This window comes from Cucurbita pepo, chromosome LG01 (genome assembly GCF_002806865.2).
Source record: "Cucurbita pepo subsp. pepo cultivar mu-cu-16 chromosome LG01, ASM280686v2, whole genome shotgun sequence".
Classification (NCBI taxonomy): domain Eukaryota; kingdom Viridiplantae; phylum Streptophyta; class Magnoliopsida; order Cucurbitales; family Cucurbitaceae; genus Cucurbita; species Cucurbita pepo.
In genome coordinates this window covers 4,560,301-4,629,242 of record NC_036638.1, presented here as the reverse complement: position 1 = coordinate 4,629,242, position 68,942 = coordinate 4,560,301, and the positions used below count along the sequence as shown (strand labels likewise).

General features: G+C 35.3%; 8 protein-coding genes and 1 pseudogene across 16 annotated transcripts; 5 read left to right on the top strand and 4 right to left on the bottom strand.

Annotated features, from left to right (window-relative positions):
* The first annotated feature begins 10,722 nt into the window (after nt 1–10,722).
* On the top strand, nt 10,723–13,765 carry LOC111804970 (annotated as a pseudogene).
* A 1,264-nt stretch (nt 13,766–15,029) lies between these two features.
* On the top strand, nt 15,030–18,048 carry LOC111807012 (receptor-like cytosolic serine/threonine-protein kinase RBK1). Its single transcript, XM_023692578.1, has 9 exons — nt 15,030–15,333; nt 15,521–15,576; nt 15,663–16,157; nt 16,341–16,598; nt 16,714–16,865; nt 16,945–17,024; nt 17,198–17,333; nt 17,442–17,591; nt 17,669–18,048. The coding sequence occupies exons 2-9, from the start codon at nt 15,549–15,551 to the stop codon at nt 17,834–17,836; spliced, it is 1,467 nt and encodes a 488-aa protein (XP_023548346.1). The 5' UTR covers nt 15,030–15,333; nt 15,521–15,548; the 3' UTR covers nt 17,837–18,048.
* Nucleotides 18,049–19,996: 1,948 nt separating this feature from the next.
* On the top strand, nt 19,997–29,018 carry LOC111806986 (nucleobase-ascorbate transporter 11). 4 transcript variants are annotated; one of them, XM_023692553.1, is made up of 12 exons: nt 19,997–20,819; nt 21,074–21,259; nt 21,640–21,737; nt 21,877–22,047; nt 22,233–22,333; nt 22,807–22,942; nt 23,157–23,207; nt 24,044–24,331; nt 24,470–24,704; nt 24,831–25,111; nt 25,234–25,412; nt 28,769–29,018. In XM_023692553.1, the coding sequence occupies exons 1-12, from the start codon at nt 20,288–20,290 to the stop codon at nt 28,809–28,811; spliced, it is 2,301 nt and encodes a 766-aa protein (XP_023548321.1). In that variant the 5' UTR covers nt 19,997–20,287; the 3' UTR covers nt 28,812–29,018. The 4 variants fall into 4 exon arrangements, with proteins under 4 accessions (XP_023548321.1, XP_023548331.1, XP_023548339.1 ...); XM_023692563.1 differs by lacking the exon at nt 21,074–21,259 and adding an exon at nt 28,621–28,725 and having other exon boundaries at nt 19,998–21,005; nt 28,874–29,018; XM_023692571.1 differs by lacking the exon at nt 21,074–21,259 and adding an exon at nt 28,621–28,742 and having other exon boundaries at nt 19,998–21,005; nt 28,891–29,018.
* A 6,555-nt stretch (nt 29,019–35,573) lies between these two features.
* LOC111808707 (AP2-like ethylene-responsive transcription factor AIL6) lies at nt 35,574–40,331 on the top strand. Its single transcript, XM_023694856.1, has 9 exons — nt 35,574–35,801; nt 35,889–36,095; nt 36,314–36,896; nt 37,182–37,264; nt 38,939–38,947; nt 39,045–39,133; nt 39,269–39,342; nt 39,423–39,550; nt 39,643–40,331. The coding sequence occupies exons 2-9, from the start codon at nt 35,954–35,956 to the stop codon at nt 40,074–40,076; spliced, it is 1,542 nt and encodes a 513-aa protein (XP_023550624.1). The 5' UTR covers nt 35,574–35,801; nt 35,889–35,953; the 3' UTR covers nt 40,077–40,331.
* Nucleotides 40,332–40,414: 83 nt separating this feature from the next.
* On the bottom strand, nt 40,415–44,744 carry LOC111808697 (protein NETWORKED 2D-like). Of its 2 annotated transcripts, none has more exons than XM_023694841.1 (2): nt 44,403–44,744; nt 40,415–44,127 (listed from the first exon to the last, which is right to left on the bottom strand). In XM_023694841.1, the coding sequence occupies exons 1-2, from the start codon at nt 44,494–44,496 to the stop codon at nt 40,571–40,573; spliced, it is 3,651 nt and encodes a 1,216-aa protein (XP_023550609.1). In that variant the 5' UTR covers nt 44,497–44,744; the 3' UTR covers nt 40,415–40,570. The 2 variants fall into 2 exon arrangements, with proteins under 2 accessions (XP_023550609.1, XP_023550616.1); XM_023694848.1 differs by lacking the exon at nt 44,403–44,744 and adding an exon at nt 44,273–44,393.
* A 758-nt stretch (nt 44,745–45,502) lies between these two features.
* On the top strand, nt 45,503–50,470 carry LOC111806342 (cytochrome c1-2, heme protein, mitochondrial-like). 4 transcript variants are annotated; one of them, XM_023691609.1, is made up of 8 exons: nt 45,503–45,627; nt 46,380–46,450; nt 46,737–46,951; nt 48,375–48,654; nt 48,852–48,923; nt 49,689–49,805; nt 49,963–50,028; nt 50,111–50,470. In XM_023691609.1, the coding sequence occupies exons 2-8, from the start codon at nt 46,394–46,396 to the stop codon at nt 50,225–50,227; spliced, it is 924 nt and encodes a 307-aa protein (XP_023547377.1). In that variant the 5' UTR covers nt 45,503–45,627; nt 46,380–46,393; the 3' UTR covers nt 50,228–50,470. The 4 variants fall into 4 exon arrangements, with proteins under 4 accessions (XP_023547377.1, XP_023547384.1, XP_023547391.1 ...); XM_023691616.1 differs by lacking the exon at nt 45,503–45,627 and adding an exon at nt 45,698–45,731; XM_023691623.1 differs by lacking the exon at nt 45,503–45,627 and adding an exon at nt 45,731–45,807.
* A 3,201-nt stretch (nt 50,471–53,671) lies between these two features.
* Nucleotides 53,672–54,952, bottom strand: LOC111804960 (dof zinc finger protein DOF5.7-like). Its single transcript, XM_023689809.1, has one exon. It carries the CDS (start codon nt 54,950–54,952, stop codon nt 53,888–53,890), a length of 1,065 nt encoding a protein of 354 aa, XP_023545577.1. The 3' UTR covers nt 53,672–53,887.
* Nucleotides 54,953–59,079: 4,127 nt separating this feature from the next.
* Nucleotides 59,080–63,363, bottom strand: LOC111789844 (probable rhamnogalacturonate lyase B). 2 transcript variants are annotated; one of them, XM_023670555.1, is made up of 16 exons: nt 63,188–63,363; nt 62,416–62,494; nt 62,199–62,320; nt 62,070–62,120; nt 61,877–61,996; nt 61,679–61,798; nt 61,448–61,583; nt 61,103–61,273; nt 60,866–61,021; nt 60,669–60,775; nt 60,474–60,564; nt 60,249–60,390; nt 59,936–60,092; nt 59,729–59,845; nt 59,522–59,648; nt 59,080–59,444 (listed from the first exon to the last, which is right to left on the bottom strand). In XM_023670555.1, the coding sequence occupies exons 1-16, from the start codon at nt 63,292–63,294 to the stop codon at nt 59,205–59,207; spliced, it is 2,043 nt and encodes a 680-aa protein (XP_023526323.1). In that variant the 5' UTR covers nt 63,295–63,363; the 3' UTR covers nt 59,080–59,204. The 2 variants fall into 2 exon arrangements, with proteins under 2 accessions (XP_023526323.1, XP_023526329.1); XM_023670561.1 differs by having other exon boundaries at nt 62,416–62,491.
* A 3,312-nt stretch (nt 63,364–66,675) lies between these two features.
* On the bottom strand, nt 66,676–68,878 carry LOC111778723 (L-type lectin-domain containing receptor kinase IX.1-like). The gene is made up of 2 exons (XM_023658701.1): nt 68,603–68,878; nt 66,676–68,464 (listed from the first exon to the last, which is right to left on the bottom strand). Exons 1-2 carry the CDS (start codon nt 68,876–68,878, stop codon nt 66,689–66,691), a joined length of 2,052 nt encoding a protein of 683 aa, XP_023514469.1. The 3' UTR covers nt 66,676–66,688.
* Between the last annotated feature and the right edge of the window lie 64 nt (nt 68,879–68,942).

Below are 68,942 nucleotides of genomic sequence, written 5' to 3'. Positions count from 1 at the left end.
GAAGCATATTAAGATAGAAGCATATCCGACTTATGTCCCTAATAATTGATTCACTGTAACCTCTATTTCCTCCTTCCCAGATTCTTAATTATTCAATATTTTTTATTTTTCTCATATTTTTAATTATCTAATATTTTTTTTATTAATATTATCTTTTCTTTTTTGTTGTTGCATCTACTTATATGTAGCTTTAATAAATATCTTTAAAAAAAATTAATCTTAAAAAAATTAATTCTTAATCCAACTTTAAATTATAAAAATCTTTGAAGGTGTGATATATAAGATTTGTAACTATATATCCTTAAGGATTATTGCCCTTATTGCCCTTGGACACCTTGGACATCTTGGACATTTATTTTTATTTCTGTCAACCAATTGTAACCGGTAGGATTATTAAGTTGTCATATTAAGTTGCATAAGAGTGTAAGTTGGCTTTGTTGTATCTATCGGTGTGCTTGCTGTTTCTTGGTACGTTTATATCAAATTGTGCATTGATCAGTGTAGAAGGACCTGAATTTTCTTGAAGAGAATAAATAAATGCTCTTTAATTATTCTAACTTTAAAATCACTTTAGTCATTTAAGCTATTTTGTCAATAGATTAATTTATCGATGAAACGACATTTAAATATACAGTGAGACATGGAAATTACATAGGTTGCTTAATGGAGTTATTAGTGTTACTATATTTCCTGTAAAAAATATTCATAAATCAGAATAAATATATTAAAAATAATTTGTTGTGTAATGCTCATACACATGATTGAATTAGAATTTGAAATTACCTTACATCTTTTACCAAATGATCACCTTACCTATTTGTTGCGATAACTATTATCCCCACATGTTTGAGTTTTGTTATCACTCATATGTTTTTTTTTTATTTGATGGGCATTATTTCACACGTGTGATGGTTGGATCATGGGTATGACTTTTGTTTAAATATGATTAATTTTACATCTATTTGTGTCCTATAATTAATTTTACGTCTCAGATGACTTTTGTTGAAATATGGTTAATTTTGTTGAAATATGGTTAATTTTACGTCTCTTCGTGTCCATTTAATTTCATAGAGCCAATTTAATTGTGTTTTTATAACTAATAGAAGTTTTATAGGAAGGTTCAACCATTTTTTATGCATGATTGGGAGGGGAGGAAATAATGCTGACAGTTGCTCAAAAAAATTTTATAACTATTTGTAGTTGAAATTTATGTCTAATTTTATATATTTTTAACCAAAGAAAATAATAATAATAATTACATAAATAAATATATATATATAAACAATATTTTGCCTATAAAAAAGAAACAATATGTAATCAATTCCACATATTGGTAAAAAAAACCTCTCTATTACATTGTTGTTTGTAACATTTTTTATAGAAACAATATGTAATCAATTCCACATATTGGTAAAAAAAACCTCTCTATTACATTGTTGTTTGTAACATTTTTTTCAAACTCTCTCCTAATTAAACCAAAGACTTTCTTCTTTTTATTATTGGATACCATAATCTATCTATCAAATATAGAGTACTTCTGGAATATTAATAACATCTTGACCCACCTTTCCATAACCTCCATCTCTCCATGCTTCTCTCCACGAATTTTTAGTGATCCAATATTTTTTTCCGTGGTTATCCTTTCCATAACCAACGATCACAATAGCATGCCAAGAAAGAGCGCTGATGTTTGTATTTAATAGTTCAGTACTATAATATATTTCCTAAAAAAAAAAAAAAAAAAAACTTAAATAATAATGTTTAACTATAATATTTTATTTATTAAAAAAAAATTACTTTACTTACATTTCTCAGACATTTTAATACTTTACTTACATTTCTCAGACATTTTAATCCAGTAATTCTTATACCACCAGTTATGGGTTGATCCTCTATTAGAAGATAGGTTTTCAATATTTACCTTCTCATATGCTTTAATCTGGATCAATTGCTACAATTAATAAAATACATCCGTTATACTATATGAAAAAATAAATTATGTATATGTTAAAAGAAAAAATATTAAATTAATGAGTTTTAAAAGAAATCTTACCGTGGTGACTTTTTTGCAATTTCCTCTCTTAACATTAAATTTGTAATCTTTTTCCTTAACAATTCCTTGGTTAGATATGATCCACTCAAAAGCTTTTCTTGGAGATGAGGTATAGCATTCTTCTGGAGCTATATTTTTTGGATTAAGATTAAAAGCTTTTCTTGGTGATGAGGTATAGCATTCTCTGGAGCTATATTTTTTTGGATTAAGATAATCTATAAGATGTTGGGGTGAAACTTGGAGGATATTTTTGTATTCACCCTTATAAACAATATTAATACTTACTACATTTTTTTTTGATCTCGAACTGGAGTGAGAACATTATGGTAACGCCAATCAAAATATTCTTCCTGCAATTTTAAATATGGATAAAGTAAAATTGTAGTTAAATTTACACATTTTCATAAATTCATTAATTTGAATTTGATAATGAGTATGTTTTAACCGTAATTCATTTGATAAAGAGTATGTTTTAACCTGTAACTCATCCATAATAGATTCGGCAGAATTTAAAAAAAAATGGTTAGACTACAATTATTTAAAAAATAATATATTAACAACGAATCTCCACAATAATATAGTTTAGCGAAAGTTCATGTCTTGTATTAAAAAAGAAAAAATCTATCTTAGAAAAGAAAAAATCTATCTTATTTTGTTCTACCTTCATCTAAGTGAAGTGGTTGTTATTACCAAAAATATATAAATTAGTGGTATAGAAAATATTTACAAATATGATTTTGGATCCAACTTTAGTCTAAATAAATAATATTTCCATTCGATTTCCATTTTTATTTTTAGAATTTGATTTTTAGGCAGAACTATAATAACAAGAAAAGAAAATAGAAAATAAAAAGGAAAGAAAAACAGAGCTCATGCAATAAAAAGTAATAAGTAGTTTATCGGTCGCTAATTAAAGAATTTTGGTCTGCAAAGTTCGACGTCTATAATATCTTTTATAGGAATAGCATAATAAACTTTAGCTTGGAAGGTTATTGGGGGAAATTCTGCCGAGGTTCCAATCGGCTTCACATTAAATGTGATGTAATACATCGAGCCACAGCATCCAGAATGATTCGCCTTCACAATCTCTACAACTTCAATTTTTTATCCCTATTTTCAAACGGAGTCAATACATGTGTTTCACATATTTATCAAAATCGTAAAAATAATAGTTAGAAGAGGAAATTATTAATATAAATTAATTATATTGTTTTATTTATGATTGCAATTTTTTTTTTCATTCTTTACCTAATTTCAAATTGAGTCACAATCCACGCTTCATTCGTTATCAAAATAGTAAAAATAGTGTTAGAAAATAGAATTATTAATATAAATTAATTATTTTTTTTGTATGATTGCAATTTTTTTCTTCATATTTTATCCTGATAATTTCAAGTTAAGTCACAATCGGCGTTTCAAATATTTATCAAAATCATAAAAATGATTGATTTGTTATTATAAAATGAAATTATTAATATAAATTAATTATAATTTTTACTTTAATTTCAAACTAGCTTTTCAAATATTTATCCAAAATGGAATTATTAATATAAATTAATTATATTGTTTTATTTATCTTGCAAATTTTTTTATAAATATTTTATCCCTTAATTTCAAACGGAGTCACAACCCTCAAATCTTTATTTATCATTGTAATTTTTTTTATAAATTTTTTATCCCTTAATTCAAATTAAGTCACAACGCTCATTTCAAACCTTTAGCAAAATCGGAAAAATAATTTTAAAAAATGGAATTATTAATATAAATTAATTATATTGTTATATTTATTTTAATTTATGAACATTTTCTTTAAAGAAATATTGTAACATTAATAATTCTTAGCATATATAATTTTCATGTCCCATTGTATATTTGAATGTTATTCCATCGCTAAGTTAATCTATTGACAAAATAGATTAAATGGCTAAAGTTTTTAAAATAATGAAACAACATTTCTTCTATTTTGTTCAAGAAAATTTTAGTTCCTTCAACAATAAACCATGCACAATTTGATATACACTTACCAAGATACGACAAGCACTCATAAATACAGCAAATCCAAACTTTTATAACGCTCTTATGCAACTTGATAATCTTACATGCAACTTCATAGATTTTTTTAGTTTAAAGTTTGATTAAAAATTGTTTTTTTTTTTTCATGATTTTTATAATTTAAACTATATATATATATATATATTATATTTTGGTAAGATAGCAACAACCTAAATGATTTAGATTAATACGATGTTTTAGATTATAAAAAAAAATTGGATAATTAAGAATTGAAAAAGGATAAAGAATATTGAATAATTAAAAATTGGAGAGGGGAAACAAAGGTTAGAGAAGAATGAATCAATTATATTAATATGTCTTAGTATTGCTGTTATAGTCATATGTTGTGCATAGTAAAAAAAACAATTTCGAATTCAAACATTCGAAACATAGCGCTATGTCTGAGCATATAATAAAAAATAATAAATAGATTATTTGTAGATAATTGTTTAAAGTTAGGATTTTGGTCTGCAAAGGAAAACCTCTATAATATTTTTTATAGGAATAGCCTAATAAACTCTTGCTTGGAAGGTTATCCGGGGAAATTCTGCTGAGGTTACAATCAGCTTCATACATTGAGCCACAGGCCCCCGAGTATAATGAGTTTGAATAGCAAAGAAATTAAAAGAACAATAAACCTAAGAGATAAAGAGATAAAAGAAACATTTAGAGAAAGGAAAATGACAAAGACTTTTTCCACATAAGAGGCATAGCTTGAGTTAAAACGATTACATTTTCGTTGTTGTAATGTTTGATAGCTTAATTTGCTGAGATTCGAATCTCTTTAAGCAGCGACTTTTTCCACATAAGAGGCATAGCTTGAGTTAAAACGATTACATTTTCGTTGTTGTAATGTTTGATAGCTTAATTTGCTGAGATTCGAATCTCTTTAAGCAGCGACTTTTTCCACATAAGAGGCATAGCTTGAGTTAAAACGATTACATTTTCGTTGTTGTAATGTTTGATAGCTTAATTTGCTGAGATTCGAATCTCTTTAAGCAGCGACTTTTTCCACATAAGAGGCATAGCTTGAGTTAAAACGATTACATTTTCGTTGTTGTAATGTTTGATAGCTTAATTTGCTGAGATTCGAATCTCTTTAAGCAGCGACTTTTTCCACATAAGAGGCATAGCTTGAGTTAAAACGATTACATTTTCGTTGTTGTAATGTTTGATAGCTTAATTTGCTGAGATTCGAATCTCTTTAAGCAGCGACAACCTCTCATCTAATTTTATTGGAGTGATGAGACTAGATGCAAAGATGTTACCAAAATCTGGTACATCAAAACCGTGCATGCATCCTCTAATTTTAAAAAATGAGTTTGAATAGCAAAGAAATTAAAAGAACAATAAACCTACCAAAATATTTATCTCTCCCTTTAAGGTAACCAAAACCCTGCATGCATCCTCTAATTTAAAAAAATGAGTTGAATAACAAAAAAAAAATTAAAAGAAAATGAACCTTGGGATTCTTTAAGGGAACTAAAATATTCCATCTCTTCCTTATTAGTGATAGTATGGTAATCCTCTTGATAAAATTCAAAAATTCATCATGCGAATCTATCTCTTCCTCCTCTTCCTCCTCTTTTTCACAAGGGTGGGACGAAGAAGCCATCAAATTCGCTCCAAAAGCTACCAACTTCAATCAGTTGTGTTTAATCTAGTTCGTTAATAAAATTTGAAAAGATCCCAAAAAAAATCTAGGTTAATAAAATTTGAAAAGATCCCAAAAAAATCAATTAAGGAACAACAAAATATATGGAGGTTGGAAATATATATATATACCAAAATGATTTACATTTATATGATTAAAATTATATCTCCAAGAAGGAGAATCAGCTCAGATTAAAGAAAAATAATAACAAACCAATAATAAAAATTAACAGAAGCAAGAGAGTTATCAAATAACAAATTAATAACAAAAATTAACAGGAGGCAGGAGAGGGGCATGAGGTAATAGTGACTTGCTATCTCCTCTTCCCCTATTATATCCCTTGCCTCTCTCACCATCACTTATCTTTCTTTTTCCAATTGCTTCCGATCAGGTTAGTCTTCTTCCTTTTTGCTCATTTTAATTCATACTTCTTCCTCCTCTTCTTTTCTGCTTTTCTCTATTTTACTTCAGTTAGCAGTAGGAGAAAAAAATTGGCAGATGAACGAGGCCGTAGCTGCAGGGGAGGGTGGCTCCAACCATCAGGAAGAAAAAGAGGGAAAGGATAGAAAAAGATAGAAAAATAGTGACGGATTTCCTTCCCTCTTTGTTTCTTGTCACTCATTCTTTTTTTTTTCTTTGACACAGGTTCTCTTCTCGTTCTTGTTCTTGCATAAATCCATAACTTCCTTTTTTCTGTTTTTTTTTTTTCGTTTTCTTTGTACGATGTGTTTTCATCATTTCTCTACAATTTAATATTTTTTTAATATAGTTGAGACTTAACATCAAACGGAAAGCGAAATGGGAATATAACTTTAAATTCTGTTATGGAAAAGGCTTCAAATCCTGTTATTATTTATAGGGACTAAATATTTTAATTTATACGATTGTTTATAAATATTTTTTAGTGAGAACAAGTTACCTTAGATAAAGGGAAAATCAAAATAATATGTTTTTTTTTTAATATAGTTGAGACATTAGAAATGGGAATATACCTTTAAATTATGTTATGGAAAAGGCTTCCAATTCTGTTATTATTTATAGGGATTAAATATTTTAATTTATATGATTGTTTATAAATATTTTTTTAGTGAGAACATAAAGGGAAAATCAAAATAAGATAGTGTTTTTTTTATATATTTTTTTCAATTAGACGGTTGTTGGGCCATAACAGCTGCTGGGGTTATTGAATACAAAAACATACTTCAAGCTGCACCTCACCATCTTATAGATTGTCTTAATCTTGATCGAGAAGATATACAATACTACAACGGTAAGAAAAGCCATAACAAAGGAATTGCTAAGGAAAAGGATTACAAGTTTAATGCCAAGAGAGGGAATTGTTAACGAGGTAAGATTTTTTTCAAACTGATTAATTTAATTTATTTTTTTTCATTTAACATATGCCTAATTTGTTTTTCATATATTATAACTTATGTATTTTATTAATTGGAGCAATTGATCACGATGGAAGCATATGAAAAAATAAATATTGAAAATCTAACTTTAAAAAACGATGAACAACCAATAGCTGGCGGTATAATAATTACGAACGAGCTAAGATCTAAGTAAAGTAATTTTTTTTAATAAATAAAATATTATAGTTAAATATTATTATTTTAGTTTTTAAGAATAACTTTTTTTTTTTTGTAGGAAATATATCAGGTACCGAACTCGTAAATAAAGACATCTAAACTTTTTTTTGGCATGCTGTTATGATCGTTGGTTATGGATAAGCACGGTAACAAATATTGGATTATCAAAAATTCTTGGGGTGAAACATGAGGAGATGGAAGTTAGGGAAAGGTGAGTCAAGATGTCATTCATACTCAGGTCCTATGTATTTGTTAGATAGATTATGGTATCAAATAATAAAAAAAAGATAAATGAGGGAAATTAGGGAGGAAAAAGTCTTTTTTAGGTCTAATTGAGAGAGAAATTAAGAAAAATGTTGTTTTAATTTTTGTTTGTTGAACAGATATTAATATTTTGTTTTTAATTTTTGTTTGTTGGACCAATATTAATATTCTCAACCATGAGAGTGTTTTTGGTTTATATATATATATATATATTATATATATATTTTTTTTGTTAAAAATATATAAAATTAATTGCATGTCTAAATATATAATTTTTTTATAACTATTTGTATAATAATAATAAAAAAAAATTATACCAATTTTTAATAAATAGAGTAAAATGTTCTATAAATTATTGATTATTCCTCCCAATCATCCCACTCACATTTCTATAAATCATACATAAAAAATAAAATTGATTATTCCTCCCCATCATCCCACTCACATTTCTATAAATCATGCATAAAAAAAGTAACATTAAATTATATTACCCATATTTCAACAAAAGTTATAATCATGATCCAATAAATGTGAAAAAATACTGTATTTATCATTTTATTGGATGTTTTCCAAAAAGCATATAAGTGATAAATGAGGTAAAAAAATGATGAGGCAATATGGTAAATCCAAATTCCAAATTCTAATTCGATCATAGCGTTATACAACAAATTATGATTAATATATTTATTCTAATTTATGAACATTTTTAAAAAAAAAAAAACTTCTTATTTTTAATATATTTATTCTAATTTATGAACATTTTAAAAAAAAAAAAAAACTCAATTAAGTAGCGATGTAATTTTCATGTCCCATTATATATTTGAATGTTGTTCCATCAATAAGTTTATTGACAAAATAGCTTAAATGACTAAACTGGTTTTTAGAATAATTAAACAACATTCCTTGTATTTTTAGAATAATTAAACAAACATTTGTTATATTTTCTTCCAGAAAATTCATATCCTTCTGTAATAAGCTATAAAAGTATCAAGACAAGATACCGATACAGCAAAACGACACCTTGTATTTTTTTCAAGAAAATTCAGATCCTTCTATAATAAACTATAAAAGTATCAAGATATCGATACAGAAAAAGATACCGTTACAGCAAAACGACACTTTAATGACTCTCTATGCAACTTGATAATCTTATATGCAATTTCATGGATTTTTATAGTTTAAGGTTGAATTTAAGAATTAATTCTTTTTTTTATAAATATTTATAATTCAAAATTGGATAAAGAATTAATTTTTTTATAAGATATATATTAAAACTATTTATGAGTAGATGCAAGAGCGTGAATGATTTAAATTAATATTTAAATTAAAATGATGTTTTACATTATAAAAAGATGATAAAAAATATTAGATAATTAAAAATTAAAAAAAAGATAAAAAATATTGAATAACTAAAAAACAATTATATTAGTAAATTTCCTTTAATAATATTGCCTTTTTAAGTGATATGTTTATGTAAAAAAAAAACAATACTGTGTGTACATGTAAAAAAAAACAATACTGTGTGCATGTAAAAAAAACAATACAAAATTCAAACATATATATACTATATTTAATTGTTCCAAACAAAAATTAGATGACATTATCTACTAAAGTAGAGCTTAGAACATAATATAATAAAAAGTAATAAATTGATATAATAAAAAGTAATAAATAGATAATTTGTAGATTATTGGTTTAAAGAGGCTTTGGCCTAGAAAGGTAAACCTCTATAACATTAGGTAGAGGGTAATACACTCTTGTTTGGAAGGTTATCGGGGTAAATTTTGTCGAGGTTCCAATCGATTTCACATTAAATGTGAAGTAATACATAGCGCCACAGGCTCCCGAATAATTCGCCTTCACGGTGTCTACAACTTCAAAATTAGTTCCCTATTAACAGGAGATAAAAAGAAACTTTAGAAGAATGAAAGACAAATTCTTTTTCCATAGAAGACAAAACGGGACAATTGCATTTTCGTTGTTGTTGGATGATGGAAGTCCCACATCGGCTAATTTAGGGAATGATCATGGGTTTATAAATGAGGAATACTAACTCCATTGATATGAGGCCTTTTGGGAAGCCCAAAGCAAAGCCATGAGAGCTCATGCTCAAAGTGGACAATATCATACGTGGAGAGTCGTGTTCGTCTGACATGGTATCAGAGCCATGCCCAAAAGACGAAATCGATGATCATGGGTATAAGTGAGGAATACTAAAAAGACGAAATCTAAATCGAAGGCTCCCAAAAGACGAAGGTATAAGTGAGGAATACTAAAAAGACGAAATCTAAATCGAAAACAAACATGACGAGTAGGGAATGATCAAATTTTGTTTGTTAATTAGACTGGACTGACGATCCAGAACGACCCCCTCTGTGACTGTACAGCTCTCAAACGCTCCTCTACCTCGACCAGCAGCCAGCCTGAGAAAAATAAAGGAGAACGAGATGAGTATAAAAATGCCACCTACTTGTAGGCTCTCTTCGCATCTTAATTTAACAGAACTCCCACGGTTTCCTAGTTCGGTTCTAGGACATCGGGTTCTAACCTTAGTCTCTTGGGGCTTGCCCCTTGGGTTTCACCGGTTCATCGTCCTTTTATTAGTCACCTAGAGGTGGGTTCTAACCTTAGTCTCTTGGGGCTTGCCCCTTGGGTTTCACCGTTCATCGTCCTTTTATTAGTCACCTAGAGGTTCCTTATGCCAAGCTGATATGGTCGGTATCTCTCTATGAGGCGCTATCTCTACATGGTTATCTAGGACTACATGGTATCTAGCCTAGGGGTGTGCTGACTACCCCTACGCCCATATAGTCCTCCTATGGGGGGCGCGACCAAACCCGTTCCCATGCAGCTAATGGGCTGTACGACGTGGGGACTCATTTCCCATGCGAAATGGCTAAGAGTAGTAAAGACTGATCAGGGACCCTTGGTCCTCCCATAAAGCTATAGATATCATTCTCACGCTAGCAATCTATGAACACTCCTATGTACTTTCTTGCCATGGTGAACCGCTAAGTTCCTAGGGGAAAATTAAGTCTGGCTGGAGCGACATATCGCTCCTAACAGTAATTCTCTAAGCTTATCCTAGAAATGGGCACTAGAAAATAATGGGGTGTGCATGCAACCGCCTTCTAACATCCTAATATTCATGCAAACTAGGCACGCCGGCTCAACGAGGCGATGGCCTCCATCCAGCACCCAAAACACGAAGTTCGCGCTCAATGGGGCGAATTCATCCATCGAGCACCCGGAACACGGAATACACAATTCCAACATAAATTAAACGCATGCATACGTACAACGGAAGCTTAAGGCATACAAGCAACACTCAGATAATTCACCCAACACATCATAACAATCCATCTAATTAATCTCATTCATGGAGAGCTAATTTAAGGCAAAATTACTAACATGCATACATACAATCCAAGCGAACCCTACAAGTATTTCTTCCTAAATACCGGGTGGTGACTTACCTGGTTGACGCGTGCCCTTTTTGCTAGCGTTTCTTTGCCCGTGAAGTGTCCAAAAGTACTTATTTCTTTAAATTAGGTCCCTATTCACGTAAGAACAGTATTAGAACTGGAACCGGGACAAAAATCGGGCAAACAGAAAACAACCGGGCCAAATTGGCCGTTCCACGCGCTCTCACTGTAACTAATGAAGAATCTCTCATTACAGGTAACACTCTCGGTTGTTGGATTCTGCCAATTAGGAGATTTCTGCCATTTGTTCTTGTTTCTCATTGTACTTTGAGATGTTGTATTCTCTGTATCCAAAACTGGAGGACATTTAAGTGCAAGCTTAGGTGTAGTGGAGTTAGCAGTGGCGCTCCATTATGTGTTCAACACCCCAGAGGACAAAATCATATGGGATGTCGGTCACCAGGTGCATAACCAACAAAATTCGACAAAAATGAGCTTTTTTCTTTCTAGAGTTAGAGTTGNTTTTTTTTTTTTTTTTTTTTTTTTTTTTTTTTTTTGGCAGGCATAACTCTAGAATGCATACTCTTAAGGCAAACTTCAGGGCTTGCTGGTTTTCCGAAAAGAGACGAGAGTGTTCATGATGCTTTTGGTGCAGGACACAGTTCTACAAGCATATCAGCTGCTCTTGGTATGGCTGTTGCAAGAGAGCTTTTGGGAAGAAGAACAGTGTCATTTCTGTGATTGGTGATAGAGCTATGACAGCAGGTCAAGCGTACGAGGCGATGAATAATGCAGGCTATCTGGATAAGAACATGATCATTATTCTCAACGACAACAACCAAGTCTCATTGCCAACCGCTACGTTAGATGGCCCTGCTACTCTTGTTGGAGCACTCAGTAGTGCCTTAACTAAGCTTAAAGCAAGCACCAAATTTCGAAAGCTTCGTGAAGCTGCAAAGGTAAAACATTAGAGGATCGCACACGCTTACACATTTCGAAAGCTTTGGACACTCATCAGACTTTCATACTACTTTTTACAGAGCATCACAAGAAAAATTGGAGGCAAGCTCACGGAGTTGCTGTAAAAGTTAATGAATATGCAAGAGGTATGATAAGTGGCTCGGGGTCGATTTTTTTCGAGGAGCTTGGCCTGTACTACATTGGTCCTACGGATGGACACAATTTGGAAGATTTGTTCACCATTTTGGATAAGGTGAAATCGATGTCAACCCCTAGACCAGTATTGATCCACATCATTACAAAAAAAGAGAAGGGTTATCAAACGGTAGAAACAGCTGCAGATAAAATGTATGGTTAGTCTCTGTTATGAATGAACACCCTTTTTTATTCATGAACTCTTTCAAACACTTGATTCTTTACAACTTTTACACTTTCCACACTTTCCCACACTTTTGGAGTTGTCTCTGTTATGAATGAAGACCATTTTGTCTTTTACACTTTCCACACTTTCCCACACTTTTGGAGTTGTCTCTGTTATGAATGAAGACCATTTTGTTAGTCTCTGTTATGAATGAACACCAAATCACGTTTGACCCAAAATAAGCAAGCAATTCAAGGCAAAATGTCCCACACTTTCCTACACTCAATACTTTGCTGAGTCTCTGATAAAAGAAGCCGAAGTGGATAACAACATTGTGGTCACCGACGCTGTCATGGGTGGTGGAACTAGTCTTAACCATTTCCAGAAGAGATTCTCAAATCATTGCTTTGATGTGAGGATTGCTGAGCAACACGCTGTTACGTTTGCAGCTGGTTTAGCAACAGAGGGTGTTAAGCCATTTTGTGTCATATACTCATCCTTCCTTCAAAAAGGGTTTGATGGGGTGAAAGTTGTGAAAAAGATTAAGTTCAGTTGACAATGTTGTGTTTGCCTTGTTACTAACTTATATGCGGAATGGTCATCAAGGTGGTGCATGATGTAGATCTTTAGAAACTCCCTGTCCGATTTGCAATGGATCGAGCTGGTTTGGTTGGTGCGGATGGCCCGACACATTGTGGAACATTTGATATAACATACATGGCTTGTTTGTCGAACATGGTGGTCATGGCTCCATCTGATGAAGCTGAACTAATGCACATGGTTGCAACTGCAGCAGCCATCGACGATAGACCGAGTTGTTTTTGGTTTCCAAAAGGCAATGAGATCGGAGTCGTTCTTCTACTTGACAACAAAGGAACTCCAATAGAGGTTAGCATTGAAGAAGTTAGAAAACACTGTCAAGTAAAAGTATAAGGTTCAATGGTTCAACAATGTGTTGGAGCTTCAGAATTGCTGAAAACAAGAGGCATTGCCCCAGCAGTAGCAGATGCCAGATTTTGCAAACCTCTCGACGCTGAGCTTATTATTTAATTGGCAAAGGAACATGAAATTATGATGACTGTGGAGGAAGGTTCCATTGGAGGCTTTGGTTATGATGTATCTTATTTCCTATGCTTAACTAGAATTTTGGATGAACATGGTCTCAAGGTAATTCCATATAATAATACTCTCTTTCTCCACCCATAATGTTGTAATGGTATTGGTTGGTTGTGTTTGCAGTTGAGAACTATTGTTCTTCCGGATCGATACATCAATCATGGATTGCCACAAAGACACATAGCTGCCACGGTCTTAACTCTCTTGGGAAGATCAACAGAAGGTTTTTCAATCCAAGTTTCTATTGCTACCAATCCAGATCTATTGAAGAAACTATGTAACCTATAGAATCATACATGTGTTCATATGGAGTAAGAAGCCTATGAAGATCGAAAATATATTGTCATGGATGACGCTGAATTAATGAAAATTAATCAATGATGATCTATCATAGTAATCAATGTTTTCCATCTTATTAAGCCATCTATTTTTAACTTAATCGTCATGTTTGGATTAAATTATTGTCACCAATTGAATGGGATTTAATTAATTTAAACTTTCTATACTATTATCCGCCTTTTTGGCACATTAAATACATGGACTCAATTATGTGGCCTAGACGATATGTATGACGTACTAGGGAGCCTTAGTCTATGATTTATTTTTTCTTAGTCCTTAAGCTACGTCTAGGGTCCGTTATAACGATATGAATTGACTAGATCGATGTAGGGATGGTTCGGGTACAATCCCAAATCGTGAACTTGTCTTGACTAATGACAATCTACTTAGCATATAGTAGAGCAACATCACCAACTTATAGCCCATGGTACATTAGAGGGGAGCTTTTGAAAGGTTACCTATAGCGAGTTGCGACTCCTCCTCACTAGTTAGATTTTTCTAGAGATTGAGACAGACGAGGACATCTCGAGTTATGTGAAAGAATTGTGATGAGTAGATGAGTTGAAGAATAAGAAATGAGAGGCGAGTAAGTAAGATATATAAGAGCTTGATAGAACTAGAACCAACTTCTATAGGATACATTTTGTGAACCACCATCAGTATTTTTTAGCAAATAAATTTGAGAATAGGAAGGAATCTAAAAAATTTCAAACACTTTAATAGATAGATGAATCCAAAATGACATTTATCTGTACTTTTCCCAAATTCCAATAGAAGGAATCATGTTAAATTTTATTGTTTTTGTTTTTATTATTTATTTATTATTATTATTATTATTATTATTTTGATATGTTTGGCGGTATGGATGAAGCAACAATTAAGATGATAAATGTATATATATATTATTATTTCTTTATTTCTTTATACTAAAAATTACTTTAACAATTGCATGTTGTATAAGAAAAAAAGAAAAAAAGAAAAAAGCATTTAACCATTTGGGTTAATCTGTTATAAATGATTTAATAAATAAAAAATTGTAATAAGAAATAATGTTAGTTAAAATTAGGATGAGAGTAAAATTTTGGAAGGTAAAAAAAATGAAGGGCTTGAGAGAAAGAGAGAAAGAGAGAAAGAGAGGAAGAAGAAGTTATTATCCAATGGAAGTTAATGCAAAAAGGGAGAGGGAGTATATAAATAAGGGGATAACTAAATTCCCATTCATCTTCCAATTACAACTTGGCTTTCATCGCTTCCTCTGCTCGTCAAACAATAACGACCTCCTAAACATATACCCAACACCCCTTCTTCCTCCTTCCATATTTTTTCATCTTTCCTTTTGTTCCGCCCGCGGGAGCTTCCGCTTCTGCTCCCTCGAATGTGACTGAGATTCCTTCCCCTTTTCCTTTCATTCTTTCGACTCTCATTTTTTTTTTTCTTCTTTTCTACAGGGGAGGGGATTCATCTCTTCTTGTTCTTCCCTTTTCGTCTCTCATTCACCACAACTACCACTGCCCAAGGTATGTCCTATTTCATTCCTTTTGCATTCTTCTTCCCACCAACCTCATTTTTGTTTTTGCTTTTCTTTTTTCAATCTATTCTCTACCCATTTTCTGGGATTGGACCACATTAGGTATTCATTTCTTTTGATGTTTTCTTCTATCATTCATCATTTTTGTTATTATTTTTCTTTTCTTCTTAATGCAGGAGATTAAACATTGATCAAATTCTAAAAATGAAAGTGGAAATGGAAATGGAATTTGGTAAATTCTGTTATTCTTTTTCTTTTTAGTTAAGCTACAGACCACTTGAATGGAAATCAAATTTTGAATCGATGCATGAAACTCAGGGAATGCTCGAAAAGGAATAAAGCATATGGAAGAAATGGAAGGATACGGGGGGCTGAAAATCATTGGCGAGGAGGAAGATCTATGCGAAGAAAACTCGCCAAGGGGTGTGTTTGAGATTCCAGTTCTGGGGACGGATTCGGACCAAAGCGAGAGCAGCAGCGGGGGCGACGGAGGGAGCCTGACGGTGGCTGTAAACTCGATGTTGCCGCCGCCGGAGAACTCGCTGTTGCCATCGGCTCTTCTCCAAGAGAGCGGTGGAATTCCATGGAAGGCGATGATCGGGTTGATAAAAAAGAAATCGGTTTGGAGATTGTCGACGATTCCATTACTGGCTATGAGCTACGATATTTCGAAGAAGAATTTCAGCAAAAGATTTGCTCGTATTCGCAGCACTGATGAGGGAATCAGTATCGAGGATGTTCCCTTCTGCAAACCTTCTTGGAGAATTTATGGCTTCTCGGAGCTGTCCACTGCTACCAACAATTTCAGCCCAGGTAAATCACAAATTTGGTCGATTCTTTTTCAATTAAAACAACATTTTGGATCCGGAGATTCCAACTTCTATGTTATGAATAGGTTTAGAATATGTTTCTAAAAAATAAAATCTAATTTACATTTTGTTTAGGTTGTCTTTATGGTTCCAAAATTGTAATTCTATGGTTGGTTCACTGTTTCAGAAAACCTGCTTGGAAAAGGAGGGCAAGCAGAGGTTTACAGAGGTTGTTTATCCGATGGCCAATTTGTGGCGGTTAAGAGACTTATGAAAAGGGAGAAGGACAACGAGGAAAAAACTTCTGATTTCTTAACGGAGCTTGGAATTATCGCTCATATTAGCCACCCCAACGCTGCACGGTTGCTTGGTTTTGGAATTGATGGTGGTCTCTACCTTGTCCTCGAATACATCCCTTTTGGCAGCTTTGCCTCTGCCCTTTTCGGTTCGTCACTCTCCCACATCCACGTTACGAAAGTGTTGTGTTGTTAGAATTAATTTGAATGAACAAACAATCCAGGCCGTCTTACTTTCAATCATGGATATATACTTTCATTCAGGTGCGGAATCTCTGGATTGGAAGATAAGATTTAAGGTGGCTATTGGCGTAGCAGACGGGCTGAACTATCTCCATCGTGAATGTCCAAGGCGCATCATTCACAGAGATATCAAAGCCTCTAACATTTTGCTCGGTGAAAACTATGAGCCACTGGTAACGCCTTTGTCTAAAGCATGAAGTTTCAGACACTTCTCTTCCTGTAATAATGAAGATGGCTCTTCTTTCCTTGCAGATCTCTGATTTTGGATTAGCGAAGTGGCTGCCTGAAAATTGGGCTCACCATGTCGTCTACCCCATCGAGGGTACGTTTGGGTAAGTTATGCGACTCAGTGGTTCGATTTGGTATANCCATGTCGTCTACCCCATCGAGGGTACGTTTGGGTAAGTTATACGACTCAGTGGTTCGATTTGGTTTAAAAAAATTATATCAAGACCTATTATCAGGCAGCCCCTAACCTAATGCATCTTTAAATTGCCTCCCTCAGATATTTGGCTCCAGAGTACTTCATGCATGGAATCGTTGATGAGAAGACGGATGTTTTCGCTTATGGGGTTTTGTTGCTTGAGCTCATAACTGGGCGCCGTGCAGTTGATTCAAGCCAACAAAGCCTAGTGATTTGGGTATGAATGATTCAGTGATATCCTTATAGCATCTCTATCTAGTATCTGAAGTTGGTCTTAAATGATTCCTTGCGTACTTAGAATAAAGTTTTTGTTTTGTTTTTGCAGGCGAAGCCTTTACTTGATAACAATAGCTTCCAGGAATTAATGGATCCAAAGTTAGGAGACGACTACGATCAAACTGAAATGAGACGAACCATGTTAGCAGCTTCGATGTGCATAAACCAGTCATCATCGATGCGGCCACATATGAACTCGGTAAGGGTAGCATCCGATTGATATCCATTTATGTTGCGACTTTTCCACTAGCTGACTTGAGGGTTGTGGGAGGGTAGGTAGTGCAGCTGCTGAAGGGAGAAGAAGGAGCATTAGAACAATTAAAACAGAACGCGATGGATGAGGATCAATCGTGCACTTCGGAAGCCAGCAACATGGAAGATTACTCATGTAATTCAAACTACCTGGACGACATGAGTCGTCACAGGGAGCTGATTTTGGAGTGAAGCGTGATGAATTGAAGTGAAGAAAAGTTGGTTGTTTGCGTTACAAGTTATACAAAATGATGCGTATGCAATTGTGTCAAAGGCTTCTCTGATATAATGTTGACACAAGTGAGTGTCGGTTTCTTCTAAGACTGTGCCTGTGTTTATATGCAACCTTGAAAGGCTCTTCTTTTTGTCAAAAAGTACAGGGATGAAAAAAAAAAGGGCCGCTTATATATATAAACATACATTTATTTATGTGCTTTCCGAGGCAAAAGAAAAACACAAGTGTATATTGCATTATANTTTTTTTTTATAGCTTCCTTTCCTTCTCTCTTATTTAAGGCCTTAACAGAGGCGGAGCTCCTAGGGCCTTGGGAGGCTGCAGCTCGCCCTGAACTTCTGAATGAATTACTCTTTAGTATTATTAGTAATACGCTCCACCTCGCTCCTTGCGTGTTTGTGTTCGAGCCTTCATCAGTTCAGAATTTTCACTGTATTACTTCTTTCTTTTTCGTTTATAAGATGTCATTTTTATTGGTTTAGAAATATATATATAGAAAACTATTCTTTTCCTCTAAAGAAATTAATTTAGACTTTTTAAGTTTTAATACAAATTTAAACTTCTACAAATATTTACAATTTAGAAATATAAAACAATAACAAATATGCAATATTATNATATGCAGGTTACATCTGTAACTAAGCGTGACAAGACAATACGTGAGTTTCAAAAGCTACAAAATAAAGACCTCCCCCTCTCTATATATACATTTTTTTTTTGGGGGGGGGGGGGGGTTATTTTTTTAAGAAATAATATTGATCAGTTCATTTATCTATTTAATTTTTTTTTTTTGTATATTGTTAAAAAAAATTAATTTATTCCTAACATCCAAATTATATAAAATTATAAGCCAGACAGTAACATCAAAAATAAATAAATAAAAAATAAAGTTCGATAAATTTGTCAGATGTTGTGAATAAAAAACACTTGTTAAAAAAATTTGTTGAGCATTTTTGAGTTGTTTAAAAGGGGTATCATTTGCAGTTTTTCATCATTTTCTTAAGTGACAATTTTGGTTATTTTAAAATGCTTCTTTCTCATTTTAACTTCTGGGCCTATTACTCAAATATTATTCTAAACCTAAAATCCCAAAATATTTAGATATAAGATCTTAACATTTCAAAAAATAAAAATAAAAAGTATAAATAGATAATTGAAAATGGGAGGCGAAAGAATTAAGTTATAATCAACATTTTTTTATTCATGGCGGAAGATGTTAAAATTTTATGAATTTTACATATTCTTTTTTTAGTAAAAGCATGTCCTAAACGTTTTGTTTCTCTGCCATTTTTCATTTTTTTTTTTTTTTTTTGAAGGAATATCATTTGGTTCAATCCATTTTATAAACAGGAAATACATCTAATTATATTATATTGTACACTTGTTCAACACTAAATTAATCTATTTTATGAGAATTTATACTACACAAAGAGATAGGCTTTGAGATAAATTTAGGAGGTGAGAAGACTACGTGACTTCATATAAGTCAGTAGAGCCAAACATTAGAATCTTAAATGATGATTGGTTCAAATGAGATGAAAGATTCTTATTTGTAGTGTTCTTGTGATGGATTGCCTATGAACAATTCTTATTTGTAGGATTCTTATTTGTAGGATTCTTATTTGTAGAGATTTTTAGCCTCCAACATTGTTCCATTCATGCGGTATTATTTTACAAGTTTTGAACTAATTAATGTTGAGAGTTAAAACGAAAAGTTTATATAATTTTCAAGTTTATTTGTATAACTAATTTTATATAAAAACTCTTAAAATGTGACCTTTTTTTTAAATAAAAAAAAACAATTAAAGTAAATTCACTACCGAGCAAGTTGGTAAATGGGAGGAGCATTGGAGAAACTTGAATTGCAAGACTCCTCCACCACACCCATCAAAAGTAACACCACTCAAGGACTTCAAACTCAGATTTAAACAAAATAGTTCTGTTCTGAAGGACGAAGAAAAAGGAACCAACTGTTCTTCGCTTTCACACTTGAAAGAACGTCAAGTAATTTCTAAGTGGCCCAAGGATCCAACTCCAATCCATTGATAGCAACTTTTGGGCGGTAATCCAATTTAATCACAACGCAAATCCATTCAAGTGGATAAAAGATGCCTCAAGCTAAAGGTTTGGACCTCACTCACTTCCCTTTCTCCTCTACACTCACTCTCTTTGCCGTTCTAGAAATTCATATCACAATTATGTCACTCACCTTCTATAACCTTTTTTTCCATCCCCCACATTAGTCCTTATCTTCCTTTGCTTTTACTCTTTCTTTCCGAAACTGTTCACTGTTTTCAGTTTGTTCTGATGAGGAGTAAAGGGTGATTGGGATACCGAGCTTCAACTCTGGGGGTTTTGTGATTACATTTTTTGAAAAAAAAGGGGAACCCATTTTAGCAAGAACTCAGATGGAATCTGGGTCGACTGCAATGGACAAAGTAGAGACGGGAAAACGTGGCGCCAAGCTTGGTTCGATGGTCTCAAATGCGCCAATGGTCGATCGGTTTGTGCCCAGAGCTGATCACAATCCGAGGGACCTAAGATCTTGGGCCAAGAGGACTGGTTTTGTCTCTTCGTTTTCTGGGGAAACAACCAGTATTGTTGGGGAGAAGAATGAGAGTGCTAGATTTGATTTGGAGAAGGGTCTCGAACGGAGAGGCGGAGGGTCTTCACCCAAAATTGAGATCGACCCAATTCTGGGTCGGACCCGATATAACAGGGAGATTGAAGTGGAACCAGTTACAGGGAGTGGGAAAGAAGAAATGAGGACTGAAAATGAAGGGGTGTTAAGGTTCAGGGATGGAGCAGTGAGGGGTGAAGAAAGGAGACGGATAGGGCTTGAACATGTGATGGGAGGAGCTAAAGAGGATGAAAGAGAAATGACGAATGGTAAAGGAAGAGAGAAAGGGGATGGGGCTATGAACAGGAACAGTGATGGAGATGTTCATGGAATCGGCCATGGGAGGGTCTCTGTGGTTACTCCTGCAACTGAACCTAAAAGGGAAGATGATAGAGATGAAAGAAATGAGAATATCAATGTGAATGGAGATGAAGGGGAAGCTACTGAAGGAGGATGGCTAAGACCTTCAGGAATGAAACTTGGACCAACTGAAAATCCGGGTTACGGTTAGCGTTCTTGAANGGTAAAGGAAGAGAGAAAGGGGATGGGGCTATGAACAGGAACAGTGATGGAGATGTTCATGGAATCGGCCATGGGAGGGTCTCTGTGGTTACTCCTGCAACTGAACCTAAAAGGGAAGATGATAGAGATGAAAGAAATGAGAATATCAATGTGAATGGAGATGAAGGGGAAGCTACTGAAGGAGGATGGCTAAGACCTTCAGGAATGAAACTTGGACCAACTGAAAATCCGGGCTACGGTTAGCGTGCTTGTATCTCTTACAAATTTCGTATATTGTTTTCTTTCTTAAATTAGTTTGTTGATTTTCACCATAATTAGTGCATCATAATGAATTTATTGGCATAATATTAGGCGACTACATTCGAATGTAAACATTTAAATATAAGGATGAAGGTGTGCTTGATCCTTGGCTCTGCAGTCCATACAAACCATGCGTAAGATCATGGAATCATAATTAGCTTGTGCTACTGCCTAGTAACCAGTTCATGTTTGTCGGTGACATAATTATGATCATGGAAGCATATTGTTCTATCATCTATGTCTTCCTTACAAGTCCTCTTGCTATGTTTCACCATATAGCTGTAGCTTTTCCTTATGTTTGCTCGACTGTTTTTGCAGTTCCATTAATGTATTATGGACTTCAGCATTATTTATCGTTGGTTGGGTCAGTTGTTTTCATACCCCTGATCATTGTACCTGCTATGGGTGGAACGGATGTAAGCATCTTTTTTATGTCATTTTTTGGTTCTAACTGAAAATGTTGAGGAAGAGACAGGACACCAAGTTTTTTTCCAACTTTTAATGAAGTCAGAATGTGCGTGTGTGCTCAATCATGTGTTCTTTCCAAAATGACAGAAAGATACAGCTACAGTAATTTCAACTCTACTACTGATTTCGGGAATCACAACAATCCTTCACTCCTGCTTCGGTACCCGACTACCATTAGTTCAAGGAAGCTCATTTGTGTTCTTGGCTCCAGCACTAATTATCATGAATGCTCAGGAGTACCGCAATCTTACGGAACATGTAAGCTCCGAGAACTGAATTTGGTCCTGTTTACTTAAAGATCGCTCACCTGTTCCAAACATGTTAAATTGAAGGCTGTTATGAAAGTGGAGAGTTCTTGGATAGTGATGTGGAATTTGGTCCTCTGTAATGCTTTTCTTTCACTTTTCTTGTATAGTTAAAGATGTGTTTTTCTTTTCTTGCAGAAATTCAGGCATATAATGAGAGAACTGCAGGGAGCAATAATTATTAGTTCAATATTTCAAAGCATTTTGGGATTCAGTGGTTTAATGACCCTTTTCCTTAGGTATTATTGCAAATTGTTTCGATATGGTGTAGGGCATCATTTCCATTATCACTGATCCATCACTTTCCTTATGTTATGAAGCATATCTTTTCAGCATCACTTACCCAACAATATTCCTTAGTAAGTTTGAAGATTGTTTTTAATGAGCCAAGGTAATTGCAGCATGTGTTAAATTAGTCTCTACCTCCCTAATTTCAATTTTAGATAAGTATTTCTAACCTATCATAATCTGGAAAATTAGTCGAACGTGAAGGAATACTAGGTATCTCTAAAGAACTCGAGACCGAATTTGATTAACAATGATGATAAGCTCATCATTTTTTATTGTTTATGTTTTTCTGATGTCATGTGTTACACTGCAAGACTTCTACGAAGCCTTGATTCTAAGCTCCTGCCTCCTAATATATGCAAATGCTATACAATTTTGTTACATCACTGAGCAAAGAATTTTCTTCAATTCTCATAATCTGCAGGTTGATAAACCCAATTGTGGTTGCACCCACGGTTGCTGCTGTAGGTTTAGCATTTTTCAGCTATGGCTTTCCACAAGCTGGTAATTGTGTGGAGATCAGCGTCCCGCAGATAGTTTTGCTTCTTATATTTACCCTGGTAAGTGTTAAAACTTAAGCAATTACCAACCATTTTAGTTGTCTGTTGCTAAAAGTTCAGATCTGAGCAATTTGTTCACCGGTTGCAAAATTATACGAAGTAACTCATCAAGATTTTAGCATTACCGAACAGTTTACATGTTTCTAGTGACTAACATGTTAAAAGTGTCACTGAAATTGTTCATAAAAGTAATTGCTTGTGTTTGCATTTGCAGTACCTCCGAGGAGTATCCATACTTGGCCATCGTGTATTCAGAGTTTATGCGGTATGTATATCTTATCTTTTGAGGAATGGTGACTTGCAACAAGTTCCTCGGATTAGTGTACCTTATTATTAGTATTATTCATAAGAAATTGTTGAGATTTGTGGTTTTTCTTCAGTTCTGTGTTTCTAAAGTTACTTTATTATATTAGCTTTAATTATTCAGTTTTAAGTCTTAAGTTTCTACGCATTTACTATTCATCTTGTTTTTATTGTTTTTAAGTTTTTTAGTTGTTAGATCTCAAATAAGGGGCAAAAATTAAATTTAGTTGTTTTTAATTTCTTTTTAAGTTTTAAGTCTTACGTTTCCAAGCATTTACGATCGGTTCGTGCCCATCTGCCCTATGCCTTGTCTATGTGATTAAAATATACAGTTTCTTATAAAGTAAGGGGCAAAAATTAGTTTATATCCCTAAACGTTGGAGGTTGTTTAGGGTTAAAGTCGTATCACTTTAACCCTAAACTTTCATAAATGTATCAATTTACACCATCTCTCACAAAACATTAGTTTACCTGTGCGGACTTATAGTTATATCAATTAAACTAGTAAATTTTCATAATTGAACCAATTTAGACCATCCATTTCAAATTTGACGATTTTCAAATTGAGGGCCTAGAATTTTAAGAAGTCTATATGCGTGTAAGAATTGATGTACGAATGATTTTCAAATTGAAAGCCTAAATTTATTCACACTTCAGGGGCTTAGTTGATAGAATTATAAGATTGCACAGTGTAAACTAATGTTTTTCCATTGGAGTTATAATTGTTATAAAGTATGATACATTGGAGTTAATGTTTTTCCATACCACTGATCTTAAGTTCTTCTTTCCGGATGATAGGTTCCTCTTAGTGTCATGATTATATGGGCCTACGCATTCTTTTTGACTACTGGTGGAGCATATGATTTCTCAGGCTGCAGCCCAGATATTCCTAGTTCAAATATCTTAGTGGATGCGTGTAGAAGGCACGTATATACCATGAAACATTGCAGAACTGATGTTTCAAGTGCATGGAGAACTGCAGCATGGGTTCGAATTCCTTACCCTTTGCAGTGGGGTGTGCCAATCTTTCATATAAAAACTTCTATTATCATGATCATGGTTTCTCTGGTTTCATCAGTGGACTCTGTAAGTACACTCAAAGCAAATATCTATCCCTGTCTTTGATTCCCAAGTCTTTATATCTATCCCTGATCATTGTAAAGAATAGATATATTTTGGAACACTGCACTCAGGCATCTGATCCAGAAAAATGCTCCTTTTCAGGTTGGTACTTATCACACTGTGGCTTTACGTGTTGCTTCAAAGCCACCAACTCCAGGAATTGTTAGCAGAGGAATTGCTTTGGAAGGTTTCTGCAGTATCTTGGCTGGACTGTGGGGTACAGGTTCTGGATCAACAACGTTAACAGAAAATGTACATACGATTCATGTAACAAAAGTGGCGAATCGAAGGGCCTTGGAAATCGGAGCAGTTTTCTTGATATTTATCTCATTCATAGGTAAACTGTCCATCATATCACAGGAAAATCAAAGATGTTCTTGAGTATTTACCAATCAATAATAGGATTTCCTATGCATAGCTGTTCTTTGACGAGGACACCAACAAGTTTTTCATGTTTTTGTAGGTAAAGTTGGTGCTGTTCTTGCCTCCATACCACTGGCATTGGCGGCTTCAGTCCTCTGTTTTACATGGGCTCTAATCGTTGCATTGGGGCTCTCGACACTACAGTATAGTCAAACTGCGAGTATCAGAAACATGACGATAGTCGGTGTCTCGTTGTTCCTTGGCTTGTCAATCCCTGCCTATTTTCAGCAGTTTCAATCTGAAATTAGCTTGATTTTACCAAGTTACTTGGTTCCCTATGCTGCAGCTTCTAATGGACCAACCCATACAGGAAACAAACAAGTGAGTCACTACTATTGATGTCCCTAGCAGTTTCTACATCACAGCTTGACATCAAGTTCCCCTTTGTCTGGCTGTTCTCTGTTGCTTTTTTTCCACTGATCCAGCTGTGTGATATCTTGCAGTTTGACTTTGTATTCAATGGCATCATGTCCTTGAACATGGTCGTGACATTTTTTATAGCGCTCATTCTCGATAACACGGTTCCAGGCAGTCGACAAGAGCGAGGAGTGTATATATGGTCACACATTGATGACATTAAGAATGATCCATCTCTGGTAGCAACTTACTCCCTTCCAAAAAGGTTTTTGCGGTNGTTTTTCTTTTCTTGCAGAAATTCAGGCATATAATGAGAGAACTGCAGGGAGCAATAATTATTAGTTCAATATTTCAAAGCATTTTGGGATTCAGTGGTTTAATGACCCTTTTCCTTAGGTATTATTGCAAATTGTTTCGATATGGTGTAGGGCATCATTTCCATTATCACTGATCCATCACTTTCCTTATGTTATGAAGCATATCTTTTCAGCATCACTTACCCAACAATATTCCTTAGTAAGTTTGAAGATTGTTTTTAATGAGCCAAGGTAATTGCAGCATGTGTTAAATTAGTCTCTACCTCCCTAATTTCAATTTTAGATAAGTATTTCTAACCTATCATAATCTGGAAAATTAGTCGAACGTGAAGGAATACTAGGTATCTCTAAAGAACTCGAGACCGAATTTGATTAACAATGATGATAAGCTCATCATTTTTTATTGTTTATGTTTTTCTGATGTCATGTGTTACACTGCAAGACTTCTACGAAGCCTTGATTCTAAGCTCCTGCCTCCTAATATATGCAAATGCTATACAATTTTGTTACATCACTGAGCAAAGAATTTTCTTCAATTCTCATAATCTGCAGGTTGATAAACCCAATTGTGGTTGCACCCACGGTTGCTGCTGTAGGTTTAGCATTTTTCAGCTATGGCTTTCCACAAGCTGGTAATTGTGTGGAGATCAGCGTCCCGCAGATAGTTTTGCTTCTTATATTTACCCTGGTAAGTGTTAAAACTTAAGCAATTACCAACCATTTTAGTTGTCTGTTGCTAAAAGTTCAGATCTGAGCAATTTGTTCACCGGTTGCAAAATTATACGAAGTAACTCATCAAGATTTTAGCATTACCGAACAGTTTACATGTTTCTAGTGACTAACATGTTAAAAGTGTCACTGAAATTGTTCATAAAAGTAATTGCTTGTGTTTGCATTTGCAGTACCTCCGAGGAGTATCCATACTTGGCCATCGTGTATTCAGAGTTTATGCGGTATGTATATCTTATCTTTTGAGGAATGGTGACTTGCAACAAGTTCCTCGGATTAGTGTACCTTATTATTAGTATTATTCATAAGAAATTGTTGAGATTTGTGGTTTTTCTTCAGTTCTGTGTTTCTAAAGTTACTTTATTATTAGATTTAATTATTCAGTTTTAAGTCTTAAGTTTCTACGCATTTACTATTCATCTTGTTTTTATTGTTTTTAAGTTTTTTAGTTGTTAGATCTCAAATAAGGGGCAAAAATTAAATTTAGTTGTTTTTAATTTCTTTTTAAGTTTTAAGTCTTACGTTTCCAAGCATTTACGATCGGTTCGTGCCCATCTGCCCTATGCCTTGTCTATGTGATTAAAATATACAGTTTCTTATAAAGTAAGGGGCAAAAATTAGTTTATATCCCTAAACGTTGGAGGTTGTTTAGGGTTAAAGTCGTATCACTTTAACCCTAAACTTTCATAAATGTATCAATTTACACCATCTCTCACAAAACATTAGTTTACCTGTGCGGACTTATAGTTATATCAATTAAACTAGTAAATTTTCATAATTGAACCAATTTAGACCATCCATTTCAAATTTGACGATTTTCAAATTGAGGGCCTAGAATTTTAAGAAGTCTATATGCGTGTAAGAATTGATGTACGAATGATTTTCAAATTGAAAGCCTAAATTTATTCACACTTCAGGGGCTTAGTTGATAGAATTATAAGATTGCACAGTGTAAACTAATGTTTTTCCATTGGAGTTATAATTGTTATAAAGTATGATACATTGGAGTTAATGTTTTTCCATACCACTGATCTTAAGTTCTTCTTTCCGGATGATAGGTTCCTCTTAGTGTCATGATTATATGGGCCTACGCATTCTTTTTGACTACTGGTGGAGCATATGATTTCTCAGGCTGCAGCCCAGATATTCCTAGTTCAAATATCTTAGTGGATGCGTGTAGAAGGCACGTATATACCATGAAACATTGCAGAACTGATGTTTCAAGTGCATGGAGAACTGCAGCATGGGTTCGAATTCCTTACCCTTTGCAGTGGGGTGTGCCAATCTTTCATATAAAAACTTCTATTATCATGATCATGGTTTCTCTGGTTTCATCAGTGGACTCTGTAAGTACACTCAAAGCAAATATCTATCCCTGTCTTTGATTCCCAAGTCTTTATATCTATCCCTGATCATTGTAAAGAATAGATATATTTTGGAACACTGCACTCAGGCATCTGATCCAGAAAAATGCTCCTTTTCAGGTTGGTACTTATCACACTGTGGCTTTACGTGTTGCTTCAAAGCCACCAACTCCAGGAATTGTTAGCAGAGGAATTGCTTTGGAAGGTTTCTGCAGTATCTTGGCTGGACTGTGGGGTACAGGTTCTGGATCAACAACGTTAACAGAAAATGTACATACGATTCATGTAACAAAAGTGGCGAATCGAAGGGCCTTGGAAATCGGAGCAGTTTTCTTGATATTTATCTCATTCATAGGTAAACTGTCCATCATATCACAGGAAAATCAAAGATGTTCTTGAGTATTTACCAATCAATAATAGGATTTCCTATGCATAGCTGTTCTTTGACGAGGACACCAACAAGTTTTTCATGTTTTTGTAGGTAAAGTTGGTGCTGTTCTTGCCTCCATACCACTGGCATTGGCGGCTTCAGTCCTCTGTTTTACATGGGCTCTAATCGTTGCATTGGGGCTCTCGACACTACAGTATAGTCAAACTGCGAGTATCAGAAACATGACGATAGTCGGTGTCTCGTTGTTCCTTGGCTTGTCAATCCCTGCCTATTTTCAGCAGTTTCAATCTGAAATTAGCTTGATTTTACCAAGTTACTTGGTTCCCTATGCTGCAGCTTCTAATGGACCAACCCATACAGGAAACAAACAAGTGAGTCACTACTATTGATGTCCCTAGCAGTTTCTACATCACAGCTTGACATCAAGTTCCCCTTTGTCTGGCTGTTCTCTGTTGCTTTTTTTCCACTGATCCAGCTGTGTGATATCTTGCAGTTTGACTTTGTATTCAATGGCATCATGTCCTTGAACATGGTCGTGACATTTTTTATAGCGCTCATTCTCGATAACACGGTTCCAGGCAGTCGACAAGAGCGAGGAGTGTATATATGGTCACACATTGATGACATTAAGAATGATCCATCTCTGGTAGCAACTTACTCCCTTCCAAAAAGGTTTTTGCGGTTGTTTTGCTGGTCAAAGTGTTTGTGTTTATGAAAATGGTGTATCTCGATGCAAGCTCGGTCTTCTAGTTGATGTTTTAGCATGTCGTGATGAAGGTTAGATATGGCAATATANAGCAACTTACTCCCTTCCAAAAAGGTTTTTGCGGTTGTTTTGCTGGTCAAAGTGTTTGTGTTTATGAAAATGGTGTATCTCGATGCAAGCTCGGTCTTCTAGTTGATGTTTTAGCATGTCGTGATGAAGGTTAGATATGACAATACATACGTAGGTTTTATAGATTCACAAGATTTGAAAATTCGGTGATAGTGTATCAACCACTATTGTTAAAACATGGATGGTTCATTGTTTAATTAGTTATAATATTCTTTTCCGTGATTATGTTATTCTATATCACCAAAGAATATGGAGGTCTCAAATTGATATGAAAGTTGACACCAATTTGAGCATACCTCAGCTAATTTTTTTTTTGTAGTACATAAGGAGGCACTTCGGACCAATTTTAAAGTTGGATCTCTAAAACATAAGATCAAAGGTGTCTGAAGAACAATACAGAAGTTTCGAACGTGATNGAATATGGAGGTCTCAAATTGATATGAAAGTTGACACCAATTCGAGCATACCTCAGCTAATTTTTTTTTGTAGTACATAAAGAGGCACTTCGGACCAATTTTAAAGTTGGATCTCTAAAACATAAATAATGGTGATATCCTTCAAACATGTTGGATGAGAATACTTGAAGAACAATACAGAAGTTTCGAACGTGATTTTTTTATAGATCTAGACATTTAGATCACTGAAAACGATCGGAGGGACGTTTTATGGGCTTAAGAATATTGATTTTAGTTAGATCGAAGGTGTCTGATGATTCTTCTATAAATTGTTTATTATGGTTTAGGGGATCATTTTGAATAAATGTTGTAAATGGGGTGAAGCCTGAGAGAGAAAATGCTTGGAAACGCATGTGCATGTGTTAAGTTACGTGTGGACAATCATACACATGGGCTTAAAGCTCAACTTATCGATCATATNTGTTAAGTTACGTGTGGACAATCATACACATGGGCTTAAAGCCCAACTTATCGATCATTTAGGCCCAATTCTAAATAGGTATGGGCTTAAAGCCCAACTTATAGCGCTTGGTTCCTGTCCCAAGTTGTACGGATATGAAGAAAGGATCTGTTACCAGGGTTACTCCCAACATCTCCAAATATTCTAGACTTTCATTATGCCCAAGTAATATGTGTAATGAATTTTGTNGTATGGGCTTAAAGCCCAACTTATAGCGCTTGGTTCCTGTCCAAGTTGTACGGATATGAAGAAAGGATCTGTTACCAGGGTTACTCCCAACATCTCCACATATTCTAGACTTTCATTATGCCCAAGTAATATGTGTAATGAATTTTGTATAGAATGAAATATATTTATTGATCATAAATATTAATATATGTTATATAGCTATTTCCTAATTTTGTTTGATTAAAAATTATGTATAAAGAAAATATTTTGTTTTTAGTTTTGAAATTCAAATTATAAAAAGATTAAGAGTATAACTGGGAGCGATTTTAAAATAGTTAAAATCACTCTTGTCGTATTAGAAAATATTTTAAAGCATATTTTTAATTATTCAAAAGTTATGCTATTTATCAATTAAAATTTTTAAATGAATTATTTTATAAATATTAAAAAAAAAAACTTAGAAGTTAGAAATATATCCAAATGAGAAACAATAATTTAAGGGCTTTCTATGTGTATATAATATATATATATATAATAGTTGAATAATATTATTATTTAAAAAGAATATAAAAGGAGAGAGAGATAGNTGAATAATATTATTATTTAAAAAGAATATAAAAGGAGAGAGATAGAAAAGGACAGAGAGAGAGAGAGAGGAGGNGAGAGAGAGAGAGAGAGAGAGAGAGAGAGAGAGAGAGAGGAGGAGGAAAAGGCAAAGTTTTTAAGATTTTAAGACAATTATTAAAATGAAATGCGTCAGAGAGGGCGGAAATGGGAAGAAGTGCACGTGCGTCACCGAATCCTTCGAGATAAATTTGAAATTTTAAAGATGCAACGCACGTGCCTTCAGTCAAAGGTCAAAAGTTCCTGATTTATTATTTATTTATTGTTGTTGTTGTCGCACGCGTCGTCCATATGCCCCTAATTACACCCTACTAAACCCTTGCCCTAATCCCCCTCTCCTTTTTTTTTTTTCCCTATTTTATATTTTCTATTTTCTTAATCATTCTTCCATTTCATAATTATTTCCTAATTCTCTTTTTATCTTTATAATTAATACACTGCTAATAATTTCAATCATCACACCGGAGATCAAAACAAAATCCAAATGTATAAATATACCCATAGAAAAATGATGATTAAATATAATTATGATCCACCACTTTATACTATACATCTTATACATTATTTTCTAAATATAGAATAAAGTTAGGGGATGAAGCTACACGTCAGCTCAATTATGATTTAGAGAGGGTAGATGATGGGAGCATGTTACTTTGAAAGTATACGACCACGTGTAATCCAGGTGGCAGGATATATTTATATTTATATATTTAAATATAGCATGTAGGAGTGAAGATTGAGGGATTTGGTTTGGTGTGGCGATGTGCGAGAGAGAGACGTGGATGAGTTACGAAACAAAAGATGATATTTTTAATTTATTTTGTACAAACCTTACTTACAAAGGGAGGAGGTTCACATTCCTTTTGTCTGCTTACACCACGTGTTATATCAAACCTCACATGCACCAACTTGGATTCTTTCTTTTTTTTTCATTTTTTTTTTCATTTTTTAACAGTTGAGAACACCTAAAGGCGATTCAGCATTATAAGGTTTACTTTTAGATTAAGGTTGTTCATACCATTTTAATTACAAATATTCATTAAAAATTGCCCCACAAACCAAAATGTCTACTTCCATAACTACTCCCCCTTTCATAAAATATGTGAAATCTATTTGATTTGACTACGACAACAACTAGCTCAAACCAGTTTATGCCTACAAATTTAAGATTTGTGTGAACAAGAAAGAAGATGGGCATATGTCGTATACACAAAAAGAGGACTGTCTTTGAACATGGAATAGGTTCAAATGATTTTGTGTTTATAGGTATAAGAAGAGCGAAACGTCGTCAAAAAAGGCAACTAAGCCAGCACCGTGGTGCCCTCGAATCATGCATATCCAACTAGTGTAAGCGCCATAATTTCCTCCCTTCTCATCAGCAAACACAGCCCAACACGTCTACAATTGTTTTTTTGCCTACGTATTATATACTTCCACACGTCACAGGTAGATTGGATTTATTGTATCAATTCTCATAAATGATACAAAAAGGTTCAGCGCTATTGTTCTTCTTCTTCAAAGTTCAGATTCAATGTTTGTTTATGTTGGTCCTTATCATCGATTATCTTGTTATGGTTGTGTGTTTGGACAAACTTATACGTATTTTAACCAACCTCATGACCCTATTATATTAATTGTCAGAAATATATAGGATATTAAATCTTAGGTCGGTACATACAATAAGGTGAATTCATTTTATTTAACCTTTTTATGCTTTTTCCTAACCCATGGTCCTCACTAGGTTAACCCATCATTAGATAGATAGGCTCTAGGGAGTCAACTCTTTTATTTTTTTCACAACCATAGTTAATCACTTAGTTAACCCAGGATGGTTATTGTAAAAAAATTATGGAAAACAAGCACAAACAACTAAACAGTTATCAAGCATGATCTATATGTTCATATGAGATGTTAATTGAATTAACAAGTGATAATTATTTAGTATAACAGGACATTGTGTGACTTCCGAACACATTAAAACCACCTGTAGAAAAATAGTTTGGAAAATGTCGAAATCAATGCGAAACCTAAATTAAAATATTTAAAGTAAGTTGGATACAAAAATAATAACAAAAGATGGAGAGAAAGGGTTCATGATTTTTTGTCATGTCATATAATTAGTAGTGTCTCAAGTTAAAGTTAGAGATTAAACGTAAGATTGACATAGAATATTCTATTAGAAACCTATAAAATTCTGTTAGGAATTTAGAATATTCTGTTAGGAACCATGATTCTAAATAATGATATGATATTATCCACTTTAAACATAAGTTCTCCTAGTTTTGCTTTTTGTTTATCCAGAGTACATTACTTACTTATAAACTCATGCTGGTCTCTTGATTAATAAATGTAGGACTCTCTCTCAACAATCCTCAACGTATTCAAATTCGATGAAAGAGATGAAATAAGAAAATTAATGACCCACCATACTATATACTATTGCTACCGAATGAAACTATCATCTAATAACTCTTAAAAAGATTAATTAAAAACTTATCATTTAACTAAAATAAAAGTAAAAGTAAAAAAAAAAAGTAAATATATAAATGAATTTTTTATAAATAAAAAAAAAAAAGGCATAAACACCCACAGTATCCTTTTAAAAATAAAAGGCAAGAAGAAGATTATATTATATGAAAAGGTGCATAATTGTTTTTAAACATATGAACAAGTTTAGAAACCCCAAAAGAAAAATAAAGTTTGTGTAGGTCTATTAACCAACACCTCCATCCAATTATGTCGCTCTCTATCTCACTCTCTTTCCAATAATCAAACACAAAAAGCTATTTCCAAATAATTAAACTCCAAATCCAACCTTAATGAAAATATTAATATGATGTGTTTATTAATGGAACTTCAACTCACAACAAATCCCTACCTTAAACCCAAAAATGTGCATTAAATTTTGTCGTTTACAAACATTTTTTAAAAAAATATTAATCTTATAAGACTTCTACTTTAATGCCCTATGAAGCTCGCAAAATTGCATTTCCAGTTTTCCATGCTATTACACTATATTTTATACTTTAATATCGATTCCATAACATATTATAAATATGGTTTTTGAAATCTTAAGAAAGCTTTTAAAAGAGAAAATACATTACCAACTCCCCCTATTGTTTGGGATTTGTAAAAAAATGAGTAACAAATATGACGTGAACTTAGGGGTTATATATATATTTAAAAAAAAAAGAGAGTAAGTGGTTAAAATGAAAGGGTAAATAGGTGAAATTAGGGGTTATAAAGTGAAAGATTAGATGGTAGGGTGAATTTAATTAGGGGGGGAGAGGAGGAGGAGAAAAAGTGGGAAGGAATTGCGGGAGGGTGTGAGGGTGGTCGGCATGCCAACGTCGTCAAAACACACCGTTTAAAACACTGGCACTGCTTTCTACAAACCCCTTTTTTTTTTTTTTTTTTTTTTTTTCCTTTTTAAAATTAAATAATAATAATAATAATGTTGGGGTTGCCAAATTACTTGCCATAAAATGGGGGGATGAACTTTGTTTTCACAGCGCCAAATTAATCCTTTTCTACCCTTTTTCTTCCGCTTTTTGCGCTCATTGGTCGCCAACTTTTTTTTTTTTTTTTACTTGAAAAAAAGAAAAAAAAAAAGAAAAAATGATAAAATCTATTTGAATTTAGTAATTTATATTAATAGTATAGAATTAGGATGATATGGATAGTCACCATAATTTAACCTATGTTTAAATATGTCAGAACTTTTATATTGTTTATAGAGCTGCTGCCAGTATAGTGTGCTTTTTAAAACATGCTATGTAAATTTGTTTCTGCTTTTATATTTTGTTTTTTTTTTTTTTAAAAACAAAATATTAAATATTTTGGAACTCTGAAAATAATCATATCACTTTCTACTTATTTTCCTATTTCATATTTATTTTATTAAAAAAAAAACGGTTACACAATGGGTCCATTAATGAAATTTTTTTTCTACGGTTTTTTACTTAACAAACTTCTTTTTATTTATTTTCTTAAATAATTATGAAATTTTAGTCAAACCTTGAAAATAGGAACAATTATTATTTTTGAATATTTAGTTAAAAATTGGTTTAAAAGCAAAAATAATGTTTTAATAATAAAAAAAAAAAATTGGGGCATGCATGGTGGGAAAGTAATATAATATTAGATAGTATTTGAAAAAGTATTTATTAGGGGGAAATAGGTTGCGTTTGACCGCAGGCAGAAGAGAAAGGGGTTCCCTCAAACAGGGTTAAAAAAGGTAAGTTGAATTCATTAATTAATTGGTATAGGTATGTGTAATCAATTAATTTGAGTTTATGAAATGATTATGGGAGTAGAGAAAAAATGAGACTAATTTCTCTATTTACTTACTTACTTGTAGGCTTTTATTTATTTATTTTTAAAATATAAATTAAAAAAAAAGGCAATAATTAGGTAGTTGTTTCATGAGCACATGCATATTAAAATTGAGAGAGGGAAGGGCATATGGTTTCTGCAATATCTGCCTCCCAATATTCCATTTTAATATCACTTTCCTACTCTTAATTACTTCAATTATTAATTCTATATTCAAAAATTATATTTCAATTTAAATTTAAAAAAAAAAAAAAGTGAAAGTAAAAGAAAGAAAGGTCCAGGGAAGAGAAATCACACGGAGTCAGGAGAAGTAATTAAGTGATAAGTAGGTGATGTGCATGCATGACAAGTGGGTAATATTATCACTCTAATCCATTGGTCAGGGGAGTTGATGGAAAACAAGAATTTATAGATATTATGAATACACATTTGAATGCATAATATAATCTTCATAAACTAACTAAACATTATAAGCTAAGAAGAAGGAGGAGGAGGAGATTTTGCAGTAGCCCGGATGTTTCGCGACCTTGTTTCAGACAAAATTTCTTCAGCGCAGTGCCAAAAGTCGCTTCTCTACTACTACTACTCTCTCCTCTTTTTTGCATTCATTTTTTAAATTCTCTTTTTATTTGTTTAATTTAATTTAATTTGATTTATTTATTCAAGTCTTGAATGCCGGTTGGCAAGTTGAACCGCTTCTATCTTCCCCTTATAAACCTCCACCTCCTCCTCCTCCTGCTTCCAAATCCCTTGCCTTTCACTGCATGCATTTCTTCTTCTTCTTCTTCTTCTTCTTCTTCTTCTTCTTCTTCTTCTTCTTTACAAACAGAAACATAGGGTTGAACCCAAATCGATAAGTGTTGGACAAAAGTCTTCCTTTTTATTTTGTAATTGGGGTTTGGTCAGCTTCGTGATTCTCGTAGTGATTCTCCTGATATGGGAGCTCTTCTATTTCAGTAACGCACTCTCTGTTAAGGTAAAAAAAAAAAAGCTTCGGTTTCTTTCTTCTTCATTTTCTTCTCGTTTTTTTTGTTTGTTTATAACGTGATCCTATGCTTCTCAGATTCATCACCAAACAAGAAGGTTGAACATAGTTTCAATACCTTTTTTTCTCAACACCATAAACTAATGGCTCCTGCGACTAACTGGCTTTCCTTTTCCCTCTCTCCCATTGAAATGCTTCGCTCTGCTGACTCTCAGTTTGTTCCTTATGAAACCTCCTCCACCGCCTCTCCTCACTATCTCTTGGACAACTTCTACTCCAATAATGGTATTCTTTTTTTTTTGCTTATTTTCTGTTTGGATGCTGAGAAAGTGCTAGAAAGTGATTGTTCTGTACTGGGGTTTGAGTAATTTCGGATTCCCATTTCAGATAATCACTGATTAAATGAATTTTTTTTGTCAAAATCGATTCTTTTTTTATTGGGGAGTTTTTATTTGACTANTTTTTTTTTTTTTTTTTTTTTTTTTTTTTTTTTTTAATTGAAGGATGGAGTAATAGTACTAATGCTCACCCCAAATCATCATCCCAACTTTTCTTCATGGATGGAGATGAGAACAATGAGGTTATCAAAGAAGATCATCATAATCAATCGACACCCGCCATTTATACGAGCTATCTTCATCCACAAACCCACCACCAACCCAAACTGGAAGATTTCCTCGGCGATTCCTCGCCGATGGTGAGGTATTCCGACAGCCAGACGGAGACTCAAGATTCGTCTTTGACTCATATTTACGACCATGGCTCGGCACCCTATTTTGGGGACCAACAGGATCTCAAAACCATTGCGGCGTTTCGTGCTTTTTCTGGGAACTCCGGCTCTGAAGTGGACGATTCGGCTTCTATGGGGAGAACCCAGATCGCGGCCGGTGCTCATTCTATTGAGTCTTCGGTTAGAAATGAGTTGGGGACTTTCTCTAGCTGCCCCACGGGTGCTCTTTCCCTCGCCGTCGCGCAGAGCTCTGACACGGTGGCAGCTGGGGGTGTCGTGGCGGTTGACTCCGATTCGTCCAAGAAAATTGCCGACACTTTTGGCCAGCGAACATCAATTTACAGAGGAGTCACTAGGTCAGTACTTAAACAATCAACACATTTTATTTCATGATTAAAGAAAGAAACAGTGTTATTATTAGGAATCACTTGTTTTTGGGGTGTAGTGGAGAATATAGTTGTATTCTATGAAGTTAAGGTTTGGAATAGAGTGTATTGAGTTAGTAGTAGAGTTGGATAAGCATGTATGTATGTATGTATGTATGTATGTATGTATGTATGTATGTATATATGTAATAAAGAAAGCACAGAAGAAGGAGGTGAAAGGTGGAGTTTTGTAAACGTTGGTGTTTGATTTTGCAGGCACAGGTGGACGGGTAGATACGAGGCGCATCTATGGGATAACAGCTGTAGAAGAGAGGGTCAGGCTAGGAAAGGACGTCAAGGTTTCTTTCTTTCTTTCTCTCTCTCTCTTATAAAAAAACCCATTAAAAAAAACAAGTCTTTTCTAATTTTTGTTAATGGGGTTTTGAAGAAGTTGCCAAATAATAGTGTTATTACTTAGTAGAAGAGGAAGAGAACAGAGTCTAAGTAGGCAGGCAGGGGAGGCAGGGGGCAGGCAGGCAGGCAGGCGTGTATTATAGAGGAGGGCATTAGGCTAAGAAAAAGGCTGAAAAGAGAATTAAAAAAGAAGAGGGTTTTGCTGCATGCATGAGGGAGTTTCAGAGATTTCATTTAATGGGGGATTTGAAAGAAAGAGAGAGAAATGAATTAATAAAGAGAAGTTGGGTTCTTATCATATCATATCATATCAGAGTCTTTTTTATTATGATTGAGTGATGGTATATGTAATGTGTACTTTTTTCCCATTTCCAGTTCCGACTACTCTTCTTCTTTTATGTTTATATATATATATATTTGTTGTTTTGATTGATTTGATCAGATGTGCCGCCATTTTGCTTCATTTATTTTTCTTTTTCTCTGCTAAGAGAGAGAGAGAGAGAGAGAGAGTTAATTAGTGGTCACTTTGATGCGACCCACATCCATGAGTCTGTACTCACTCACTACTCTGCCTGCCTCTTTCTCATCTTATTTCTTCTGATCAGTTTTTACGCTTTTTTACTTTTGCTTTTGCTTTCTTCCTCCTCCTCCACTACGGTTTGACCAAACCACTAGTAGTTACTCATGGCCAATGTCCAATGTCCAATGTTGTTAAAACTTTATGATGCTCCAATTTTCGACCGAACGGTCGGATTTGTGTTTTGGGTTTTTGTATAATGGGCGTGTTGCTCTCAAATCTAGTTTGTCTTGGGGGAATGTTCTTGTTGTATTAGGAAAGCATTTAGAATGTTATGAACAAATTTGGAAAGTGTTCATGAGCCTAAACTGATATCACATGCTACTCACGTGCTTTTACTATTTGTTTATTTGTTTGTTTGACTATTACTAAGAGTTGGAATTGTCTNTTTTTTCCCATTTCCAGTTCCGACTACTCTTCTTCTTTTATGTTTATATATATATATATTTGTTGTTTTGATTGATTTGATCAGATGTGCCGCCATTTTGCTTCATTTATTTTTCTTTTTCTCTGCTAAGAGAGAGAGAGAGAGAGAGAGAGTTAATTAGTGGTCACTTTGATGCGACCCACATCCATGAGTCTGTACTCACTCACTACTCTGCCTGCCTCTTTCTCATCTTATTTCTTCTGATCAGTTTTTACGCTTTTTTACTTTTGCTTTTGCTTTCTTCCTCCTCCTCCACTACGGTTTGACCAAACCACTAGTAGTTACTCATGGCCAATGTCCAATGTCCAATGTTGTTAAAACTTTATGATGCTCCAATTTTCGACCGAACGGTCGGATTTGTGTTTTGGGTTTTTGTATAATGGGCGTGTTGCTCTCAAATCTAGTTTGTCTTGGGGGAATGTTCTTGTTGTATTAGGAAAGCATTTAGAATGTTATGAACAAATTTGGAAAGTGTTCATGAGCCTAAACTGATATCACATGCTACTCACGTGCTTTTACTATTTGTTTATTTGTTTGTTTGACTATTACTAAGAGTTGGAATTGTCTTTTTTTTGCATAATATCTGCGCTGCTGATTTCAACCTTTGTTCTTCAGTTTATTTAGGTATCAAATTTCTTCCCTTTTTTTTTTTTGGCTATGTCTTCTTTTTCCACATTTATATAGATATTATTTATTGAGTTTATGAATCATATTTTTGCAGGTGGGTATGATAAGGAAGATAAGGCAGCTAGGGCTTATGATTTGGCGGCTTTGAAGTACTGGGGTCCCACTGCAACCACCAATTTTCCTGTAATATATATATACATAACACTCTTTCCATAGAATTGTAATATGGTAACTATATACACTTCTATGTCATACGTAGTGTTTTTCTAACTTTTTGTTCACTCATTTTTTTGTCCCTTTCCGGGTTTCGTCTCTTAGGTTTCGAATTACGCCAAAGAATTGGAAGAGATGAAACATGTCACTAAGCAAGAGTTTATTGCATCTTTGCGAAGGTAAGTTTCGGGTTGTTTTGTTTTTGTTTTTGTTTTGTTTTCCTTTGTTTGTTTGCTGAAAATTCTTGTTTGGGCTTCAGAAAAAGCAGTGGTTTTTCGAGGGGTGCGTCTATTTACAGAGGTGTGACGAGGCATCATCAGCAAGGTCGATGGCAGGCGAGGATTGGGCGTGTTGCAGGGAATAAGGATTTGTATCTCGGGACATTTGGTAGGTTTATTTGCGTGATGTTAATGTGGGAAATATGTTTTGATTACTTATGTTTATGTTTAATGCTAACTAGCTTGACTCTTCTCTTGTAGCTACTGAGGAGGAAGCTGCTGAGGCTTATGATATAGCAGCGATCAAGTTTAGGGGTTTGAATGCCGTGACGAACTTCGAGATGAATCGATACGATGTGGAGGCTATTGCGAAGAGTGCATTGCCAATTGGGGGAGCTGCAAAAAGGCTGAAGCTTTGCCTTGAATCGGATCAGAAGCAGATATCAAATCATGATCAAGCAGCCCAATGCAGCAGTGGAAGCAACAGCATCAACTTCGGCGCCCCTATTCAGTCTATGCCACCCATCCCCTGTGGAATTCCATATGATACTGCAGCCATGCTGTATCACCATAACTACTTCCATCATCTCCAACCAAACCCTCTCGGCTCGTCGGAGTCGACCACCCCAGCCATTGGAGCATCTACCATGGCACCTCAAGCAGCCGAGTTTTTTGTTTGGCCTCACCAGTATTAGAATTTTGGCATTTACTGATATGATGATCGTAGTAAAATGTAGCTAACACATGACCCGATTAGTTCGTCGATGCTGTCTGGGTAACCTGGATCTTTATCCAAAATGACTGTAGTTCAACTCTTAACCCCTTTGAAGTAGGTACAAGGAAAGAGGTAGGGTGGTGGGTTTTTGGTATGGAAAAACTAAACTTGTTATTTGTAGGAAGTTGATGAATTTTGTAATGTTAACACCCCATGAATATCCTTGAGATTTTGACGTGTTTGAATGTGGAACAACAGATGTGATATTTCTGCGCTGGTTGATATCAATCAATCAAGGGCTATTATTAGCCAATGATATGAACAGAGAATTTAAGGGATGTGTATTCTTCCAGATGAACTTAAAAAACAAGCTTACACAACAACACGAGTCTAGGAAAATCTCACTTCTGCCAAAAATTGCAGAAGACCAAAAGAAACAAAAGATGTGGAAAGTGGGTTGCAAAAACAAAGAATTTACAGATTGCCTGCTTTCAAAGCATAATACTTCTTTTGCATAACAGGTGCCATACCGGAGAAGATGGATTGCTTCTTTGGTTTGACGCCGAAGATGAACGAACGTAAAGGAACTCTGTTTCTGCTTTCTGAGTGTGTCAGCTGTGAAGGAGTTTCCTGCCTTGACCCTGAAAGTCTGAACTCCTCGTTCAACTTTGCCAGATTTGTCTCTACCTCATATTGAAGTGATCCTATGTGATCTAAAGCTGCTTGCAATTCATCCGCCACTTTATTATTCTCTTGTTTCATGTTCAAAACCTCCCCTTGAAACTTGGCAGCTTGGTAGCTGGTGAATGAGAAATCATCATCCTCCGCGCTTGCCTTCAATCCCGCTGTTATTTCCTCTTGAATGTTGCACAGTGATGTAAATCTGTCCTCCAGCTCCTCTTTCAATTCCCCACTTTTATCCGACCAGACGTTGAGTTCATTCTGTATCTCCCTCAAGTGTTTGTACAATGGCCGCGCTTCTGATCTCAACGAGAAGTTCCCACTCCCACTCACATCCTGTTTCTTCCCTTTTTCTTGAAGCTTTGTCACTTCCGTTTTTAGATCCTGAATCCCAGTTTCGAACTGCTGTATATGATGGAATGTAGCGCTGAACTTCAACCAGAAGTCTAAATTTTCCTCCAGAAGTTCATCAATTCTCATCCGGAGTCTTTCTTCGATCTCTGATGTTGTTGTCGTCTCTGGTTGTTGTACTAGAAACTTACTGATGTCAAATCCCAAATTGTCATCCGATACATCTTGACGTGTCAGTCTTTTTCTCCGACCTGCTTTTCCGTTCGTTGTTTTATTGGTTTCCTGGTCGTCTGTCCCAATTTTCTGCTCGCTTAAATCCATTGATTCCCTGTTTTCATTGAAACATTTCTGCATCAGATCCAATTTATGGTGCAATGATCTGATTTCTTGATCCTTCAACGCGTTTACAGTTTTTAATTCATTTAGCTGCTTTAATGTTTGAAGATGATCACGATCCTTTTCATCCATTTCGATTAGCTTCTTCTTTGCGTCTTTGAAATTTCGAAGAGTTATAGTGTACTCTGTCAGGAGAGCTTTTTCCCTGTCTTGTATTCCACTCAAGAACAACTGCTGCCAATTTGGTTCATCTACTTCATTCACTACTTGCAATTCTTCGTCTTTTTCTATATTAATTGCCTCTGAACAATTCCTCTTCATTATCTTCTTCATCATCATCTTCTTCTTCTTATTCTCTACTTTAACTTCTCTTCCATTTCCAGGGGAACCATTATCCTCGTTCTTCTCGGGATTGCCAACCGACAAGTCGACAACAATTCCTTCCGGACCTTTGGCTGTGTTGCTTGCATCGGATTCATCATAACTACCTTTTGAACTCTTTGATTCGTCCTGGATTTGGACTTCTTCTACTTGACCTCTAGAAGTGGTATTCACTCTAGCTTCCTCTCGATCACCTTCTGAATTAGCCTGGGTTTGAACAACTTCCACAAGATTTCTAGCAGAACCAGAACCAGACAAGGTTTGAGCAATTGCTTTCTCACTTTTGACAGCAGCATCTGCATTGGAGTCCTCATAGCTACCTTTTGAACTCTGTGATTGGTCCTGGATTTGAACTTCTTCTACTTGACTTCTATCAGTGGTATTCACTCTAGCTTCCTCATGACCACCTGCTGTATGCTGTGAATTAGCCTTGGTTTCAACAACTTCTACAAGATTTGTAGCAGACCCATCAGCCTCATTTTTCTTGGGATTGTCTGCAGCATTCACTGACAAGGTTTGAGCAATTGCTTCCCCACTTTTGACAGCAGCAGCATCTGCATCCCTAATATCAACAACTCTTAGACTTCTAGAAGCATTACTAACACCAAGTTTCTTAGAACTTCTTCGCAAATTTCGAGAATCCATCCGGACTGGACAAATGTCATTTTCATTGCTGTTCATGCTACTTGCATCAGCTTCCTCAGATTTACCTTCCAAATTCTGTGATTCCAATTCTTTAGGGGATGCTATCATTTCATTGATTGGTTCCTCATTTCTCCTCGAAGCTGTTACCTGACACTCTTCAACTGATCCCATTTGTTTTGGATTATCAGAACCCTCATTGGGCTGTTTGAGCTCTGTATCTGCTCCACTTGAACCTAACTTTACACCAGCAACTTCCTCTTCTTGTTGGACCTGCACCATGCTTACTAAAGATTTTGGCTTTGGCTCTTCATCAGCTTTCAACTTCTCTGGTTGTTCAAGCTGCACCATGTTTACGGAAGATCCTGGCTTGGAATCCTCATCTTGCTGTATGCTCGGAAGTTTACCAGAAAGATGATCAAGATTACAATGTGCCTCAATTATTTGGGATTGGAAATGGGTTTTCTCATTCTCAAGTTTCTGGTTCAGATTCTGAAGCGCACTCAGTTTCGTCTCCGTATCCTTTAGCTTCTGTTGTAGAACGTTGTTTCCATCAATTATGGATGTCTTCCCATCTTCCAGAGTTCGTACCTGTGTTTGCAGGTTGTTGGTTTCTGATCTTAACTGTTTGATAAGAGCAGTCTGAGAAGAGAAGGCGGTTTCTAAGCTGATCACCTTGGTTACAAGCTCATCAATGTTTTCAGCCAAATCTGTCATGGTAAGACACGTACTGCCCTCCAACTGCTGCTTGATTTTTTCGCGTAATTCCTCTGCTTTCTGTTTCTCTTCCATACGAATGTTAACCTCTTCAGGAACTACTGGTTTTTGCTTCTCCTCATTGGGTCTGTCACCATGAAGCTCAGCTTTGATAGAATCTAATCTCTTTCTTGCTTCATTAATCCTTTCAGACTCTGTTCTTGCTTCCTCAGCTGATCTCTCCTGTTTATCCTCCAACTGAATCAATGTTTCTTGGCAGGATTTCAAAGCAGTGTTTGCCATCAAATTACGAGCCTCGTCGTCTTCAATAACGATTCCCTCTCCGAACTCATCTTGCAAGCTGAAAACTCTGTCTTGCATCTCCTTGATCTGATTCTCGATCTCCCAATACCTCCCAAGCTGGCTTTCGTAAGAGCTCTTCAAGAACTCCTTCTCTGTTTGTAATGACAAGATATGTTTCTGCAGCTTGTCAATCTCATCCAATGCCTGTCGTTTCTCCAACCCGGATTTAGCAACTGCCGAAGCTGCAGCTGCAAAATTTGAGATCCTTTTGGGCTTCAACTTCTTCGTCGCTGTCGTAATGACAGACTTCAAATCAGCGGGGGCCTTGGGAACTTTTGGGATGTTTCTTCTGTTCATGTGAGGTGACTTCTTGGAGAATTTAGGCATGGATTCTTCATCTTCCTCATCCATCGCGAACTCAACTTGCTCCGGGAAAACCGAAGCAATCGTGTTGTTCGCATTCTGCAGCTCAGTTGAAATGTGATCATAGCGTTCAGCCAAAGCTCTGTAAGCTCTGTAAGATTCCTCCACGAAGTATATCAGCTCTGGCCTCTTTTTATAATACATTTCGGCCCTCCGCGCAAATGAATCTCCATCTTCTTCTATCAACTTCAATGCGTGTTGGACCTTTTCCTCCATATCTGCAATTTGCAGAAACTTTCATTTCACATGATTAATCAACGAGACGTGGATCGATCTGGGCAATTGATTATATGATCCAATTCCAAATGGGAATCATTAAACTTTCAGAACAAAACATTTAGGATATCCAGAACACGATCTTACCCAAGAAAAATGAAGAACAATGTAGAATTAGATATGCAGATCAGTTCATAAAAGCATATGCCGTCCATATCAGAAACAGAGAAAAAGAAGAAAACCCAGATGAGAGAAAGGAAAGAAAAGAGAGATGAACCTAGAAGATTCTGCTCCATCCATTTGGACTGTTTGGTCCTGATGTGGCTTGCCCACCACCACGAATAAGCATTGCTTGCAGCTCTCTGCAACATGGTTTATGTTTGCGTAGGGATTCTGGTATCCTAAAATTGTGAAAGCTGTGTGTTTGTGTTATGTGTGTGTGTTGTGTGCGGTTTGATTGTCTGTCTCTCTATAGAGGAAGAGAGAAGACATGGAAATGTGCGTGGAAAGGGTTTGATGAAGAAGAAAACAACGGAAGAACAGAGAAGAGAAGGAGAGAAAGAGAGATCGATTAAGGCCATTGAGAATAGGAATGTAGAAAGGAATTGCCTTTTTCCTTACTAAATATGAGATCATGGAGGAGAGTAAACTTCGCTCTTATTACTTGTTTTTAATTAATTGTGAATTAAANTGCCTTTTTTCTTACTAAATATGAGATCATGGAGGAGAGTAAACTTCGCTCTAATTACTTGTTTTTAATTAATTGTGAATTAAAATTGCCTTTTTTTTCTCTCTTTTTTTTCTTTTTAAAATTTCTATATACTATTATTTTTAACAAAGGAGATTAAGATTACTATTATGTATCAATTTTTNCTTTTTAAAATTTCTATATACTATTATTTTTAACAAAGGAGACTAAGATTACTATTGTCTTTTAAATATGTATCAATTTCTNATTATTTTTAACAAAGGAGATTAAGATTACTATTATGTATCAATTTTTTTTCAATTTAGTTACAATATTTGTAAGCATGAATTATGACGTCAATTTTATCAAACAAATTTTGAGATAAAAATTAATTCTTTTTTCATACATATAGATGAAAAAATATGGTAAAATTTACTGATTTGTTAGAATAAAATTAAATTTATATCTAATAATTAATTGATTTAAAAATNTTTATCAAACAAATTTTGAGATAAAAATTAATTCTTTTTTCACACATATAGATTAAATTTATATCTAATAATTAATTGATTTAAAATTTTAGCTCTTGAAAATTGCCGGTTTTTGCAGAATTGGTTCGGCCATTTTAATTCAAGACCGGACCGAACCGACCACTTAGGGCCAAGCAAACACTAGACGCCACAGGAGCCCATCCAACATTGTTGGGCCAGGTAGCCATTTCTGAACCATAGATTTTCTTTTTTCTTTTTCTCTCGCCTCACCTGCAATTTGCGAAGGACCTCTGATTCTGCATCCTATCTCTGAGCTTCAACAGGTTATTTGACCCTTCTCCGCGCCTCTCCTGCTTGCCCTGCGCCGATTATTCCATTGGATCGCGTTGTTTAGCTGTTTCGNCATCCTATCTCTGAGCTTCAACAGGTTATTTGACCCTTCTCCGCGCCTCTCCTGCTTGCCCTGCGCCGATTATTCCATTGGATCGCGTTGTTTAGCTGAAGTGTGTATTTTTGCTTCTGCTTTGTTGCCCGATTTCTCCACGGATCTATGCCTGTTCTTCCTCTTTGTTTTCGCTTTTCGGGCTAGGTTTTATATGGCGTGTCATGCCGTTTTTTAGATTTTGGTTGTAGTTTCAATTTTGTGACTTTTTAAGCTGTTATGATATTGATTGAAAGGCTAATTATGTTATTTCCGTACTGCGTAGAAGTATTTGTTCCATGACATGGGAGTTTTGTTTTGGTATGGATGTTGATTCATGTGAAATGGGGTTTGAAGCGTTAACAGATTGTCAACATGGTTAAAAAAATTTGATTTTGTGTTTATTTCTACCAGCATTTTTAATGGCATTTTCTGTAATTAGCTGGAATTTTCGTATTAGGTAGTATGCGTTCACTTTTTCCCTTTATCTTCGTTGTTGTAAGTTATCAGTTATGTGAGTTCTGGGTGATGTGTCTTGTATAGTAATCTTCTCCTCTCAACTCTCTGCCATTATTGAAACAGTGTATGTGTTTTATCTTGTCCATTTTGACTCTTATTATTATTATTATTTTTTTTTTTTTGAATAATTTGCAGAAATTGTGACTGGAATGGCTGGGGGAGGAATGATCCGGCACCTACTCAGGAAATTTCCATCTCAATCTTCAGTAAGTACTTTAGCTTGTTATTCTATGTCCTAAACACAAAGGATAAGCTTTTGATTAAGTTCTCTATTTGTCCTGTCATAAATAGATGTTAAAGAATCTGCATAGTTAGTCACTATAATGCTTGATTTTGGGAAACAGTGTTGGTGTCACAAGTATTTACATTGTTGAAGAGGTGACTTTTACCGTAGTTATGGGAGATGAAGAGGACTGTTTCTATTTCATTGATCAGTGACATCAATTAAATTAGCTGATACATAGTTGTGGTTACGGTACCTTACTTGTGCAGACCCCTCCTTTGACCTCTTCCCTTATTTCAAAAAACGAGGAAGCTGGCTTTGCTGGGATGAACTCCTTTAGAAGGCTTGCGCTACTTGGAGCAGGCATTTCTGGATTTTTCAGTTTTGCAACTTTGGCATCTGCTGATGAGGCAGAACATGGCTTGGAGTGTCCAAACTATCCCTGGCCTCACCAGGGCATTTTGAGTTCATATGATCATGCTTCGTAAGATATGATGATGACTTTTTCTTTTTCCCTGCTTTATAGAACTGTCGGAATTCTTGAGCCGTCTTTACTTCACCATCAGTCTCACAGCTCTTACCTTAGTGTTTTAAGCCCGCTATAAGATGTTCTACATGTTTTTAATGATTTTTATTTTCTTTTTAGTTGATTTAGATGGATTATATTATTGTAGAGTGCAGCAATTTATTATAGCATTCCCCTGTTTTGACATGAAGTTGACTGCTCATTCGTGCTCGTCACTTATCATTGACCCATCTAGAAATTGATAGATGGCTCATATCTTAATGAGGTGATGGCCTTCTTATGTCTTTTGTCTAGAAGTAGATGGCCCATTCAATCCCGTCCTTGGTCATTGAAATATTAAGAAACTTTATATTAATGGACAGCCTCCATAGATTGTGCATAGTCTTATCATCTTCATCATCATCTTATCCTTCTTGTTATTGATGTTGTTATTANTTTTTTTTTTTTTTTTTTTTTCCCAATTTACATTTATTAAGGTGGAATTGTGATGACATAAAAGCATGAAAAAAGAAAAAGACTGGAAGGAGATCTGCAAAGGGAGCCCAGAATTAAATAAGATTCCAACAATCAAAGAATGGGAAGAGTAAATTCTATAATTTCTTCTTCAGCAGGAAAGGATTACAAAAAGTTATTCTTATGAAATAGAAGAGAAATCACTAGGAATTGTCCCAAGGCATGGAAGATTATAAAACTCTTCCATTTGGTGTTTATCGAGAAGGAACTGTAATTGCCAAGAGAGATTAGAAAAAAAGCTTCGAAGTGAGCCCAGATTTTGATTATATCCCAAATTTCAAAGAAAGGGTGGAGAAATTATATAAATCTCTTCCAATTAGCATTTTAGTTTTGAACCCTGAAAATGTTTAAGAAGGGGGAGATAAGGAATCGTCTCTTCAAAGGATTACTAATAGTTCTTTCATTGGGTTCATATCAAGAAGGAACTGTAATTAGAAAAGAAATTGAGAAGAAAGACTATTTAGAGAGCCCGTAATTTAATGAGATCCTAATCATCCTAGAAGAGTCAGCAAAAATTCTACAATTTCTTTCCAATTAAACCTATCAAGGCAAGGCTAGCCAGAATAACATTCTCCCTTAGATCTTTGCCCATATATAGGGGTTTCAAAGAGTTAAAAACTTTTCCTGGTAAGCACCAGGTGAGACTAAAATCCTTTTAAATTCCTTGCCAACATTTCAAAGTGAAGGAGCATGTCACATTTTCTCTTATCCATTAATTTGTTTAACCCTATGGTCTTGTGGATAACATATTTCCTATCTGTTCCTCCTGACTCAATAAATTAATTGGTCAACATTAATCATTTATGTTGAGAGAGGTTTGATGATAGTGTATAATCTTAATGCTCTAAGGTTAATTTTGGTTGAGCAGGATTAGGCGTGGTCATCAGGTTTATCAACAAGTGTGTGCATCTTGTCATTCCATGTCTTTGATATCATATCGTGATTTGGTTGGTGTTGCATATACTGAAGAGGAGACGAAAGCAATGGCTGCTGAAATTGAGGTAGTGGATGGGCCTAATGATGAGGGTGAGATGTTCACTCGTCCAGGTAAACTCAGTGATCGGTTTCCTGAACCATATGCCAATGAACAAGCTGCTAGATTTGCTAATGGTGGAGCTTACCCTCCGGATCTAAGCCTCATCACAAAGGTAATTCTTCTTTATCATTCTTGTAGTTTCAGGAAGCAAGATTGTATATATTAAATCATGGGTGTTGACTATTGATACCAAAATGTTTATCCGTTCCTTTTCCCCTTGGTGATACAAACAGAATCATTTATGCATATAATGTAGAGAATTTGTGAATAAACTTTGTTCTAATGCCATTTTATCTTTTTCCCTCTCAGGCTCGTCATAATGGTCAGAATTATGTATTTTCCCTTCTGACTGGTTATCGTGACCCACCTGCTGGTGTTTCGGTAAATTTTAATCCACATTATTTTTACTAAATTCCATAGGATGTTCTGTATTTCTCATTGCAAATTTACAGTTGTAAATTATGGGACTTCTGTGAGTAGAAGATATATTTTGATTGTCCTTATTAGGATACTACCATGTTCTATTATTTCATGTGAGCTTCCTTCAGTAGGGTTAGTTAGTTTTAGATGTCTTCTATTGCCTGCCAATTTTGATGTAATGTGTGGGTACAGTTCATATGGAACAGATATGTGCATGTTGCATATCTTAGTTGAAATTAATATAACACCATATTTGTTTTTTTTAGTGTGCGAGATAGACGTTTCTTGTGGCCTCAGAAGCTGCAAGTAGAGTGTCATATTTTCGTGCTTATTTATGGTAGAAAATTGTAACTCACCTCTGAGGTCTAGTTTGAACTTAGATAGCCTGTTTTGGAAGGTGTATTTCTTCATTGTGTGAAATCATCAGATGTCTTGCATATTGATTTTGGTTTTGTTTGTTACTCCCCTGCCTCATTGGAGTCTGATGGAGTATCTTTTATCCATCTGAGTATTCTATTCTTGAATAAATATGAAACAACCTTTTATTCTTATGATCATTGTTAAACATTAGTTCACAGTGTTGTACTCGATTTGAAGTGAGCCATGGTCATTTAAAGCTTAGAATTGGACGAAATTCAAATATTTCCAACCAATAAGCAAATTTGTATTATTTTCCAGCTTGATAACTCTTCTCAATTCTGAAGAACACTCTGAATGGTTTTGTAGATCCGAGAGGGTCTGCACTATAACCCTTATTTCCCTGGTGGAGCAATTGCAATGCCTAAGATGCTTAATGATGGAGCTGTTGAATACGAAGATGGTACCCCTGCAACAGAAGCACAGGTTAGTCTGCAAAATATGCAAAGTTCGTAAGTTGTATAGAACATGAGAATATGTATTACGAATGCACAAATCTACCAGCGCTGACTGAGCATCATATTGCTCAAGTATTGATCCTTCGTCCATCGACTTATAAGTTCCATGCTCCTTTGTATTGTAGATGGGGAAAGATGTTGTGTCATTCTTGTCATGGGCAGCTGAACCAGAAATGGAAGAAAGGAAACTGGTAATTTGCATATTAAATCTATGTTGCCTTGTTTCACGTTTCTAGTTCTCTTGTCTGATGTGTGTTTGGCCTTGAATGGCAGATGGGATTCAAATGGATCTTCGTGCTCTCTTTGGCTCTACTTCAGGCCGCATACTACCGCCGATTGAAGTGGTCAGTTTTGAAGTCCCGCAAGCTGGTTCTTGATGTAGTCAACTAGTAGCTACCTGCATTTGAGTTTGTGTCTATTATTTTGCTTCTGGTAAGAAATGAATTGGCAATAAGTATCTGTTAGAATGTAATGGTTCTTGCGAAGCAATTTCCTTTTTGAATCCGTTAATTTGCAGTGAAATGACCTGCATGTGTCGAGTTCCTCCTTTTTGATGAAAATAAATTCATTAGTTTGTGGTAAATTGTGAGTAAGATTTATAGGCCAAAACAAGGAATTCGAAGGGTGTCTGCCTATTTGGAGTTAACAATTATGTTTTACCAAATGACCACATTTTGGCCTATTCAGTGATTAGTTTATATGTGGTACTATTTGGTATGATAAATTTCTATCACTCAAGATCGACTCATACCTTTGCTTTTGGTTTCATCCAAAATATCTTACAATTTTAAAAACCTACTTGATTTAATTTTTACAATCTCAAAAACCTACCCGATTTAATTTTTTTAATACAACATATCAGATAATTAAGTTATGCACATATATTTCTTGTAAAAGTAATAAATACAAATATTGATAATTTTGATTGAACCAATACTTGTTCCTTGAAAAAGGGACAAATTGGTATGCTAATTGAAAACCGAAAGGAAATGTCAAAAAGAGGAGAGTGATGAGAAGCAACTCAATCAAAGTCTTCACGTTATAAAGCAAAGCTCTCACATTCTCCTCCTTAGTCTTTTCTGTTTTCCAATCCGAAATGAAACCACCACAACCAAAAACAAAAGGTTATTTGCAAAGAAAATGGATGTAACGCCAATAATTTCCACAAAACGACACCATCTTTGATTACTCATTCGAAGCAAACACTAAACACTAAATTATATCATAATTATATGTGTGGTTGCTAATCCTTCATAAAAAGGGAAGATTCCTTTCTCTNCAATAATTTCCACAAAACGACACCATCTTTGATTACTCATTCAAAGCAAACACTAAACACTAAATTATACCATAATTATATGTGTGGTTGCTAATCCTTAATAAAAGGGGAAGATTCCTTTCTGTNAAATGACCACATTTTGGCCTATTCAGTGATTAGTTTATATGTTGTACTATTTGGTATGATAAATTTCAATCACTCAAGATCGACTCATACCTGTGCTTTTGGTTTCATCCAAAATATCTTACCATCTCAAAAACCTTCCTGATTTAATTTTTACAATCTCAACAATCTCAAAAACCTACCCGATTTAATTTTTTTAATACAACATATCAGATAATTAAGTTATGCTATGTGTAAAACATATTTTACAGATATATTTCTTGTAAAAGTAATAAAAACAAATATTGATAATTTTGATTGAACCAATACTTGTTCCTTGAAAAAGGGACAAATTGGTATGCTAATTGAAAACCGAAAGGAAATGTCAAAAAGAGGAGAGTGATGAGAAGCAACTCAATCAAAGTCTTCACGTTATAAAGCAAAGCTCTCACATTCTCCTCCTTAGTCTTTTCTGTTTTCCAATCCGAAATGAAACCACCACAACCAAAAACAAAAGGTTATTTGCAAAGAAAATGGATGTAACGCCAATAATTTCCACAAAACGACACCATCTTTGATTACTCATTCAAAGCAAACACTAAACACTAAATTATACCATAATTATATGTGTGGTTGCTAATCCTTAATAAAAGGGGAAGATTCCTTTCTGTGTCTTGTTTTTCGTGCATGTTTTAACCCCAAAACCCACATCCACAAAGGTCGAAAATCATTCGTGTGAAACAAAAAAAAGTCTCACGACAAATTTTCTTTCTCGTATAATCAATGTCTATTCAACACGAAGGGAAAAGAATAACTCATAATTTTGTTTGAAAAAGAGAAGGCCAAACTTTTTTTTTTATTTTTTTGTGGTTTTTTGGGGGGTGGGAGGTGTTGAAGNAACACGAAGGGAAAAGAATAACTCATAATTTTGTTTGAAAAAAGAGAAGGCCAAACTTTTTATTTATTTATTTTTGTGGTTTTTTGGGGGGTGGGAGGTGTTGATGTTTCATGTATCTATATATGTAGAGCATATGATGGGTCATGAGGTCCTCGCATGGTCTCTAAAATGACAGTTTGCAGTTCTAACAAAAGCTTTCCTTATCCCACGCTGTTCCTCACTTCTATCACGTTTACTCGCCCCTCTTCATACGTTTCTTCTCCCTCCCTCCCTCTCTCTCTCTCTCTAATACTTATGCATCCAAAAACATTACGTTTTTTTGGAAGTTTCATTTTTAAAGAAATCCAATGAACAACAGAAACAAAATGGGTGCTTAGTTCAACTACTTTTAAAAGATTGTGTCTATTTAGAAGTCCAACAATAGGATCATGTCCAACCCTATAGTTTGTTAATGTTTATATCATCAAAGGTCTCATCAATCCAAAAAAATGATTTTCTCATCAATTATTTCATGAATAATATTGTTTGATTTTTAATATATTTATTTAAGTTTAATGATAGTTGAGGTTTTGATACTCAAAAAAGATTTTATAATGAACACTGCAACTTTGAACAGAGACCTCTTGAAAGGTTAAAAACAAAATTTAATCACTGAGGGGACTGAACTGTAAGCCCAACCCTTTTCACTAAATGGTAAAAGCAAGCAAAAGGGTGACAGAAAAAGCAATGATTCAGTGAAGGAAAAAGAAAAAGAAAAAAACAAAGCATCTTCGAGGCTGCAGAACACAAGAAGAGATGCTGAGTTAACAAGTAGCTCTTAAAACAACCTATAAACATTAATCAAACCCTAAACCCTTTTCACCTTCAAATTGACACTTCAATTCATTCAATGCAATCCCAAAGCCACCAGTTTTTGCAGACACAAAGTACAGTGTGTGTGTGTTTGTATAATTAATTATANAGCCACCAGTTTTTGCAGACACAAAGTACAGTGTGTGTGTGTGTGTTTGTATAATTAATTATATATGAAAGAGGATCAGAGAAAGGTGCAGGCTACAGGCTATTTACTGAAGCCCCTGAGAGGCTAAGAGCAGAAGAACAAGAGGTTATAGGCTGCAAAACCACACTGCGACACTGCCATGTTTCATTTATACATGTTGACATAATGTTGAGTAAGGCACAGATTAAGTCCCCCTCATAAGGATTGATACTATCTAAACTCTGACACTCTCATACTTTGAACACAAGCGTACCTTTTGATTCTCTCTGCATAAAACAAATCAAAGATATGCTCTATTAACTTCTAGCTTTTAATAACACTCCAAAACTTATTTCCTCAGATCCCAATGAATAAACCAATAAAACTATATCAACTTCAACTTTTTTTTTTATATACTTTTCATGATAACAACTGTTGAAATCACCAATTTACTTTAGAAAACCAGGCAGAGAATATAAATAAGAACTAACATTAGCCCTTTTGTTGTTTTTGTTTTATTTCAAACAAAATCTCTCATCCCTATAAATGGGTCTCTTCAATTTCTGAATATATTGCTTGGAAAGAACAAAATGTTATGCATTTCAATGGAATAATTCAAACCCAATAAGAAATTAACTTACAGTAAATGCCATCTCTTTGATCAAACTTACAATAACACTAAATAAACATCTAAACTGAATTAAAATATGAGCTAACATAATATTCAATTTTATTCACTATGATGATCTTTTGGATAAGACTCCAACCTTTTTTTTTCAATTTGTAGCGGCCTCAGGGTAAGGCAGTGAAATGGTGCAAATCTTCCCAAGCTTGAACTCCATTATTATTGTTAGTATGATTCCACCCATTCGCACCAGCACTGTTTGTGGCACTCACTTGATGATGATTTGGACGATCATCATAAGAATTATTTCCGAAGAACCATTCAGTTGTAGTGGCATCCTCCCCGGTTGTTGAAGCTGCTGCAGATTGTGTTCTAGGATCATGAATATTGAAACAACTATCCTGTTTTGGAGTCTCTAGATTGTGAAACAAAATGGGTTGCAACAATTTGTGATTTTGATCCTTGTTTTGCACATGATCGTGGTCTCCAAATATCATAGCCAACCGGTGTTGCTGTAATTTAGAATGGAGGTCTTGGTTTAGAGAGCTCAAAGATTGAATTGAAGATGCAAGGGTGGTGTTGGTATTATAGTGAGGTTGGAGGTTTAAATTTGAGTTGGTATTGTGGTGGTGAATTAGAGGGAAATTGGTGTCGTAGTTGAGGCTCATGTATGGATGATTTGTGGTGGGAGTTGTTGGGAATAATTGTGGTGAAGATGATGAGAGTCCAACTCCAAGACCACCATTCAATTGGAAATCAATGGAGGGTGAGATTCCAGCAAAGAATCTGAAGGCAGGGGTGTCGCCAGAGGGGAGGAGTTTGGAATTATTGGAAGAAGAAGAAGAGGAAGAAGATTTGAGCTTTTTGGTTTTCCGGCAGCCGCCACCGATGGGGACATTTCTCAAGGCGCCACCTTTGGTCCAATATCTACGACATGTCTTGCAAAAGTGACGAGGTTGAGTGAGGCAGTAGTTGTTGTAGTAGCAAAACTTGGTGTTGGTGGAATCACATCGAGGACATTTCAGAGGTTGTTGTTGTTGTTGTTGTTGNCAAAAGTGACGAGGTTGAGTGAGGCAGTAGTTGTTGTAGTAGCAAAACTTGGTGTTGGTGGAATCACATCGAGGACATTTCAGAGGTTGTTGTTGTGTTTGCTGTTGTTTTGTATTTGAGGAGGATTTGGTTCTTGTTGTGCCTGAGTTTTGGCTGATTTCTTCTTGCGATGAGGGCCTCATTGGTTCTTGAATGGGATGGATGCTGCAAATGAAGTCAATATGTGAGAAATAAAAGGGAAAGGAGGAAGAAGCAAAAGCAACAGAGGCACACATTAAATTAAATATATATATAAAAAGGAGTTNAAGCAACAGAGGCACACATTAAATTAAATATATATATAAAAAAAAAAGGATTTTTTTATGGTCCTTCTTCTCGGGTGTTTCAGTTTCCCTTTTCCAGAGGCAAATATACTAAATTCAATGTTTTCATGCAGTGATTGACATTATGATGGATGTTGATGGGTGCTTGTGATTTTCATCAAATATTGGTTTCACACACATTCAAATACAACACTCATATACAATTAATCTATTTATCGATAAATCGAGAGAAAGTTTGATGTTGATTCTTGTGGGAGATGTGGGAGATGTCAATTTAACTCGCCAGTAAACATGTGAAGATGGGTTGAAATTGAAGAGGCCTGTGTGTTGTGTGGGTAGACAGAACAGAAACAGTGTATGAAGAAAACACCGTACAAAGTACATATTTACATAAGTGAGGGTAAGCAGTAATAGAGTGTGGAAGCACAGCCCATGCATGGCATTGTCATATAAGCGTAAGGCTATGAATGGTATTGATTGGGATTGATATAGATTTAGCGAAACAGAAAGTTGAAGATTTATATGTGGTGTGAGAGGGAGCAGCGTGAGAGCTGATCCGTAATAATAAGTAGCTCAGAGCACACCAATCGATACACACACAATCAGTGGCACTCACCAAATAGACCTTACCTTTCTCTCTTCATTCTTGCCTATTGTCCCCTTTCAAAACCAAACGCCATTTCAGGATTATAAACAATTACAAACATCACTTAGTTCATACAAAAACATAGACTTTCAAAATTAATGATGTACATCTAGCTTCACCTCTACCCATCTGTGTACGCCCTCGTCTCGTTTGCGCCGTCTAGTTTTCATCTGAAAANTTCAAAATTAATGATGTACATCTAGCTTCACCTCTACCCATCCGTGTACGCCCTCGTCTCGTTTGCGCCGTCTAGCTTTCATCTGAAAAAATTAAAATAGCATAAATGGGTATCAAAATACTCGATTCTTAGTTAGTTTTGAAGTCTTATGTCGTTTAGTTTGTTCAGTTGTTCATATATCTTTTTCGTACTTAGCATTCCCATTTCTGAGTCATAGGATCTTCCTTGGCTATCCTCTAGGTTAACTTGGTTCACCTAAGCTGAACTTAGGTTAATGGTGCGAAAGCCATTAAATTCTATTTTTTTAGCTCTAAGTAGATCATCGGTTCTCAGNTGGCTATCCTCTAGGTTAACTTGGTTCACCTAAGCTGAACTTAGGTTAACGGTGTGAAAGCCATTAAATTCTATTTTTTTAGCTCTAAGTAGATCATCGGTTCTCCGGATTTACTGCCTCATAAGTTCTATCTTTGGGCTCTAAGGTATCTTGATTAGTTGTTTACTAGTCTTTTTTGTCATCATCGTCAACCTACATACCATAGGCACTCAAGGTGTCACCCCATCATGAGTTCCAACCCATAGTTCTCGTCATAGCATTATGGACAATATTCTTGATTCCTCTAGCATAGTTTAGTTGACATCTCCCTACTAGACTCCATAACTTAAAAATCATGAAGGGGGCGACTTTCAAACTTACCAATGCTCGTCTACTTATTTGATCCCTTGCTCTCATCCGACTAAGATCACTATTAGAGAGTGGTTGAAGACCCTTAATTGCACCAATAAGACTCTCATAAAATTTTAACAAGGTCCATGCATTTCAAGACTCAACCTCGTTTCTATCAACTTATAAACATAAAAGTACTACTACGGACCTCTGTCAATCGGAGCAGGTCCACTATTAAATATTAACTAGCAAATCCCTAATAGTCCCCACAAAGTACAAGTCAGCTACTAAAAATGTTATAGAGGCCATGGACAATTAAATCAAGTTCTCAGTTAGGAGTTGGTTAGCAAATCTTTAATCTTCTACCTATAACAATATAAACATATCCTAGGAATGAATCCTATCATCAATATGGAGCATCCATCGAACCAACATGTTTTTCATCGGTCAAACTAATTTATACCATTCCAAATATTTCTTATAACATTCCTCACCATATCTTACAAGTATTTATCAATCTGAAATCAATTTCGAGGTGCTACTTACTCGATTCAATCACTAATTTAATGGTCGGTTTGGGTGGTTGGTAAGTATCAAATTTCTTTAAACTCGGTCCTCAATTAGAGAGAATAGAGAAGCCGATCGAAATAAAATAAAAAATCTAGCTTAAAAAGGACCCGAGGAAGGAAAAATAAAGGAACCAGTTTTGGAGCAGACATCCCTAATCATTGGCAGCCGGTGTTGTTGTAGAGCCCATTGAGTGTATAGAAGCAAGAATGATTAGAGGACTTTATGTAAGTATTTGAGGGGAAAATGCGTTGAGGGGCAGGTATTCTTTTTATGTTTTATGCTTTATTTTATTGAGTGAAATGGATGTGTGTATTAGATAGCGAAGAAGAAGAGAGGGAGTAGGTTTCGTGAAGTGTTGCAAAAGTATTGTTTTTAGGGCTTTGGTTCGTTAGAGAGTGGGCAAGGTTGTTGTGATAAGGCTCGCACAGATCCTGGTCGGGCTTGGGTGGGTGGGTTTCTAGGGTTTTGTATCAATATCATCTCCGACTCAATTCCCTTAGTTTAGCAATAGATATTGGTCCATAAATGTCCCAATCAAATTCCCTACTTAGGTTTTTCTTATAGGAGAAGCATGATTACGTGCGTGGTAGTTGGTTGAATTGGACATATTGAAACACATTAACAGATTGATGGTTGTAATTAGTTATTCCAGAATATTTTTACGTTTTAATTATAGAAATAAGTTGAATATGGGTTAGTATTGAATTTTGAGGATGAAATGAGATTCAATTTATTGAAATGGTCCCCGAAAAGTATGATCCACGATTGAAGTATTTATGTATGCCCGGTTTTGATGATTTACTGAATACTCAGTGAAATTAGGAAAATTAAGAGCATCATAGGTGATTTAGTTATGCAATCTGCTATACCTTGTCTATTGTTTACAATCTATGATATGATTATGCACCTAGGTGGGTATGATTCACTAGCCGATCCGTGACCATAGGTTGTCAAACTACAGCCCACATAATATTTCAGGGAATTATGATATGAGATGATGTGATCATGTTACTATGTGGGGTAGTGAAGGATTTACTAGTTTATCCTTGATCGTTATCGGTCAAAACAAGACCGACTAAGTATGTCAATGATTTGTGATACAAGATGACCTGATTATGTGATGATGTGGATTGATAGAGGGGTCCTGCCCGAAGTGTCGAATATATTAGTGGTTAGAAAATGATCGACAAGGGATAGTAAAGAGTTAGCTAGATCGTAGTAACCCTAAATTTTTTTAATGAAATAGATGAGCTCCAACAAAGTAGATTAGGATGAAGGATGATATTGCTTATTCATGCTGCTATTGGAGGGTGAAGATGAGTGCATGCGGTGGAGAAAAGTAGAATGGCGTGAGAATAGAAAGAGTGTTACTAAAAACAGCTAAGTGTGAGGCATTGACAGCAGATAGGAAGAAGATGAAGAAATAGAGAGAAAGAGAAACACGTGAGAGAGGGGTGTGTGGATTCCCGTGAGGGCTATGCATTATCCCAACCCCTGGAACCCACAAACAGACTTATAACACTTCTCACGGGTTCTTTTCATCCTCCCTCCCTCCCTCCATATCCCACTCTTCTCCACCTACCTTTCCCTATTCTGGATGTATTCGCATATTCAGTAAGGTATATTACCTGGCGTTCAATGCTTCTGAACACACTCTACCACAAAATGTGTACGTCAATATGGGTATGTGGAGGTTTTAATTCATCACAGTTGACATTAGAGAAAGATCACTACTTGTCATTACTTGCCACAACTCAAAACAGCTTCTGATGGAACAGTATACAATTTCTTTGAACCATCTAAAGGGCCGCATTTATCAACTAAACTAAATCCTGTATTTGTGTGTGCTAAATTTCTGTGGTTTTTGAGTTAATTACTTTTCTTTGATGCAATATGTAGTTATAATTTTTTTTAAAAAAANATCCTGTATTTGTGTGTGCTAAATTTCTGTGGTTTTTGAGTTAATTACTTTTCTTTGATGCAATATGTAGTTATAATTTTTTTTTTTTAAAAAAAAATTATATATTGTAAAACACTGTGTGAGACGGGGGGATTATGTTCGAGGTGGAGCTTCGAGTCGAACGTAGTCGTACATGAGACCTTGGAAAGGGCCTTTGCTTCTTGCCTGAGTGAAATACATGGAGTTGTTCCCTTTCAGAAATTGAGTGCCAGGGAAAGGCGCCGAGTATAACCAGTAAAGCCCATGAATCCCATGCCTTGCAATTGCGTTGTCCCTTCCGATCCTTCCTGTCGTAAACCCGGGTTGGCTCGACGTTTTATCGTTTAACCGAACCTTCAAATCCACAACAGAACAGAGTATTAGTTTAATCTTTGACTAAAACACTACTCCGCACACACACACTCTAATACCTGTAATTCGCAATCAGCAGCAGATGCCAATGCAATTTGCAGTGTGTAATTTGCCGTTTGGTTCACAGATTGCAATGAAAATCTGACCTCCCATGTGGTTGCTTCGTATGTTTGATTCCCCACATCCCTGCATAAAAGAACAAGAAACACCTCTTAAATCAGTCCCTGAAACACTAACTAAATGTACAAGAAAAGCCCCAAACTTACCTGGTAACGTGAGCATAGAACCAGTCCTGGGTATAATTATCCACACCAACACTAAATACAAGATCATTATTTGGATACATAGCCGCATAACGTTCCCACAACCCATATTGTCTGAACCTGTTAATCAAACCCAACTTCTCAACATCATTAAATTTTTATTCAAACAAAACAAAACAGAATGGGTGGAACAGAATTTTTAAAACCGACTTGTCATCATGGTCAATGTATAGTTTATTCATGAGAGTCGGAAAAGGGTCGGGCACATAAAACTCCGCTGCTGTGCGGTCGGGAATGCCGATCTCCCAGATGGTTGGGCCCTGTCTCGGCGGATCAAACACCATCTCATCCAATTTAATTTTAGACCCTACAAAATCAAGAGCTTAGCTTGATTTGGTTTGATTTTCTNTCAAACACCATCTCATCCAATTTAATTTTAGACCCTACAAAACGAAGAGCTTAGCTTGGTTTGGTTTGGTTTTTCTTATGAAATGTGACGGAGAGAAAGTTGTTTATTACTTACCAGCCTTGATTGTGATATTTCCCTCGTACTTGTAGTCTCCAATAAAGCCAGGAACAAAAGCATAAAGATTATAAACTCCTTCTCGAACGTTATTGATTAAGAAGCTGCCGTGACTGTCAGCTTGAGTCCAGAATTGATAGCCCTACAAGAATGGAAGTATAATATATTAGCAAGCACGTCTTGGTTTGAGAACTCTTTGGGGAATGGAAATTAAAAAAGGATTACCTTGCTTTCCCTTTGCCAAGATCCCACAGGACCAGGCAATGCCAATCCAACGAAAGCATTACTCGCACGCAAAAGTCTGTCGCTGATAGACCTGATGGAAACAATACGCATACGCATATTCAATTCACAATGTTTTGAACTTAATCACAAAGGGAAGGGAGACTCAAATTTGTCTAGAGCGAGAGAGAGGAATACCCATCACGGATTAGTAACCGGCCGGCGACGCTCCCTCTTTGGGCAGAAGAAGGGAAGTCTTCTGATTGAGGAAAAGTATAGGGCCACTTACTGATTTCCGTTGCCAACTGTGATAATTTGATGCATGTCAGTTGAATGAGTTACTCTAAATTCAGCATTAAAAGAGATATAGAGAGGAAGAGAGAATTAGGGGGGACCTGTTGTTTGGCATCTTGCCATAGAGAACGATAATCCTCCTTAGGGGAAGCAGAGTTGAGATAGACAAATACAGGGCCGAAGACCTTCTTCCAAGGCTCTCCTTCTGCAAATTTCATGCCCACATCCGTTCCAGCGTAGTGGGTGCTAACGAACATCTGTGTGGTAGACATTAGAGTGAAGGTATTGTTAGAAACCGGTGATGGATGGAAATGGAAATGGGTTAGACGGGAACTTACGGAGAGAGTGATGGGGCCAGCGTGGGAGGTGAGATCCTGCTTGAACGGACCGGCGACGCGGAACTCGTCACTTGGAGTGATCATCCAGAATCCAGTCGGTGGATTTCTTGAGATCCAGCCGTGAACTAGGTTGTCCTTGTCCTCTATTGAATACATGTACTTGTCATCTACCTGCATTCACACATCACTCATCATTCTCAATTTCTCATCAATGGCGTCACTTCAAACCCAGATTTTGATTATCAAAGCCAATGTGTTGAATCCAACAATGAACCCAATTCAAAGCCTCAAATGTGTGTGCGTAGATATCAAATGAACTTTTTCAGAAATAAATGGTAAAAATACCTCTCCTCTGAGTTTCTCATTGGCAGGATTGGTCAAAAGAACAGCCTCAGGATATGCCAATGGATCACCATTATTTCGGTCGTCCATTGTCGGCATCACTCTCTGCCTACTGTCCGATACAGCCATGTAATCAAACCTAAACACCCAAACCATTTTATATCAAAAACTAAACTCAGAATTTAGGCAAAAAAACAGAATCCAAAATGGGTTTTTTTTTTATAATTGTTCTACATTTTTTTCTGAGGTCTGAAAACGATCCTAACTTGATCCATTTCAATCTCCGGCCACCCCGTCAGCCTCTCGAATACGGCATACGTATAAAACCCAGAGCTTCCTCTCAGCAACACGAACCTGCAGAGCCAAAAGGAAGCAAAAACGACGTCATTTTTCACTCATCTTGGTCTATAAAACTTACAAAATTCTCCCCACCTTTTGTCTACATTGACAGGGGCGTTCTTGTTCCCAACTGCAACGCTCCATGTTTTGACAAACGAGATTTCCAGTTGCTCGTCGGTGGATACTATCACTTTAAACGTGGTTCCTAGTAATCTAAATGGGGACAACAAAATTTTTTATGATTAGAATTTAGAAGCCAAAAGGGAGAATGGGTTTTGGTTTATACCTGTCAGTGTTAATGTGTTCGTTTGGGTTGTTCCATACGGCGTCCCAGTAGCTGTGAAACACAACACTTAGCCCTCAAGTAATCCAAACCAATTCTGTTTCAGCCATATATATACATGGTTCTACTTACCCTCTGTTCGGCGCTTCGGTTTTGGTGTCCAGAATGTTATCGATTCCATTGTAGCTCAATCCAACCACGTCACCATCTGGGGTGGACAGAGTAACTTGGACAATACCATTATCCATCACGACCTGAATAATCATCATAATTCAAAGGTGTTGTCTTTTGGATGCCAATAAAATTAATTGTTTTAAGGGAAAGAAGATGAATTGGTATAATTACTTACATTTCCACCACTTCTTTGTAGTCTGACTTTGAATTGCCCCGAAGAATTGTTGATGTTCATGTCCATTAAGTTTCTCCTACTAGAAGGCCAATGTTTAATTTACTATATATTAATTAAACTTTCAAATTTTATCTTTTTTAAAATTAAAAGATAAATTAGAGAATCTATCTAGAAGTTGAAACAAATAAATACTGAAAGTCAATAAATAAACAAACAAACTGAAATCTTCTTTTCTGAAGAACAGTAAAAGTAAAACCGTCTCACCGACACTTGTCCATTTCTTATTGGTCCACATATTTCAAAGACCGAAAAGCAAACAGCACCAGCACTTTGTCCCGTGACAATGTGGGGTTAAAAAAAATAATATTATTATTAGGAAAAAAAAAAAAAAAAAACAGCATAAAATTCCTGTGGCCATAAATCGAACATTCTCCTTTGTAAGATCAAATATGTGAAGATTAAATTAAATTATACAAACGTGACAGAATAATATATGACTCCCGACATAATTCCACATTTACTGTACATTTAATAAAGTTAATTAAAAAAAAAAAAAAACTATATTGGTTATTCCCGTCGTCTTCAACCTCTGGTTCGGCTCTGCATGCATTCATCTTGCAGAAGAAGCAGAGGCCAGCAGGTCAAAGTTGAATGGGTAAAAATTGTATTTTTTTNTTTTTTTTTTTTTTTTTTTTTTTTTTTTTTTTTTTTTTTTTTTTTTTTTTTTTTTTTTGTAGAAAATAAATAAAATGTAGATGAATATAATAATTACCTTAGTGGGGTGGTCGGAATCCGATTGGTAGTGTGGTGGAGAGGAAAGAGGAAGAAGAAAGCGGCAGCCATGGCTGTGCACCAAAGAGCCAAACCCCATTGCTTCATTTAAAGAAATTAGCCTGAAATTAAAGTATAAAGCTACAAAAGGAGCAGAAAAAAAGAAGAAGAAAGGGATTTAATTAAAGTAATGGTGAAGCAAGAACATGGGCACGAAGGCTTCTTATGAAGGATGATAGAAATTGAGAGACGAAGTTAATTACCCCTGTTATGGCAAGCAGTTAGCTACAGTAAAAGCGTTTTAACTCTCCCTTTTAATGGACTGAATTAATACCATAAAAATATATAAAAAAATCGTCTTTTTGTTTTATTTTTGTTTTTGGTTTCTTAACAACTGGGTTGAAGCTGTCACGTGAAGGTGTACATACACATATATAGATATATATAGGAAGTAAAAGGTTAAAGGTAAGACTCAGCTGACGAAGACATTGATTTCCATTTCTTGTAAATGGAAGATTAGAGGAGAAACCAAGTTGTCTTTTCCTATGTTTTGAAATTTTGATTATTGCAAATTCAATGCATTAATGGTTACGCTATTAAACCCAAAATTTGACCATTTTATATGTACATTTCTGCCTAACTCCTCATCAACAATTTCAACTTTCATGTTACCCCGTAGATTAAGTTAAAACACCTTTTTATACCCAATTAAAAAAATAATAATAATTCAATATGAATAACTCTCCTTCCATGATGAACTCAATCCAAACCCAATCATAAAACACGATCATTTAGTAAAATAATTAATTATTTATTTTTAAATCTTAAATTAAGATTTGCTCTCAATTTTAATAGGTAATATATTTAAATATGAAAATCATTGATTTCATACCATAAACTATAACTTAAAAAAAATTCATTTGAAAACTAAGAAATTTTTAGAACCGTTCTCATCTAACATCAACTATTAACCGAATTTAAAGTTTAGGATTATTTACATTAAGAATTGAAATTTTTATAGTTTTATTAGTTTTTTTTTTTTTTTATAGGACTAATAAGACATTTTTTTAAAGCTATTGAAATGGTTGGTTCAAGTATATTAACAATTCAATTTTAAATTAATTTGGTCAAGTCCATCCCACTGATTAAAAAATACCTCAAGAATTTGACCATAAAAAGTTGATTAAATAAGTAATTGAGGTGTTGGGTAAAATACCAATTGAGATAGGCGTAATGAACAAAAAGAATTAGGCCGAAACTCAAAATTCTAAAAGGAGCAACAAATCCAGAGAGAGAGAGAGATAGGGAATTTGAAAGGCAGGCGGGCACAGCCTCGGAATCCGCACATTGGCGCTGGTGAGGTGAGCAGAACCTTCGGGTGCATGACACGCGGAAAGGCCTAATAATTTGGTACTTCCCATTGCCACTGCTACTTGTTGTTACCGAGACCACACCACCCGTGAACCCTTCTACTCTTTTTAACTCCTAATTAAACTTCCAATGATTTTAAACGTTCAAATTATTAAAATTTTAAAACAATTTGCATTAAATTTTACAGGACGCTTCTCATCTTTTTAAATTATAAGACTATTTTTAATATTTTTTTTTTAATTGTGTCTCTCCAACAAACACAACATTGCTCGTTTAATTAACTAGATAACTTTATGATCATACAATTAATTATGTTACGAGCCATACGATCCCATATGGTATGAGTATGATCAAGTTTGGGCACAAGTAACTTGCGAGTCTTTAATATACCTAATTGAACTATGTGACCTATGTAGTTGCTTTGTGGTATTACTTTAGGCTACTCATTAATTTATCCCTTCATGTTTTCTAGTGTCCACAACTGTAAGTATAGAATTGTGATAGATATAAAGTCTTTCCAATCACACCCACAAGTTCATCACACAATTTGATCAAATAAATTATACCCATACATTAATTATCCTTTTATTTCATTTCTAAGTCCTATTAGCATTAACGACGAGCTTTACTAATTTCTTTTGTGAATTTTATTTAAATTGTTAATTATTTTCAAAAAAAAAAATGTTAACTTAAAAGAAATTATAACACTTATCTAAATTGGATCTAATTCCATAAAAAGTGAAAATTAATAAATGAGGATAAATTTAAGGATGAAGTTGACATTTTACTAAAAGTTACCTTTGATAGATTCTTAAAAAGAAAAAAAAAAGTTTATTGGGTAGCAATTATGGCAACTTAGATCCTAGGTTGAGAGAGTTAAAAATATTATAATCTTTATCAAATGGAAAAAAAAAATGTGATAAAGAGGGTGTCATGTGGCCAACTAAAGTATGGAAAATTAGTGTGGGTCTCTATACACCATACATGACAAATGCCCATAAATTTAATAATTACAAGGAGTTCGAATGAGGTGAAATTAGAAAGAAAATATTATTATTTTGGAGTTGTTTGAAATTAGAATCATAAATCAATTCATATTTTTTACATCCATCTATGGTTGAAATACGACATATATGGAGTTACTAGAATACCCTTTACATTCCTAGTAAGTAACTTTAATTGAAGCAACATTTATTGAGAGTTACTAGAATACCCTTTATATTCCTAATAACTTTAAAGTGTATTAATTAAAGAATATGTTGCCTAACTTTCTACTACCATTTATAACGACTAATACCTATGATTCAAAATCTTGATTCGATATTTGATGGCCTAACATTCTCTTGCATCCCCTCCAATATGGTCACGTTACTTGCTCATCGTTTCTAAAAGTGAACACCCTCCCCACACAAACTAATACAAGCCCTTCCAACATATTTTATTTTTACTCCATGCCATTGTAGACAAATTTATAGGAGGTCAGTCAACACAAAATTGGTCCAAATAAAACACGTTTATAATCATGAAGTTCTTATAGTTGAGCAACAAAAAAGGAAGATACACTTTATTGATATAGGTATGACTTTCATTTTTTTAAGCTTTTTTAGTCATCCTATCTTTAGGATCGCTTACATTCCCATATGGTATCTATTCATTTGTGTATTTCTCATTTACTCAAGTGTCACAATTCCTACATTATCTCAAATATCCCTAAAAATGCCAATAGTTTCAATAATGCCATAAGCTTTTTAATAAAAACAAAAAAAAAGTCAAATACCTTAATTATTTCTTTCCCCTATCAAAACAATTAAAGAAGTTGACTATTTGTACGTTGAAGTTAATGCTCAAAATGAAAGAGTTACTCTATGAGTGGGATTAAGAAGTTATTCAAAGAAAATGAAGAAGGGTTGAGTCACGAATTAAAGCAAACAAACAGACACAAAAATTGAAGACGAAAATAATTTATAAGATAGGCTTACCACACCTTTTCTCTGTTCATCCCACTACCTGAAGGGCTCAATCTTAAGTCAATAATTGAAATAATATTGGACACTACAAAACACCATTTGGAGCATCTTTTACATGAAAATCTTAATAACAACTATAAGGCTATGCAGGCTGCAAACTATTGCTATCTTTCTGATTTCAAAAGCGACATACTTGATCCTGATGATTTTGTGGTGTAAGTCGAACAATTACTACATGAACACTCACTTCTATCCACTGGCGTCTCAGTGGAGCCTGTCGATGTATACGTAAACTTGCATAAATCCAACGGCGGTGAAAAGTACATCGGCACGGGTAACTTTGCAGGCAGAGCGGGCAGTGGTGCTTCAACATTTAGAACATTAATCACCTGTCTTATGGAGGGCCGCATCTTGAAGTCAGGGTGGCAGCACCATAGTCCCACCACCATCAAACTCTCCATTTGTTGCTCATCGAAGTCCATTTCCAGTCTCTTGTCTGCAGCTTCTAGGACTTGGCCTCTGCCATACATCCCCCACACCCACTCCACGAGCCTCACTTGGTCAGGTTCCGCTCTTGCTTCTACTGGCCGCCGTCCACAGGCAATCTCAAGAGCAACCACGCCAAAACTGTAAACATCTGATTCCTTACTGGCCTTGCCATCCGTCACACACTCTGGGGCTAGATACCCCATGGTGCCAGCCAGAACAGTTGTTTGTGAGCCCATCTCATGGTCCACAAACCTTGCAAGCCCGAAATCCCCGAGTTTGGCGTTGAAATTAGAGTCCAGCATTACATTGCTGGATTTGATATCTCTATGCACCACGCATTGTTCCCATTCTTCATGAAGATATAGCAAAGAAGAAGCCAAACCTACTGCTATTTTGTATCTAACCTCCCAAGTTAGCATGGTTTTACCTTTGAAGAGGTGAGTATCCAGGCTACCATTGGGCATGAACTCATAAACCAATAGGAAATCACCTCGTTCATGGCACCAACCGAGGAGCTGAACAAGATTCCTATGCCTCAAACGACTTATAATCTTCACTTCAGATACGTACTCTTTTTTCCCCTGTCTTGATCCTCTGGAAACCCTCTTTACCGCGATTTCTGTATCTGATTCGGTTAACAAACCCTTGTAAACACCTCCAAACCCTCCTTCTCCAAGCTTGCCGGCCTCATCAAAATTCTTTGTGGCGTGAGTTAATTCCCTATAAGTGAACCTTTTTGGGCCAGTTCCTCTTTCAAACTCATCATCCATAAGATCTTCCACATCTTCCATTCTCCTTGTCAACTGTCTCCTCCACCAAAGAAATCCGAACAAACTCAACCCACATATCAAAACACCAAGCCCAACACCTATGCCAATGGCCAGACCAATATTTTTATTGTTATCTCCACCTCCCGTATTATCGTCCAAGGTTGAATTGAAGTTCCAAGAAATCATGTTATGTATTTGATACCAGTCCCCCGTAGCGGCCGAGAATCCAATTCTGACCTTTTCAGGCAATAAACTTTTCAAGTCAACAGAAGCTGAGAGGCTAAAATTTCCAGTAAAAATCGGATCGTGATCATAAGTTAGATACACAGACAAATTTTTAGTGGAGGAATTGTATGTTATCCAGGCATTGGCTAGTCGGTTATCCTTCATGCTGGAGTTCCAATTAAGATGACGAGTAGAATTAATGGAATTGATATTGATTCCTATATGATCTGCGTTCGAGTCCCAATCATCCTTCTTACTGTCAAATTCAACAGCAAAAACTTGATTCTTGGAGGTATCAAAAGCAGAGTGGGAGCTGAATAATCCAAGAAAACCCCCTGTTGAGTTAGGTGGGATTCTGGAATTGTAAGGGACGATGAAGAAGGCTATGCCATCACCAAATACAGTTTGGTTAAGTGTGTTGATTCTAAAGGAGAAGTGGGTGGTGAAGTCCGCAACCTGCGGATGCAGCGGATTTCTGATTAAGCCAAATCCATGATGGAATAAATCAAAGAAACTATTTATACTAGAATTCTAAAAGCACTAATTAACAAGTAAATAAACACGAACTATGACATGTTATACATCCTACATTACCTGTCCTGTGGAGGCGTCCCATAGGCGTATCGGCTTGGCGTAGGAAGCTCGGCCGGCACTCTCGGTGAGGGAGGCGTCGACTTGGTTTGTTGTAAGTTGAATAACATCATTGCTGATGGAGCTATCACCTTCGACAAATAGGTCGGGATTGTTTGGTTGAAAGTTAGGGAAGGTGAAGGAAAGTGAATGAACCTTGAAGAGAATCAAAGAGAAGATGAAGAATTGAAGTGCATGAAAATGGTGGTTTGTTTGAACTCCAAGATTGGAAATGGCCATGATTCACAGACAGAGAGAGAAGGGATTATGGGGAAAGTGGGTTAACAAAATGGTGACTTTGGGA

Coding starts and splice junctions, on each gene's coding strand:
- LOC111778723 (XM_023658701.1), bottom strand. CDS start 68,878: ATGGCCATTTCCAATCTTGGAGTTCAAACAAACCACCATTTTCATGCA. Junction 68,465..68,602: donor GGGACGCCTCCACAGGACAG/GTAATGTAGGAT, acceptor CTGCATCCGCAG/GTTGCGGACTTCACCACCCA.
- LOC111808697 (XM_023694841.1), bottom strand. CDS start 44,496: ATGTTGCAGAGAGCTGCAAGCAATGCTTATTCGTGGTGGTGGGCAAGC. Junction 44,128..44,402: donor GATGGAGCAGAATCTTCTAG/GTTCATCTCTCT, acceptor TGCAAATTGCAG/ATATGGAGGAAAAGGTCCAA.
- LOC111789844 (XM_023670555.1), bottom strand. CDS start 63,294: ATGAAGCAATGGGGTTTGGCTCTTTGGTGCACAGCCATGGCTGCCGCT. Junction 62,495..63,187: donor ATTCCGACCACCCCACTAAG/GTAATTATTATA, acceptor TTGGCCTTCTAG/TAGGAGAAACTTAATGGACA. Junction 62,121..62,198: donor ACCGAAGCGCCGAACAGAGG/GTAAGTAGAACC, acceptor TGTGTTTCACAG/CTACTGGGACGCCGTATGGA.
- LOC111807012 (XM_023692578.1), top strand. CDS start 15,549: ATGAAAGTGGAAATGGAAATGGAATTTG. Junction 16,158..16,340: donor TACCAACAATTTCAGCCCAG/GTAAATCACAAA, acceptor TCACTGTTTCAG/AAAACCTGCTTGGAAAAGGA. Junction 16,866..16,944: donor GTGAAAACTATGAGCCACTG/GTAACGCCTTTG, acceptor CTTTCCTTGCAG/ATCTCTGATTTTGGATTAGC.
- LOC111808707 (XM_023694856.1), top strand. CDS start 35,954: ATGGCTCCTGCGACTAACTGGCTTTCCTTTTCCCTCTCTCCCATTGAA. Junction 36,096..36,313: donor CAACTTCTACTCCAATAATG/GTATTCTTTTTT, acceptor TTTTAATTGAAG/GATGGAGTAATAGTACTAAT. Junction 36,897..37,181: donor ATTTACAGAGGAGTCACTAG/GTCAGTACTTAA, acceptor TTGATTTTGCAG/GCACAGGTGGACGGGTAGAT.
- LOC111806342 (XM_023691609.1), top strand. CDS start 46,394: ATGGCTGGGGGAGGAATGATCCGGCACCTACTCAGGAAATTTCCATCT. Junction 49,806..49,962: donor CCCCTGCAACAGAAGCACAG/GTTAGTCTGCAA, acceptor TTTGTATTGTAG/ATGGGGAAAGATGTTGTGTC. Junction 50,029..50,110: donor AAATGGAAGAAAGGAAACTG/GTAATTTGCATA, acceptor CTTGAATGGCAG/ATGGGATTCAAATGGATCTT.
- LOC111806986 (XM_023692553.1), top strand. CDS start 20,288: ATGGAATCTGGGTCGACTGCAATGGACAAAGTAGAGACGGGAAAACGT. Junction 20,820..21,073: donor GAACAGGAACAGTGATGGAG/ATGTTCATGGAA, acceptor ACAGTGATGGAG/ATGTTCATGGAATCGGCCAT. Junction 21,738..21,876: donor CTGCTATGGGTGGAACGGAT/GTAAGCATCTTT, acceptor CCAAAATGACAG/AAAGATACAGCTACAGTAAT.